The following is a 72,089-nucleotide window of genomic DNA, read 5'->3' on the forward strand; positions in this document are numbered from 1 at the left end:
CGTTTTCGACTCTTCCTGTCGAAGTTCTGCTTGATTCTTCTCTCAACTACTTCAAATCTACCATTTCAATCAAGTGAGTTCATACCCCTATAAACTATACTTTTCAAATGTTTTATAAATACTTTTATATGCTTTTAAGGTGGGGGGGAGGGGGGAATACAAGTTAAATACTCGATTATTGTCGTGTGTTATATAATAAAGTTCATTATACGCTTTTCATCAACGGAATCATATGTGATTTATAACTAGTATACAAATGGATTTACTACAAGTTTAACAGGTTTACTAAACATATTACTTCAAATGACTTTCTTAAACGTTTTTACATGATTAAAGCTCGTTATCAAACTGTCTTACATACTGTAAACTTCCTTTCAAACTCGGTTACAAAGGTGTTTTCAAACAGTGGTTTTCCGTGTACTTAAACTGTCTTATCAAACAAAATATTTTCAATCATTTTATAAACTGACATCAAGTCACAAATTCTTTATTAGACTTTTCAATGGATTTACAAAACTTCTTTATGCTTTTATATTATAAATTGCATGCCTCTATACGTATAGTTATATAAGAAATGTTTAAAAGACTTAGGAAGGCTATCCACCCTGTTTCCTTTTCTTCGATTTGGATGTGGTCTGGTGGGATATCGGGTACTCCTCCGAAGGTCGTTTAAATATTAGTTATATATCATGTATACATATATGGTCATAAATTTTCTATCAGTTAATTTAGATCCGATACTCTTGGGTAGCAAGAGTGTATAAACCTACTTGGACACTCATCAATTACATTCTAGTAAACTATTATAGGAATAGTTTAGGGTAAACAAAACATTATCCCTACTACAAGAAATTACACCAGATTCAGTTCATTCATGAGTCTAGACTACATGCTATATGATAGGATACTTTGAGGGACTAACCATTCCTAAAACCACTGTTAGCTACAGAGGTAAATGAACAATATATGGATGTTTTAGGTTGATACCATTATAGGTATACTTAAGGGACTAACTATTCCTAAACCCGGCTGTTAGCAACATAGGTAAATGCACATCTACGGATGTCAACGGTTGATCTGTTTACGGTGAGTTTCCATGCCGTGTATATCCTAGTACTAAAGGATACTTTGAGGGACTAACCATTCCGAGAACCACTGTTAGCTACAGAGGTAAATGAACAATCTACGGATGTTTTAGGTTGATACCATTGCAGGTATACTTAAGGGACTAACTATTCCTAAACCCGGCTGTTAGCAACAAAGGTAAATGCACATCTACGGATGTCTACGGTTGATCTGTTTACGGCGAGTTTCCACGCCGTGTGTATCTTAGTACCAAAGGATACAACATAAGTTATTATATTATTACTTTTAGAGTTTTATAATAAAAATAGTTAAACAGGGAAAAACCATCACATTTTCAAGTGATGCGTACTTTCAAAACATTCGGGTCTTGGTAGAAGACTACTTTTATACTAGTAGGAAATATGGGATTTTCTAGAGTTTTCATACTTATACTAAATGTTTCATCAATCATTCACCAGTCTTTCATATCAACTAATCAAAGCAATGACATTAAATACTTATGAAGTCACCAGCTTAAATGCTAACCTACACTTTCAAAATAACTTGTATTCTCAGGTCACCGGCATACAGTTACGATGACCAGGTTTTAGAGAAGACGGAGTAGTCAAGCTCGTCTTTCATTTTGATTTGTTATCATGTTGTCTTGTACTATGAAAGAACACACTTGTAATCAAAATTATACTATTAATGCAATGGATGATGTTGTTGCTTATTTACTACTTTACATTTGTTGTGATACATTACATGACGTCCTCCGCCCCAGAACGTTTCCGCCGTTCTTGGTTTTGGGGTGTGACAGATTGGTATCAGAGCATTGTTTATAGTGAATTGAGTATATCAACCCATAAAAGATATACTAACTATAAATACAATGGGATTAAAAATACTCTGATTTAGAGTTTATACTTTAAATAATAAAATATTTAAGTAAGTATACGTGCCTGCATTCATACTAAAACCAGTGTCACTAGGACAGTACAAAAGAATTACGATTGTTGGGTAACACAAGTGGGCTTAGAGACATATGGTCAAAACTGGGAAGATATGGCCTGATCACCTATATTATCCGAGGGTTGACTAGCATGTTCCTAAGTTTAAATTGGGTAGTTGCAACAATGCTAAAAGCTTACCAACCCTACCTCAATGAGAGCAATAGAACATAACATTAAAATTAAAATACTATAGGAGTATTTGGTGTTACTATAAGTACTTTATACTTGAGAACTAAAAACGGGACCTTCATCACTAAGTTGATAGTTGCTAAGTGGATACACCAAGGCTATATGTAATTAGGATGTTATAGACTTAAAATCTGTGAAAATTTTACTTCACCCCTATTCTGTGTGAATACGGAGTTAAGGTCGCTTATTCGAAGGTCTGTCCCGTTAAATCACACATAGTTGGTATGCACTTCACAAATAGCGATGTAACTAATGAAGGTTTTCTAAATAATTATCTAGATAGTTCATCTAATAATTATTCTCTTACCCTTAAATTCTCGCATAGAAAACATAGCTGGACTCCATCCCTATGGCAACCAATATCTTCCGAACGAAGTCATAGCTGGTTGGTTTGGAGAAGAACCAGAGAATGATCTTCCTATCCCTTTGAATGATCACCATGATGAAAACCTTTCAGACGATGCTAATTCCGAACCAGAGGTTGAGAACCTACCCCGAGCAACTCCCTTTCCAATTCCTAACCCTCGTCTGGCTTTTCATGGCCCGACGCCTGTGTCGGTGGAATGTTTGGAAACTTGGAGCCAAGGAGAAGATCAGCCCATGCCCTTTATTGGCGACCGAAACTTTTACGACCTGAGCAATGGGAGCTCAGCACGCAGAATCTTGCCAATCTTGATCCGCAGAGTGGCCCGAAATGAGATTCAAGACAGAACAGCCCTACATCAGATTGCCAAAGTTGTCACCGACGCAAGAATGCATACCCTCCGCACCATTCATCTAGAAGATGCTCACGAGAGATTAAAGAGAAACCATGAGACCCTGCTGCAAGCACTAGCTGAAAACCCGAGCGAAAATCATAGAGCTCCAAGTACACCAGAGAGTGTACGAGAGATACCTGCTTGATATGGAACGTCAACTAACCGAACTAAGGGTTCACCATGGGGGTGACTATCGCCAGTAAGAGATACCTTACTTCCTTCTTTGTGTTTAAAGAACCGTGTTCCTATCTATGTTCTGTGTAGTATTTTTATGTGACTACCATGTACTATAAGTACTTTTAGTTAAGTCTTTATGTTGTCAAATACTTTTCTACCCCGAATATGTTGTATGACCTACAACAAGGTCAATTTCCCCAAACCTATTACATCTTAAACATCAATGATAACGAAAGTCGACTAACTTCCATGTTACTCTTTGTTCAAATACTTTCATTTTACTACCGTTGGAGTCTATCTGAAACCCCATCTAGTCAAGTTATTGGATTATGGTAATTTAATTCCAAAATCATTTTCAAGCCTCTTTTAAAGGTTGGATCATTTTATCAACCAACCTATAATACCTCGGCCTGAACGATAAACGTTTAAAGACCATTCTAGAAACATACTTCTACTCTAAACTAGGACTGCATCATAGAGATGTAGGTCAAACTATCATGTGATGGGTTTCGTTCATAAGACATCCTATGTGCTTATACAAACCCTAAAGCTTGGACCTAGGTTTCTCTATTGTACATGCTTTGAATCCAAGACTATAAACCCTAATTCTAGTATATGAAATCAATATTAACATATGAATGGGTTTAAGAACATACCTTGATTGTTATATAGCAATAACAATCCTAAATCTCCTTGTATTGACTTTGGAAGGCTTAGAGTCACAAGTGTCACTCCTCTAATGGCTTACAAACACCAAGAGCAAATGGAGAAGGTATAAAGAGAGAGGAGATAGGTTAGAAATCTTCCTTAGGACTTCTTGGGAAGGGATACACGAATTCATGTGCCAAGGGGTGTGTATATAGGTGTTCAGATAGGGTTTCAGTCATTATCCTTATCTAGATGCTTGTCCACAAAGCAACCCATAAGATAATCTTTGAATCCTTATCATAGTCGAATTCTAAGGCCTTATCACCTCAAATTCATTCACCCTAATAATAAGATAATCCTTACCTTATTTTGTAATTATCACATAATTACAAATCAGCCCCTCTAGTTTAATTAATTACACTTGATCACAAAATTAATTCCCAATTAATTATTGACCAATATTAATTAAACAAATATGATTTCTCCTTTAATATATTATTCTTATAACATATTAATAAATCATAATAACATCTCTCTCTTTATTTATTTCTCCAATCAAGTTGCTTTGGTGAAGGCAACCCAAAAGGACCATGCACCATCGGGTCAAGTACATACCAAAATAGTTATGGACTTAGACACTAATCCAACAGTCTCCCACTTGGATAAGTCTAATAACTATTGTGCCTATGACTTCAGATCCTGATCTGCAATCGTAGCTTTCCAAAGCCACTGTCAACTCTGATCCTATCAGATACGCGTGTCCTTAGATAAGGGGTCATATATTCCTCCATTCTAGATATCGTATGAGACATGATTTCTAATCATTCTCTTTGTACTATTTCTCGATTCCTGATTTATGATGACTGACTAATTGAACAAATCAAATTAGCCCTAGCCCGGCCGAGCATTTACGTTTATCATCACTAAACCATCGAGGGGCCCAAGAGATATCGCTTTTATCCTTCTTTGGATAAAATGAACGGATAAACTTTGATACAATGCTTGCTTGCACTTACTAACCAAATCACACAAAACAATATGTTTTATAACACCAAGTTACTAGTGCTTTACATATTATCAATGTGCAACCAATTTGAAAGATACAACTCACACATCTCGGTTTCAAGAATATAAGATACAACCAATTTGAAAGATACAACTCACACATCTAGGTGAAACACAAGAATAATACTAATCCCATATGGCCTCAAACCTTTGAGTATAAAGGAAACTCCTTTTATTTATCACCATACCGATTACTCATTATTTGTCGTTTCGGGTAATCAACTTCTTACTTGAATTATTACACTTGTCCCATGCTCCTAGCATGCATACAATGTTTACCTATGGTTCTTACTTTGTGAAATAGACAAATTGAACACATTTCCAATCATTCTCATTTTACAACTCCAAATCCTTTTTCATAAGTGTAAGAATATCAAATTCTTGCTACTTATAGAATATGCTAGATTCTAACACTTTATGCAACGATCCTTTCATAATGTCACTACACCAAAGTCACAAAGACTATTGCTAATGAGGTTACAAAATCTTCTATCGGAGATTGTTACAAGACAATTCCTTTGATATTATGTCTCTCACTCAAAGTACATTCCTTTGAACATCCTTTTGCATAAAAGTTTCTAATCTAGTCATAGATTTTCAATATTTACTTCCCAATATGGATACGCTTCCATATTTTCCATATGACAACTTATTCTTAATAGAATCTTATCTATTCATAATAATGTCAATATGGTCCATCCAATACCATGCTTCTAACTACTCACAAGCAACCAATCCTCGTCTAACTTCGGATTGTTCTTTGATAGTTGTTTAATTATTTTAGTCAAAACCGATTCTAGTCCCTTTTCCCTCTAAATGCGCTAGACATTTGGAAAATTTAAGAATGGTCAAACATTAAAGCATTTGCAATCGATCCTATACCCGAAGCGTATGGGACACGATGCACAATGTTTTATTTGCTATGTTCTCAAAATTCGAATTGTGAAGAGGAATGCCGTAATCATAATCGAAATTTTAAGAACACACTATGTACCTTTGACTAAATCTATTAACATTTCACAACCTAATCCTTTAGATTTGAAATGAAGCATAATATTCTCTCCCTTAATTATAGCAAAACAACTTTACAACCCTTACGACTTTGCAAGGTATAACTCTTGTTTTTCTATAATTAATATTGCCAACTTGCAATACTTTCCATAATAATCATACAATCATAACTTTTATGCTCCCACTATCATGATGATTACTATAAAACATAACACTTATGCTCCCACTAGCTTCGACATGTATTCATAAACATCTTAACTTTCAGAAAAACAATACTTATTGAATTTCTTAAGTTCATGTTTCTAATACTTAGTGCTTTGATAGTCTTTTATCAAGGCTTCTTGAACTTATACACCTTTTCCTTAGATAGGTCATATGTGTGTCTCAAAAATTAAGACTAATTGCCAAACCTCACAATTCAAATTATGGAAAGGGATACCGTAACCATGATCGAATTCGAGAATGCAATTTTACAATCACTATCTTTTAAAAATCTTTCTTAGTGAAAGCGTTTCCTCACAATTATTTTCATGAAGGAGGAAATCTTATGACACTTAGATTTAAATGGTGTATTTGTTCCTATCCATGTGAATTTGTTAAAACCAAAGTTTACGACAAATTCAAACTCATATGGACCGAACTTTCTTAATCTTGATTTCTTGCCTTATGGTAGTACAGCTGCCCACCACGTCTTCCAAGTAGTTAAGCAGCTCACCCTTTCCTATCAATGTACCTTTCATTGATTAAGGTGCTTTGCTTTTTATGCGTTCAAAATGAGAACTCAAAGAACTCACATGCATAATTAACTTAATTGGAATAGCACATAAACAAAATAATGTCAACACGATAGGTTGCAAAAAACCTCAACTCGTGTGCTAGTGATGATCAATAAGGTTTATTTGATTTGTTCTTGAAACCTTTCAAGACCATTAAGGCTCCCACTGACTCCTTGACATATAAGATTCTTTTGTCAATAACTATTTCTTGACAAACAAATATTAAAGAGTTAGTGTAGTTTTTATCAAAACACTTCATAAATTGGTCCTAGTTGGTCTTTGTCTTATCCAAGGCATCACAACTTCCCACATTTGATGAATGTTATAAACCTTTAATACTTTTCACTCATTGTCACAATCTTAACTTTAAGACTTGTTATTGGAACGAAGTATGATAGACTTCTTGATTTAACCATTTCTTCAATCCTTGATTCCTCTTCTTAAACATACAATTGTACTAAGACTTAATTAGAGGATCAATTGAGATATGGTTCTTGATCATTAAGACCTATCATAAAGCATAAAAGGTACTCTCCCTTCTTCTTAGAATGGAGAAACTATTATCTTTATGTTGTAACAACCCGAAGTTTTCCATCGCCGAAAACCCATTCTACCCGTATAACTCGTTGTATGTCGAAACGTTCCGATGTTGCTTTTGGGTAAAGTTAATTAAACTTAAACGTTTAATTGATGCTAATGAGTGTCCAAACCCCTTAGGAACTCATGTAATTAGCCCAAAATATTTATTTCATAAGTTTTAGAAACATCCCCGCCGGGTGACGGAAACTTAATCGGGTGCGACCAAAAGCCTCGTTTAATGCCGGTATCGGGTAGAATTCCACCGTGTCCAAGTTTTAGGACCTATATAAACATGTTTAAGCACCCATTTGAAGCTTTTTCTTCTGCTCTCTACTCTCTTTCTAACCTCTCTCCTAAATCCAAGTTTAAGGGTCCAAAACTCAAATTTAAGGCCTCAAATCTCTAAGGTACTTTCCCTAGCATGTTATGTAACCTCCCTAGCCTTCAAATTCCAGTTCAAAGCATGGATTAGGACCACATTCATGAGTTTACGGCCATGGAACCATCCTAGGCCGTAAACTCATATAATATGGGTTTTGGAGCACAAAAACCCTTCCTAAACACAATTGGACCTTAGATATGGCTAGATGGCTTCATGGAATGGACTTATAACATTTAAACCATGGATTTTGAGACATTTGAAGGAGTTTATGGCCAAGGCACATGCTTGGGCCGTAAACTCATATATAAGGGGTTTTCATGACCTTAAACCCTTCCAAAACCTCAACAAGACCTAGATTTGACCTCTAGAATAATTGCTTTGGCCTTGGAACACTTTAAACATAATTTTTGAGGGATTTATGTGAGTTTACGGCCAAGTCTTGTGCTTGGGCCGTAAACTCCTTAAAAATGGGTGTAAATTCAATTTCAAGGTGTTAGAAAGCCATCCAACACCACCAAAAGCCTTGGAATAAAGCATAGGACCAACCAAAAATAGTTTAAGGACCTTAAACACATCAATACCCCACATTTGAGAGTTTACAGCCATAGAACATGCCCCACGGCCGTAAACTCCTAAAAGTGTGTCAAATGGTGCACAAAATTCATTTCTAGGCTTGTGGGAATTTTTAGAATCACATGTGATTTGTTTGGAATCCGAAAACACAATTTTTCATGGGTATTTAGGAGTTTACGGCCAGGAGTCCATGCTAGGCCGTAAAGTCCCATAAATAAGTCATTTTGATGTTAAAAATCCATTCCAAGACTTTGAACCAAACCTAGAAAAATTCCCCTAAGTGTTTGAAGTCCAATTTGCACCATAAACCACCCTACCATGAGTTTACGGCCGTAAACTCATGGGTAATGGGTGTTTAGGCCGTAAACATCATTAAGGGAGTTTACTCTTGGGGAGTAAACTCAATTCCCAAGTCCCTCGCATCATTACATGTCCTTAAATGTCACCCGAGTCCCTCCAAACACTTGTATCGGGGTGTTTTCGCGACTAGAAGCAATTGTCCCTATCAAATAATCAATCTAAGTCCTAATTAGATACAAATGTGTATCTTTACATTATACTTAGGAACCTCGTGCGTTTGCAAGCCCCGGACCAACGTTTAGCATCCGAAATCGTCACATTTCTCGTTCGGTGAGTTCATACCCCTACGCCCTTTTCCGTGTTTTTCAATGTTTTCAGGGGGGAATACAAGCAAACTATAACTGTTTTCAAATCATAACATTGATATGATTCAAATAATATCTAGCAAATTTATAAATACTTTTACTCCTTATGTATTATGCTGAGCATAAGGAATGATTTATCAATTACAACTAAATGGATTTAGTTAAGGAAATAACCAAACTAATCAAATTTATTATGGGAATAATTTAGGGTTCTTTACTGTTCGTTTTATCATGTACTGATATCTATATAAAGTTATTAGATAAACTATGTCTGATTTAGTTTATCTCCGTATCATTTGAATGTATTGTCAGATAGTTTCATTGTATGTATCTATATTCGCTGTATTACGTTTCATAATCTTCTGTATGTTGATACCGTATGAGAACCCTATGAATAGTTTAGTACTAGTTTGTGAGATAGTCACTACCCTTTATGGATGATCAGTAAATCCTCCCCGGAAGTGTAACCAGAGTCTCCTGGAGGGAGAGCGAGGAATTTGTGAATAGATCTATTCGGGACTGACAATCCCACACCTTAACTGCTAGCTACAGTTAGGCGGGCACGCCTGGGGTGACAAATTTCTGGATATCATTCGACGTCTGACAAGCATCAAGGAGGTCTCGTTGTCGTATTAGCATGGTTACCCGACTCACAACATGTATTAATATATGTTTATTCACAGCTTGGGTTTTAGAATCTATATTTCGTTCGGGATAGTGATTCCATGGTTTTATCAAACAATCTTATGTCTGGTACGGGATAGTAATCCCATGGTTTTCAATTTATATTTCTTAGTATATCAAACTATATTGTAATTAGTTCGGGATGTTAGTCCCAAGGTTATCAAACTACTTTCTATCTACAGTTCGTGCATATTATGGTATTTCATATCTAATTCGGGATAGTAATCCCATGGTTTTGAATCTATAACTATTACGGGATAGTAATCCCATGGTTTAAACCTATATCTTGTCCGGGATACTGATCCCATGGTTTCGATCTATATCAAGTATGGGATGATAATCCCATGGTTTAAATCTATATCTTGTCTGGGATAGTGATCCCATGGTTCCCAATCTATATTTTCATATATATCAAATTATTTTGTGTCTAGTCCGGGATGGTAGTCCCATGGTCTTAAATCTGTATTTTCATTAGTATCGAACTATCTTATATCTCGTACGGGATAGTGATCCCATGATTTTCAATATATAGTTTTGTGTATTAAACTATACTCTGTGTTATTAAATCTTGCATTTAGGAAAATATGGGATTTTCCTGGGGTAAAATACATCACATAATCGAATTGGTAACAAATGATAACTAAACTAACTTTACATAAGAAAATATGGGATTTTCTTGGATAACAAACCTTTTCGGAAAACTAAAGGAAACCGATACATTTTCATAAAACAAACCGCTTATGAACTCACCAGCTTTATGTTGATTTTCAAACTGCTAGTATTCTCAGGTCCAAGTTAGACAGGTACCCAGCGATATCTTTTGGTGAAGACGGAGTGCTCAGAAGACTCGTCTCAACTTTTGTTAATATGATGCATATGTATATCTTGTATAACTTTACTTTTGAAACAAATGTAAACTTTCATATATATGTAATGTAATGGTTGTTTACTGTGATTACTATGTACATTGGATTTGATACACAACGTGGAGTCCACCCTAGAAATGTTTCCGCCTTTGATTTTCGGGGTGTGACATATGCCTACTTGACTCTTCTTATTCGTTCTGCTATTGATTTAAACATTTTCAATCAATTCAGAATTACACTTAATCATATTTACTAAACCTTTAGTAAATCATGACGAATGTCTTTGTTAGTCTTATGGTGGACTTTGATCAACACGCAACTTTGTGTACTTGATCTCCTAGTCCTTCACTTGACACTATGTCAATGAATTAGTCTAATTTCCAAAATATGAAATTTCTCATTCATCGTGCAACCAAGTTAGATGATTCCAAGTTTCTGTCCAATTGAAACTTGGGCGATGAGAAACTCTCCCTATTTGGTAAATTCTTGACTTTCCATAACACAATAAGAACCAAATCCATTATTGCTAATAATAGAAACATTTTAACATCAATTTTTTATACACGCCATTGTAAGGATAAATAAATAAAATTTAAAATCAAAATTTATTTTATTGCGGAAAAATTTGTCCTTACAATGCAACTCATTGAAAAACTTATGCTAATACATCTTTCTTAGCAATCTAATTCTAACTCTAAGTAGTAGCTCAAGAATCTAATCTTCGAGAAACGCGATCGAAATCCATTCCTTCATGGTTAGATTCTGCTCACTTCTTCCCTTAAGCTTCCTTTCTTTTCTTCGATCTTACAAGACATCAATTGTAATCTTATCACATTATGTATTAAGAATCTAGAATATAAGCTTAAAAGAGTTAGTTAATGAATTTTACCTATATTAGAGTCGTACGTTTCGACTCTCCCATCTCTTAGATCTCTTAGGTAAATAGGGAAGCGTCGTCTCCAATGCCCCTTCTCTTGGCAATAAAAGTAAATTGACTCTTTTTGGAACAGGACATGGAACTACTTCAGACATCGCCTTTCTCTTATGATCAATCTTTTCAATCATAGCATGTCTTTCGTTGCCATTGTCTATATCCATAGAGGTCTCGAAGGCAGATTCACCAATCAACTTTGCTTTTCTATTGCGCCAAACCATTGCTGATTCAGCAGCAATAAGCATATAGGTGAGATCTATAAGGGTCACGTCGCGGTTCATCATATAGTACTCTCTTACGAACTCACTATATGAGTTAGGAAGTGACTGAAGAACCCAATCAACAGCCATTTCCTCAACGGATCCCAACATTCTTAACTTATCAATGTGTGACTTCATCCCTAGGACGTGTGCACACACGGACTTTCCTTCTATATGTTTACTTGCCAAAAGGGCTTGAGTGAGCTTGAACTTTTCAAGCCTTCGAACTTGTGGGTTAGGGAGAATAATAGGAGGAGTAGGAGGAAGTGAAGTATGATTTCTTATTCCTCGATCGAATCGTGGAATATCATCTTCATGTGGAATGCTTGTTCCACGGGATTTGGGAAGACCATAGTTGTCGAACTTTGACATCTACAAAACGGGAAAAAACGAAATTCAAGTTAGTTGATTGATTGAGTCCTTGGTAAATCACCCAAATGAAATTCCAAGGCTAGGACCCAACACAATATTCTACAACTCAGGAGAGGGATGTCGTAACCCTAATTGCAGAATATTTGAAGGTAAGTGAATGACGATTCACTAATTTCCACCACGAAAAACGAAAAAGAAATTTAAGTTTTAAATCTATGAAAACTCCTAGATCCTTTGAGATTCATTGAACTTTCAATGGCATGTTTAAATCTCGATATGCCCCTCTTGTTTGTGACTGGGATGCCAAGGATCACAAAGCGGGTGTGAATAACCATGCAAACTTACATGGTGCCCTCACATGTTACAGTCACCAATTCGATGTCCCGGTAAACCACACACGCTCCACCGAACTATGACAAACATTGAGTCTCCCTTTGCTACCTTTGCTTATAACCATTTAGTGTGTCGGTAAACCACACACGCTCCACTAATGTCTTCGCAAGGGTACAAAGTGTAAATTCATGGAATTGCATCAATTCAGTTTTTCCTAAGTAACTAAGATTGGAAATTTGAAAAACATTTAGTTACTTTGTATTTCATTATACTTATAATGGAAGGTTTTGTCCTATCCTACCCATTTGGCTAACGACCCTCCATTTAGTCAAGAGTGCGGTGGGTAACAGTGGATACCCATTCAATCACCATTTTATAGGCAATTTCCTTAAACACCCCTTATAGACCAGTTTCGTGAATGAGGCCTACTAACGGTAAGACTAACTTTTAGTTATACATATATAATGTTAGACTTTTAATGTTATATATAGTATAGGGTGTATTTTATAACTTTTAAAATACTATGTGGTTAACTTTAACAATTACACATTTAATTCAATTAATTGGTTAACCTAAACTTTTATGGATTTATTAAATCTCTTTTAACTATACACCTTAATTAATTAATAAAACCATAAGGGTGTATTTGAACTTTTCAAAACTAGGGTTTAGAAGTTAACATTCCTAATTAAACTTTTAATCAACTTTTAAATTCCAAAACTTGAGGGCAAGTTTTGAAACCTTTTTCAAAACATTAGGGTTTTAACTATTTAAATTTCAAAACTTCAAAACTTTTGGGATCAAATTTAAACTATAAAACCTAAAGGGGAAAATATGAAACTTTTCATAACAACAAGGATCAAATAACAAATAATCTTAAATTAACATTTAATCACATAATTATCCATATTTGATTTATTTAATGATTTCTTGCAAAACAATTTATCAATTTAATCAAAATAATCAATCAATTATCATATAAGGAAACAAATATTTTATTAATTGATAATTATCTTTAATTAGATCAAGGATATAGTCATATATATCATAAAATCGGATTTATTTTGATCTAACATGATAAGGTAACCATCCTAATGCAAAAACAGCAAGAAATCCCGAGATAAGCACTATCTGACGAGTTGACTCGTCGAGTCAAGCCCGGACTCGTCGAGTCACCCTGGACTCGGCGAGTCCAGCCTCTAGAACACCAAAAATCGAATTTTTCAGATATACAATGCATCAATACAATTGAAACCAATCTAGTCTCTGATACCACTAATGGGTTTTGGTCATAAGACATCCTATGTGCTCATACAAACCCTAAAGCTTGGACCTAGGTTTCTCTATTGTACATGCTTTGAATCCAAGACTATAAACCCTAATTCTAGTATATGAAATCAATATTAACATATGAATGGGTTTAAGAACATACCTTGATTGTTATATAGCAATAACAATCCTAAATCTCCTTGTATTGACTTTGGAAGGCTTAGAGTCACAAGTGTCACTCCTCTAATAGCTTACAAACACCAAGAGCAAATGGAGAAGGTATAAAGAGAGAGGAAAGAGGTTAGAATTCATCCTTAGGAATTCTTGGGAAGGGATACACAAATTCACGTGCCAAGGGGTGTTTATATAGCTGTTCAGATAGGGTTTCAGTCATTATCCTTATCTAGATGCTTATCCACAAAGCAACCCATAAGATAATCTTTGAATCCTTGTCATAGTCAAATTCTAAGGCCTTATCACCTCAAATTTGTTCACCCTAATAATAAGATAATCCTTACCTTATTTTGTAACTATCACATAATTACAAATCAGCCCCTCTAGTTTAATTAATTACACTTGATCACAAAATTAATTCCCAATTAATTATTGACGAATATTAATTAAACAAATATGATTTCTCCTTTAATATATTATTCTTATAACATATTAATAAATAATAATAATCTCTCTCTCTATATCTTTCTCCAATTAAGTTGCTTTGGTGAAGGCAACCCAAAAGGACCATGTACCATCGGGTCAAGTACATACCAAAATAGTTATGGACTTAGACACTAATCCAACATCATGAACATACTTCTAATCTGTACTAGGACAGCATCATAGAGATGTAGGTCAAAACTTCAAGAACATACTTCTACTCTTTACTTAAGCGATCAAAGTACATCCAGGTTCAACCATTCTCACTCACAAATTCATTTTCTTTCCATGTAACAGAATCATGTCGCCAAAGAAAAACGATCAACCCATCAACCAAACACCAACTCTTCAGATTGATGCAGCTACCTTTCAAGCTGCAGTCTAGGCTGCCGTGTCAGCTGTTCTGACCCACCTTAACGTTAACAACGTGAATGTTAGCGGGATTGTTAACGATAACTCCATTCCAAGTAACAATCAAATACCTCAACGGGCAACAAACTACCACGAAACCACGAATCCCAAACCCAAGAATAACAAACGAAAGTTCTGGGCTAAAGCTAAAGGAAAATCACCCCAAGGGACGAGCAAAAGACAACAACATGTGGCAACCTTCGTAGCCACGACATCTGTACATCCTATTACTATCCCTTCTGGTATCCCAATTGTCCATACACCAGCTAGGCAGTATGCCGGAAACCTACTGAAATGCAATAAGTGCGGCTTCCATCATCGGGGTAGTTGTCGTCCGTTACACTGCTTTAAATGCAACAAGAACATACATACTACCAATTGCTTCCAGACTCGGACCCAACACATTACTTCAAACACCAATGTTGAAATCTCTCGAATATGCCATCTATGTGGCGTAATGGGACACTTCAACAGGGACTGTCCAACAGAGAAGGACGACGGCAAATCCGGAGGAGTTTGACCTCAGAATGGAAAGAAGCAATCAAAGAACCTACTATAGTATACGTTCACTTCCAATCGTCAGTATTATGTATGTCTTTTTAAAAAAAACATGTTTAAAACTAGTGCAACTGGAGTCTTATCTTTTGCGGGATCCCGTCGGTATAGGGATGCTCGTACTGCGTATACTTACCTTTTGCAGTATACCTTATTCGCAGCAATAGTCTTATAGTAGTCTAAAGTGATGTAACTCTGTTGATGGTTGCACAGTTGTGTTTTGTCTGTAAACATCTTACATTCAAATCTAATGTCTTTAAGTTTCCTTATGATTCCGACATTATCATATGACTTGATTCAATTTGATCCTCACAAAAACAGCTTCATACGTACATCTGTTCCTCCGAAATTTTCTTTCTAGCAAAGCCCTCATTCCAGAATACCAAAGTACTCGTGCATAGAGCACTTATTGTTTCTCATCTTTCCGAAGAAAAATTCAACAAACCGCACCGAGGTACCACTCGTGTAGTACGTCAAGTTCAATCCAAAGACCCACAGTTTCAAGCCTATTTATATAAGGCTCATATACCCGAGACTATGATTGATGAACCTGGTATGGGTTCTACTATGAACTCCAGGACGGAGACTTCCCAAGACTACGAGTGATCGTGCTGCCATGCAAATAAACTTAGAAGCCCAACGCATGCCCTTTCTGTCGATTGGGACAAGGAAGACTGATAGAACAAAAGTACCTATCCTTTTCCCTTAATTCATGAGTAACCATACCTTATTTTAGATCTTCATGACATCTAATCGACCACAAGGTTTTGACTTCATAATCAGTACGACTAGGTTATGTTCTTATGCAAGAGGAAAGGTCACTGCCTATACCTCAAGACAGCTTAAGACACAGGACGTTAACTATACAACACATGATCTTGAGTCAGGAGCAGTGATAATCGCTCTGAAGATCTGGAGACACTACTTGTAGGGTACAAGGTGTACTAATTTCACAGTCCATAAAACATCCAACATACATTCGACCAAGAAGAGTTATCACACCAGTAAGGCAAACGAAAGAAACAAAGTCGTTCCCCGATAGTGAAAGGTTCACTGGAAGGCCATGCGAGGATTTGAATTCACTTAGGAACGCAAAGATCAAATTAAAATTCTATCTGTAGCATAGTATCAATTCTGCTTAAACTCTAATTTATGGACGAAATTCCCTCTAACAGGGGGATGATGTGACAACCCGAAATTTCGAGGCAAGGAATTAACATCAGTCAAATATAGGTAAAAAATAAAACTTTCCTAAAATCTTATTTGGGGTAAATAAAGCAGTAGGAATCGTGTCAAGGTTTTCATACATATAAAGAACCCTAAAATCCGAGTTATAACGAAGAAGTTATGACCAACCGAAGATTCTCGGCAAAACCGGCAATACTGATAAACGTAAAACGCGAAGTTTCAATACAATAGTTTTTGGCCTTAGGTATCTAAATGAACGTTTTAGATATCATCAAACCGTAAACGTACATAAAAAGAACGTCCAAATCTAACTTCGTATGAGGAAGTTGTGATTTTTCTAAGTTACATATATAGCAGTAGACAACTAAAAACTCGAAATAGAGATCGAGAGACATTTGGCCGACACAATCTAAATGAGAATCGAAGGGCTCAACAATACTAGCGCAACAGTGAAAAGTCTGACGAAAACGGACGTCGGATGAAGAAGTTATGGAACTTTAACGGACTTTTCCTGTCCCGATCTATTAAAAATATAATATTACAAATAAATTCAAAACTAGCCGACGGGGTCTAAACGAAAGTTGTAGATCGTAGTCTCACCTTCACGTGGATATAAAGAACTTCGAAAACGGAGTTCGTATGAGAACGATATGAATTTTTGAAGTTTGTTAATTAATTTAAATATAAATTAATCGCTCTGAAGATCTGGAGACACTACTTGTAGCGATGACGTCCCGTACGCACCGAGTACGGGAGTACGCCCCGTGTACGTGTGCCCTCCAGCCCCTATATAAAGGATGCGAGGGTGTCGGCCAAAGTTGCTCAATTCCCTTCTTTCTCGCGCCGAAACTCTGCGTTTAAGCCCCCGAGACCCTCCCAAAGCCCCGGTTTTCACCTTCAAGCCCCGAAGGAAGGTTTTGTGTTCCCGAGATTCCCGAGAATCCCGAGATTTTCCCACGTTTTCGACTCTTCTTGTCGAAGTTCTGCTAGATTCTTCTCTCGACTACTTCAAATCAACCATTTCAATCAAGTGAGTTCATACCCCTATAAACTACACTTTTCAAATGTTTTATAAATACTTTTATATGCTTTTAAGGGGGGGGGGGGGGAATACAAGTTAAATACTCGATTATTGTCGTGTGTTATATAATAAAGTTCATTATACGCTTTTCATCAACGGAATCATATGTGATTTATAACTAGTATACAAATGGATTTACTACAAGTTTAACAGTTTTACTAAACATATTACTTCAAATGACTTTCTTAAACGTTTTTACATGATTAAAGCTCGTTATCAAACTGTCTTACATACTGTAAGCTTCCTTTCAAACTCGGTTACAAAGGTGTTTTCAAACAGTGGTTTTCCGTGTACTTAAACTGTCTTATCAAACAAAATATTTTCAATCATTTTATAAACTGACATCAAGTCACAAATTCTTTATTAGACTTTTCAACGGATTTACAAAACTTCTTTATGCTTTTATATTATAAATTTCATACCTCTATACGTATAGTTATATAAGAAATGTTTAAAAGACTTAGGAAGGTTATCCACCCTGTTTCCTTTTCCTCGATTTGGATGTGGTCTGGTGGGATATCGGGTACTCCTCCGAAGGTCGTTTAAATATTAGTTATATATCATGTATACATATATGGTCATAAATGTTCCATCAGTTAAGTTAGATCCGATACTCTTGGGTAGCAAGAGTGTATAAACCTACTTGGATACTCATCAATTACATTCTAGTAAACTATTATAGGAATAGTTTAGAGTAAAGAAAACATTATCCCTACTACAAGAAATTACACCAGAGTCAGTTCATTCATGAGTCTAGAGTACATGCTATATGATAGGATACTTTGAGGGACTAACCATTCCTAGAACCACTGTTAGCTACATAGGTAAATGAACAATCTATGGATGTTTTAGGTTGATACCATTACAGGTATACTTAAGGGACTAACTATTCCTAAACTCGGCTATTAGCAACAGAGGTAAATGCACATCTATGGATGTCTATGGTTGGTCTATTTACGGCGAGTTTCCACGCCGTGTATATCCGAGTACTAAAGGATACTTTGAGGGACTAACCATTCCGAGAACCATTGTTAGCTACAGAGGTAAATGAACAATCTACGGATGTTTTAGGTTGATACCATTGCAGGTATACTTAAGGAACTAACTATTCCTAAACCCGGCTGTTAGCAACAGAGGTAAATGCACATCTACGGATGTCTACGGTTGATCTATTTACGGCGAGTTTCCACGCCGTGTGTATCTTAGTACCGAAGGATACAACATAAGTTATTATATTATTACTTTTAGAGTTTTATAATAAAAATAGTTAAACAGGGAAAAACCATCACATTTTCAAGTGATGCGTACTTTCAAAACATTCGGGTCTTGGTAGAAGACTACTTTTATACTAGTAGGAAATATGGGATTTTCTAGAGTTTTCATACTTATACTAAATGTTTCATCAATCATTCACTAGTCTTTCATATCAACTAATCAAAGCAATGACATTAAATACTTATGAACTAACCAGCTTAAATGCTGACCTACACTTTCAAAATAACTTGTATTCTCAGGTCACCAGCAGACAGGTACGATGACCAGGTTTTAGAGAAGACGGAGTAGTCAAGCTCGTCTTTCATTTTGATTTGTTATCATGTTGTCTTGTACTATGAAAGAACACACTTGTAATCAAAATTATACTATTAATGCAATGGATGATGTTGTTGCTTATTTACTACTTTACATTTGTTGTGATACATTACATGACGTCCTCCGCCCCAGAATGTTTCCGCCGTTCTCGGTTTTGGGGTGTGACAATATCGGGTAGCCATCCAAAGGTCGTTTCAATATTAATTATATATCATGTGTACATATATAGTCATAAAAGTTCTTCCAAGTTCGTACATACCAGTTACATCATTTGTAAGTTACCATCGGGGTAACACATGATCATACACAACTATACTAGAAAGAGAACATATACAACTATACTAGAAGGAGAAAATATACAACTATACTAGAAAGAGAACATATACAACTATACTAGAAGGAGAACATATACAACTATACTAGAAAGAGAACGTATACAACGATACTAGTACGAGTAACATTACATTACATATACATGAATACATTAACCATTGTGATCCGTATCGGAGTATGACTTCAATGTCAAGACCCGTGTTGTAGCTAGAGTCTCTTGAAGGGAAAGTGTGAGTTTGCGTATAGATCTATACTGGATTGACTATCCTACACCTTGCTGCTAGCTACAGCCGGACCTGCAAGTCTGCAGGTGCCAAACGTCATTTCATCTTATGACCTACATTTGTCATTGTTTATCCAGTCGATAGTATGGTACAATTAATCACAAGATACCTTAATATAAATTCGGTTTAAGGTAGTTAGTACAACAGTAGTTCCTATAATACAACACTACAGTACTACATTAATTTACCCTTTACATATTTAGTGATCTGTTCACTTAAACATTAATGTACAAACTATATTTTGAGAATGATAGTTACACTTGGGAAAATTATACACTTTTACAGCAAACAAATATACAAAACAGTTACGCCTTGGTAGGAGGCTACTTTTAAATGGAAAATATAGGTTTTTCTAAGAGATTCAAACTTTTACAAACACTTACAAACATTAACGTACTTATTGTTGGATTATTGTCTAAGTCCATAACTATAATTGGTAAGACTTGACCCGACCCGGCATGGTCCATTTGGGTTGCATACCGTCATGCACTTAGACTATAATGAGAGAAATAAGACACTTATGGTTATTAATATATTATAAGTTTTAGTATATTAATAATAAGAATAATAAGATTATTTAATTAGTATTGATCAAGAATTAATCTAGGATTAATTAAGTGATCAAAAGAAGACTAATTAAATATATGGGTTGATTGTGTAAATCATCCATACTTATATTGTGGGCTAATGCTCCATGGATAATCAAGTTGGGCTAAAACCCATAGGATGGTCCATGGATGCTCCATGGTGTATTTGAACCCATGGATCCAAGGAAATGGAAAGCCATGACAATTAAGGATTTACCCTAATTGTAACACTATATAAAGATCTTATTCTTGACAAAAATCGGCCACAAGAATCACATTAGAAAGTAAAGAAGAGGGCTAGCCAATTTCATGAAGTGTAGAACTCTCTCAAGTTATTCTAAGTGTTTTGATGATTGTGCTTCCATTTGAGGCTTCCACACTATTGGGGCTAGGCACTCAAGCTTCATGAAGACTTTCTACATCAAATAGGTATGTATTCTATCTTGTTACACTCATTGTTTTTTATGCTAGATTAGGATAATACCTTGGATATTCTTATTTGCATGTATAATAGAGAAAACATAGATCTAAGGTATTTAGGGTTGCATGTACACTTAGGAGTGTCAGAATGCTCAAAACCCAATAGTAGTATCAGAGCCTAGGCTTGTTTTCTTGTTATACCTGCAATAGATGCTTAAAAAATCGAAAGTGTTGCTGTTTGATCATCAGACTCGGCGAGTCCATGCCTAAAAATTGATCAAAACGATCCAACTCGCCGAGTCGGTTCATGCACTCGACGAGTTGGACCCCCAGACAGCATATTTTCTAGGTTTTTGGCTAGAAATGGACTAGGAACATTACCCTATGTTGTTTTTGAACTTATAAACTTGTTTTTAATGTGGTAATGTTCATGCTAATCCATTTTCAAAGATAATTGTCAATAGATTCATGTTTTGTATTAGTTTAAGGTTTAGACTAATTACATGAAAAAGTTTGATTTGAATTATCTTGTTCTTACGAGTTGCTTAGATTAATAGAAAAGTTAATTGAAATAGTTGCTTTCAATCCATTTTAATCTAAGAGTTGAGTATAAAATGTGTTTGTGTAACTTGTCCTCAAGTTACAAGAAGAGTCACATTAAAGACTCATAAAACTCATAAAAGTTGGTAATGGTTACAAAATGAAGAGTCTTGTGTCATTGAATTTTTTTTTATGACTCCATAACTTGTCCTCAAGTTATGGAAGTTCAAGAGTCACTTCATTAATAAATAAATAAATAAATAAAGTGTAACCTTAATTAATTCCATAAGTTATAAAATAAAGAAAAGTTAATTCTCTTATTAGTTTAAAGTCTTCCATAAGTTATGGAACTTGAAGAGTTTTTTTTTTTTTTTTTTGGATTAAAACTACTTTAAACACATAAGTGATGGAATTAATTAGTTTTGAATAGTTTCAAACTTGCCCTCAAGTTTTGGAATTTGAAAAGTTTTCTCTTATGAATACTTTAATTCCAAGTTAGCCCTTAGAATTCTAAAGAGTTAAAATTCAACACTTATACTATTTATAACATTAATGGTTAATTATTATATATATGTATAAGAATAAGTCGTTTTACCGTTAGTAGGCCTCATTGACGAAACCGGTCTATAAGGTGGGTATAAGGTTGTTGCCTATAAAATGGCAACTTAATGGGTGTATACTTTCACCCACCGCTTGCTTGATCGGTGGAGGGTCGTTAGCCGAACAGGTAGGACAATGACTTTAAATTCTCATTAAAAGTATAATGAATATTATAAAGTAACTAAACTCTTTTAATTCCCAATCTTAGTTACTTTAGGAAAAATGTGAATTTGGTGCTAGCCCATGGAATTCACACTTTGTACCTTACCAAATTGTTGGTGGAGCGTGTGTGGTTAACCGGCACACTAACTTGGACTAGTAAGGATCATGAAGGGTGACTTAATGTTTGTCATAGATCAATGGAGCGTGTGTGGTTAACCGGCACATTGATTAGGTGATAATATTAAGGGTACCAAGTGAATTGGTATGGTTATTCACACCTTGTTTTGTGATCCTCGGCATCCCAGTCACAAAATTTGAGAGGGCACACTCGAGATTGAAACATGCCATTGAAAAGTTCAATGAATCTCAAAAGACCTAGGAATTTCAAATCCAATTAAAACCTAATAAATAATTTCGTTTTTCATGGTGGAAATTGGTGAATCGTCATTCGCCTACCTTCAAATATTTTATAGCTTGGATTACAGCATACCTCTTCTAAGTTATAAAATAGTTTGTTGGGTCCTAGCCTTAATATTTCATATTGGGTGTCATATTAAGGACTTTAAATTAACTACCTTGAATATCTCCCAAAACATGTTTGGTTTAGACATTTATGATCTTCCCAAATGTCTTGAAACTAGCTTTCCTAAATGAAGATGATGTTCCAATGAAAATCTTACTTCTTTAACCTCCTCCAATTATTCTCCCTACCCCACAAGTTCTTGAAAAGTTTAAGGTCACTTGAGCCCTATTGGTAAGTAAAGGTCTTGGTGTGGTCACATCTCGGAGATGTAGTCACATATTGACAAGCTGGGAGAGTTGGGTGTCAAAGTCTCGTGAAAGTTGGATGTTCAATCACTTTCATAGTAACATAGTGAGTCTCTTTGGGACTACTATGAGAAAGATTATGAAAAGAGTTGGGTGTCAAAGTCTTGAGAAAGTTGGTGGTTCAATCACTTTCTAAGTCACATAGTGAGTTCTTTTGGAACACCTATGAAAAAGACTATGACAAGACCCTTAATGATTTTATCTATTTGTTAAGATCAACTTCCTCAAAACTTGATGGACATTGACAATAGTGACACAGGAAATCCAGAAAAGCATTCTCTTCCCAATGGAAAGGGGCCGGCCATAGTCAACTCGGTTGACCAAATGGTAAAGAGAAAAACTAAGTTTGTGATAGTCCCGTGTACCATTATCAAAGGGTCCATATGTTTATATTGCCAAAGAAAGGGGCATTGGTTGCAAAGCTGCCATAATTTACCTAAGGATGTTAAAGTCGATAAGTTTGACTCTACTTCAAGTAAAGTCCAATATCTAACTCTATTAAGTTTCTATTCTGAGATTCTTGATACATGATGTGACTGGGTCACATGGTGATGTTTTAAGAATCAAAGAAAAGGTAAAGAAACTTAAAGAAAGAATATGTTGAATCTGATCGCGTAGATGGATTTCTATCGCGTAGTTTGAAGATCAGATTCTTGAACTACTTCTTAGGAGTTATAATATATTGCTTGTGAATAGATAACAACAAGGTTTTCATGTGGATTGTAAGGATAAGTTTTTCCGCAAAGTTTTAAAATAAAAGAAAAAAAAGGGTTTTAATTTTATTTATTTAAAAAAAAATATCCTTACAATGGCATCTGTGGAAAATTGTTGCTTATATGTTTAGTGTCTGAATTTACCAAATGAAGAAAGTTTTTCATCACCCAAGTTTCAAGTGGACAGAAACTTGGAATCATACAAGTTGTATTGTATGATGAATGAGAATTTTCATCTTTGAAAATTAAGACTAATTCTTTGATCACATGTATATGTGAGTCAATTGAAGGACAAAGGAATTAGGTACACTGGGTGTGTGCTGGTCAAGGTCCACCACAAAGATTGATTTGTCATGATTTACTAAAGTTTAGTAAATATGATTATACTTATGAGGTTAAGTATAATTCTGTAACATTGGAAAGGTTACAATGTATGACAAAACAAATGAGAAGAATCAACTTAGGCAGAAAGATAAGAGTTTCTCAAATCCGAAAGGATGGGAGAGTACTTTAGTATCATATTTCATGATCATCTTAATGATTTAGAAACCATATCACAAATTCATACTCTAAGGACGTCTTAGTGCATTGTTAGGGCTAAGAAGAGAGGTCATGAATTGTTGGATTGGTTAAGATCAAGGAGATGAGTCATACTTCGTTCCAAAACAATTCTTAGAGTCATACTCCAAGATTGTAACATTGAGTGACATAAAGTAAGGTTTAAAATACTTATCAAATGTAGTGTGAAATGTTTCTACTCTTGTACATTTGAGATTGGTAAGTTGTGATGTCTTGGATGAGACAAAGACCAACTAAGACCAATTGTGTGAAGTGTTAGTCTTGATAAGAATCCGCACTATCCCTTGAATATTTGTTTTGTCAAGGAATGATTCTTGACTGTGGAAACTTATATGTCAAGGGGACAGTGGGAGCCTTAAAGATCATGAAAGAGTTTCAAGAATTAATCAAGAGTGAAACCTGTAATTTATCACTAGCACACGACTTAAGGTTTGCAACCTATCGTGTTGACATAATTCTTATTTCTGTACCTACTTCAAATAAGTTGAATTTGCATGTGAGTTATCAGAGTTCAACTTGGAAGCATTGGTGGGCCTTGTGCTACCAAGGTGACAAGAAAGTATGATTGAATAAGTTTAATCCATGTAAGGCTGAATTTGTCACTAACCTTACCTTGTGATTATGGTTTTGACAAATTTGCATGGATAGGAACTCACACACTATAAAATCTAAGTGTCATAAGGATTCTCTCCGATTCATGAAAATGATGGTGAGGAAACGCTTTCACTAATTAGATTTTACATAAATAGCAATTGTGTTATTTGCATTTTCAAAAGTCGTTAGTGGAGCGCGTGTGGTTAAACGGCATGCTAACATGGACTTGTGAGAAATGGCAAATGCCTAAGCAATTGAGACTATGATTATGGCATCCCTTTTCATAGTCCTGGAAATTGTTTAGACACACATGTGAGCTATCTAAGAAAGGATGTATGAATCTAAATTTCAGAAGTCCAGCAGATTTCTGAAAATATGTCAGAGCTAGTGGGAGCATAAGTGTTATGCTGATAATCATCATGTTAGTGGGAGCATGATTATTATGATTAGTATTGCAAGCTAGCAATGTTAATTATAGAAAACAAAGTTTCAATTCGTGAAGTTGCAGGGGTTGAAAAGTTGTTTTGCTATGATTAAGGGAGAGGAAATTATACTTCATGTCAATTCTAAAGCTTAGATTGAGATTTTAATCATCTTTAGTCAAGAATATATATGAATTTTGTGTTGGAATGGTTCAACTTGAAGAAATTCTATATATATTGCATTTTCAAAATTCGATTATGATTACGGCATCCCTCTTCATAGTTAAATTTTGAAAACATGGCAAATAAAAATTATTGTAGCAAAAGACTGGTCTAGTATCATGTCTTTATGTCAAACATCATGAATCGTGTCCCATATGCTTCGGATATAGGATCGATTTCACGTGCTATAATATTCATCCTTTCTAAATTTTCCAAATGCTTAAGGCATTTAGAAGGGAAAAGTATAGAACTGGATATGACTAAAGTGATTAAGCAATTGTCGAGGACAGTCTGAGGTTTGCCAAAGATTGGTTGCTCAGGGACATTTGGAAGTATAGTGTTAATTTTGGTAGGACCATATTGACATTTTCTGAAAAGAGGTAACTCTTGTTCGGAAGTGATAGTCAAATGGGACTATGGAAATGTCTCCATAGGTGGAAGTTATTCAATCTATGTAAGATTAGAAAACCTTAATGCAAGAAGGATGTTCAAAGCAATGTACTTTGAATATGAGACTTTCGTTCCATAGAGGTTGACCTTCTTTGGAATACTCTGTAATGACTGGTGACAAGGTTCTGGTGACTTTGTGAATAATCATTACAAGAGGAACATTGCATAAAAGTTTAAAATCTAAAAGATTTTTTGGTAAATGATAGGAATCATGGATTCTCACATTTACAATAAGGATTTGGGTTTGTGAAATGAGCAACATTGGAATCATTTTCAATCGATCTACTTCACAAAGTAAAGATCATAGCCAAACATAGTGTGCATACTTGAAGTATGGCATAACTATTGTTTAGAAAAACAAAGTGTACATGCTAGGAGCATGGGACGACTGTTGTTTTTATTCAAATCTTAAGTTGATTATTTGAAACATTGAATAATGTGTAATCAATATGGTGATAAATAAAAGGTGGTTTTATTTATATTCAAAAGGGTTCTGAGACCATATTGGATTCGATTATTATTGTGTTTCACTTTGCATCTTTTGACTTCCAAAATAGCTAGGTTATTCTTTCTGAATGACTAAGTTATTTAAACACTCCACAGTCGTTCATATGTTGGAAGTAGGTATGAATCAAGACTGTCATGAATCGGGTTTGTAGATAGCTAAATGGGTTTAGTCATGGCAATGGTTGCTACAACATTCATGAGTGCTCATAAGTTATGAGTATTGGAATAAACCCACGCTCACTTGTATCACTTCATGGAATTTATCTCGAGTGATCGTGAGACGGTAATATCATATAAATCTTCAAACCTAGAGATATGAGTTGTTACCTATGAGTTGGTTGTGCATTGATTGCACGTAAACGCATCAGTAACTTGATGTTATAAAACGTGCCTTTGTGTACAATTCAACAAGTAGTAGAACAAGCATATGAGTCGAAGTTTATCTGTTCCTTCTAGAAATAGAAGCGATATTTGGGCCCCTCGATGATTTTGTTGTGACCTATGTACCGGTCGGTCAGAACTGAATTGATGTGTTCGATTAAGTTCTTTGTCAAACAAATCGAAAATCAAGAAACAAACTGCTGGACAATAAGTACGACGTTGTTCCATGTATTTGTCTGGCTGATATCATGAGAACAGAGGATTATATGATCCCTTATCTAATGGACAAGTCATTGACAAGGTCAGAGTTCATCTACAAGGTCAGAGTTCGACATAAGCTTTTGAGAGCTACGATTGCCAGTTGGTTCCTGAAGTCATACGCAATAATAGTTTTAGACTTATCCAAGTGGGAGACTGTTGGATTATTGTCTAAGTCCATAACTATAATTGGTAAGACTTGACCCGACCCGGCATGGTCCATTTGGGTTGCATACCGTCATGCACTTAGATAGACTATAATGAGAGAAATAAGACACTTATGGTTATTAATATATTATAAGTTCTAGTATATTAATAATAAGAATAATAAGATTATTTTATTAGTATTGATCAAGAATTAATCTGGGATTAATTAAGTGATCAAAAGACGACTAATTAAATATATGGGTTGATTGTGTAAATCATCCATACTTATATAGTGGGTTAATGCTCCATGGATAATCAAGTTGGGCTAAAACCCATAGGATGGTCCATGGATGCTCCATGGTGTATTTGAACCCATGGATCCAAGGAAATGGAAAGCCATGACAATTAAGGATTTACCCTAATTGTAACACTATATAAAGATCTTATTCTTGACAAAAATCGGCCACAAGAATCACATTAGAAAGTGAAGAAGAGGGCTAGCCGATTTCATGAAGTGTAGAACTCTCTCAAGTTATTCTAAGTGTTTTGATGATTGTGATTCCATTTGAGGCTTCCACACTATTGGGGCTAGGCACTCAAGCTTCATGAAGACTTTCTACATCAAAGAGGTATGTATTCTATCTTGTTATACTCATTGTTTTGTATGCTAGATTAGGATAATACCTTGGATATTCTTATTTGCATGTATAATAGGGAAAACATAGATCCAAGGTATTTAGGGTTGCATGTACACTAAGGAGTGTTAGAATGCTCAAAACCCAACACTTATATTACCAATGTTTACAAACTCGTGTTTATAACTACGTTCAAATATTTCGATACAACCACCGACACTAAAATACTTATGAACTCACCAACTTAATGCTGATAAACGCTTTCAACGTAACTTATATTCTCAGGTCAGCAGTAGACAGGTACCGAGGCCAACTTTTGAGAAGATGGAGCGCATTCAAGACTCATCTTATTATTTTGATTTACAATTTTTGGTATCTATAACTGTACGGAACACGCTTGTATTAAAATTATATATTTAATGCAATGGATGATGTTGTTTGCTTGTTTACTGTTATACTGTGTTGTAATTTTCCGCCATTCTTGGTTTTGGGGTGTGACAGTGGCAGAGGTGGTGGTGGTAGCAGGGGTAGCGGTGATGGTGATAGTAGTGGTTGCATTGGTGGTGGGGCTAGGGGCTAGTGGTGGAAGCAGTGGCGATGGAAGAGATGGTGCTAGTAGTGGTGGCAGAGGTGGTGGTGGAAGTGATGATGGTGGTATCAGTGAGTGATAGAGTTGTTGGTTACGATGATGATGGTGATAACGGTGGCGGTGGTGGCGATTGGTGGAGGATGTGACAGTGGTGGTAGCATAGGGACCATCTATGATGTCTTAAACCATGGTGATTAAAATTCAGATCTGTAGAAACCACAGTGATTATTTATGATGTTTTTTCGTTAACTTTATAGAATTTTGGATAAAGGATATTTATGTCATTTTGTGAAACTTGATTGAGGACCATTTATGAAATTTTACACGATGACTATTTGAAATATTACAATGTTAGTATCTCACCTTTTTCTTTTTGCATTTTCGAACCTCTTTTTTACTTTTTTTTTTAATTCAAATTTCTTTTTAAAAGTTTTAATTTTATTTTCACAACTTTGTTATTATAATTTTTTTGAATTAGGTTTTAGAAATAATTTTTACAACATTGTTTTACATGAAATCTTTTTATCAAGTATATTTATTTTCATATAAAATGTAATATTTAAATAAATAAAAAATTAAAACTTATAATTTTTAATCATCATACAAATATATTTTATTTAATATATAAATGATTTTTGTTGTCTAGACTTTATCTAAAATATTTAAACTACAATACATATTTAAATATTTTTCTTTTCCAGTTTTTATCAAAGAAAATTTAAAGTATAAAGACATCATTTTATTACTTTTTAATTTTTACATGATGTATTTTTTAGGATTTATCATTAATTATTTTATACAAATATATTTAATTTTGTAAAAAAATATATGACAAGTTATGTAACATCCCGAGTTCAGGAGTGCAAGTTCAGGGTTCAAAGTGGAAATTTGGAAGGGCAATTCCGCAAGTCCATGGATGGACTCGGTGAGTAGGGCCGCGACTCAAATCACGTGCTAAGTGGCCCACTCGGCGAGTCCAAGGCTCGACTCGACGAGTAGGCGCTGAGTGAAGAAAACCCTAATTTCGGGGGATGAGCCCCATATAAAGGACATTATACCCTCTCTCCAGCCTCCTTACCTTCCCTTGAAGTCCAGAAAACCCTAGAAGCGTGATTGTGAAGGATTTGAGTGCATTTGAGCCTTAGAGAAGAGATTTGGAGGAAGATCTTGGAGAGTTAGGAGGCTTGGAGCAAGGGGCTTTGCTTAGATTCGGATTTCCTTGCTGTTGGGGCTTCCTTTTGAGGTATTATCTCATTTTTGGGCTACTATTCATCTAGATTCATCATTTTTGGGATGTGTGGGAAGTTTAGCTTGTGGTATTTAGAGTTTGAAGGTTAGATCTGAGGTTGCCACCTCAGATCTGGAATGGAGAAGGTCTAGGGTGCATTAAAGTCCCTGTTTTTGAGTGTTTGGTGAAGCCATCTTGTCCCAAACCCTAGCCCTAGAGTGTAAAATGCCTAGATCTCTTTGGATTCACGTAAAGTTTGCCACTTTACATGATGGAAGCGTTATAGAAGGGTAGATCTACATTTTGGATCGATTGCATGGCCTGGAAGGCTTCTGTATGGGTTAAGATGTCACACCCCAAAACCGAGAACAGCGGAAACGTTCTGCGGCAGAGGACATCATGTAATGTATCACAACAAATGTAAAGTAATAAATAAGCAACAACATCATCCATTGCATTAATAGTATAAGTTTCAAGTACATGTGTGTTCTTTCATAATATACAACAATAAAATAAATAATCAAAAAACAAGACGAGTCTGGATTGCTCCGACATCACAAACCTGGTCGTTGTACCTGTCTATTTGCGACCTGAGAATACAACTTATTTTGAAAGCGAGTATCAGCCAAAAAGCTGGTGAATTCATAAGTATTAATGTGTTTTTGATTTGTAAAACTTGTAATGAAAGACTTGATATTGTTCTGAAAGAAAGTTCGTATAAGTGTGGAAATGTTTGTAAGTAATCGTAACCGTTTGGTAAACCCTACAAATCCCTATGATTCCTATTAGTATAGATGAAATTTTCTACCAAGACCTAGTTGTTTTTTAAAGTAGTCTTCTATCAAGACCCGACTGTTTTGAAGGTAGTCTGCTACCAAGACCCGACTGTTTTGAAAGTAGTCTTCTATCAAGACCCGACTGTTTTGAAAGTAGTGTTCTACCAAGACCCGACTGCTTTGAAAGTAGTCTTCTACCAAGACCCGACTGTTTGACAATTATTATTAATATAAGAAATTGTATCATTTGGTACTAGGATACTCAAATATGATTCACCTCATTGGTTATCTGGATGAGTCACAAGATAATGGTAATAATATAACTAACTTACGTATTATCCCTTTATACTAGGATAACTAACAGTGTTAACTTTAGACATCCATAGATGTACATTTACCTCTGTTGCTAACAGTTGCGTGTAGGAATAGTTAATCCCTTAATGTATACCTGTAATGGTATCCACCGAAGACATCCATGGATGTGCATTTACCTCTGTAGCTAATAGAGATTCTAGGAATGGTTAATCCCGTAAAGTATCCTTTGGTACTAGGATATAAAGTCCAATCTATCTCGTCGATGATATGTTTGTATCACAAGGTATAGATAGAAAGGAGAACTATATAACAGTATCTAGACATATAATATGTAATAGTAATTTGCCATATAATGTCTATGTAAAAGTATTAATGTATAAGTATTCATGTAACCGTACTCATGTAAGCGTATCTATGTAAGAGTATCCCTATAGATATATCCATGTAAGAGGAATCTCTGTAAGAGTATCCCTTCATATAGCATGTAGTCTAGACTTATGAATGAACTGACTCTGGTGTAATTTCTTGTAATAGGAATAATGTTTTGTTTCCCCTAAACTATTCCTATAATAGTTTACTAGAATGTAATTGATGAGTGTCCAAGTAGATTTATACACCCTTGCTACCCAAGAGCGTCAGAACAGAATTAACTGAAGGAACATTTATGAGTATATATGTACACATGATATATAACTAATATTTAAACGACCTTCGGACGGGTACCCGATATCCCAACAAACCACATCCAAATCGAGGAAAAGGAAATAGGGTGGATAGCCTTCCTAAGTCTTTTAAATATTTCTTATATAACTATACATGTAGAGACATGCAATTTATAATATAAAAGCATAAAGAAATTTTGTAAAACCGTTGAAAAGTCTAATAAAGAATTTTTGAGCTGATGTCAGTTTATAAAACGATTGAAAGTATTTTGTTTGATAAGACAATTTAAATACACGGAAAACCACTGTTTGAAAACGCCTTTGTAACCGAGTTTGAAAGGAAGTTTACAGTGTGTAAGACAGTTTGATAAACAGCTTTAATCATGTAAAAATGTTTAAGAAAGTCATTTGAAGTAATATGTTTAGTAAAACTGCTAAACTTGTAGTAAATCTATTTGTATACTAGTTATAAATCCCATATGATTGATTTATTAACAACAAGTATCCCTAAATATTGATGTTTTTCGTTCCAAAATAATCGTATGTTTGTAGTACCAAAGATGGACACATATACATACCGTATAAGCAGAGTGTTTGATTTTTATATATATATATATATATATATATATATATATATATATATATATATATATATATATATATATATATATATAACAACACTTTTCATTTCAAAAGTTATGATGTTATCGTGATATATTTTTCATATGAAAGTTTCCCTATAATTGTTATAAATCACATATGATTCCGTTGATGAAAGCGTATAATGAACTTTATTATATAACACACGACAATAATCGAGTATTTAAATTGTATCCCCCCCCCCCCCCCTAAAAAGCATATAAAAGTATTTATAAAACATTTAAAAGTTTAGTTTATAGGGGTATGAACTCACTTGATTGATTGAAGAAAGCGTGAAAAAACCAAACAGAACTTCTACTCGAGAAAGCGAATCTCTCGAGATTCTCGGGAAATCTCGGGAGTGTAAAACTTTCTTCCCACCTTGGATATAAAAATCGGGCCTTTGGGATGACTCTGAGGGTTGAAACGCAGAGCTTCGGCGCGTGAAAGGAAGGAAATTAGCAGATTTGGCCGGCACCCTCGCACCCTTTATATAGGGGCTGGAGGACCTCGGTACGCGGGGCGTACGAGACGTCACGGGTGACCGCATCCTCGGTCTAAGCGTTGGGGCGATGTGGATGAACCGGAGCCTAGCATCCGAGTACACGGGGCGTACGACGGTACGCTGGGCGTACGAGGGATCGGACCGATGACTCGTTCTTCGGATAATACCGGGTTTTAATTAAATTTATATTTTAATTAATTAGCAAACTTCAAAAATTCATATCTTTCTCATACGAACTCCATTTTCGACGTTCTTTATATCCACGCGAAAGTGAGACTACGATCTACAACTTTCGTTTAGACTTCGTTGGCTAGTTTTGAATTTATTTTTAATATTATATTTTTAATAGGCCGGGACAGAAAAAGTCCGTTAAAATTCCATAACTTCTTCATCCGACGTCCGTTTTCGTCAGACTTTTTACCGTTGTGCTAGTATTGTTGAGCCCTTCGATTCTCATTTAGATTGTGTCGGCTAAAAGTCTCTCGATCTCTATTTCGAGTTTTTAGCTGTCTACTGTTATATCTGTAACTTAGAAAAATCACAACTTCCTGATATGAAGTCAGATTTGGACGTTCTTTTTATGTACATTTATGGTTTGATGATATCTAAAACTTTCATTTAGATATATAAGGATAAAAATTATTGTATTGAAACTTTGCATTTTACGTCTATCAGTGTTGCCAGTTTTGTCGAGAATCTTCAGTTGGTCATAACTTCTTTGTTATAACTCAGATTCTAGGGTTCTTTATATGTAGGAAAACCTTATACGATTTACCACTTTATTTAACCCAAATAATATTTTAGGAAAGTTTAAGTTTTACCTATATTTGACTGATGTTATGTTTCATTGTCTCGAAATATCGGGTTGTCACATCATCCCCCCGTTAGAGGGAATTTCGTCCCGAAATTAGAGTTTAAGCAGAATTGATACTACGTTGCGGATAGAAGTTTAATTTGATCTTTGCATTCCTAAGTGAATTCAAATCCTCACATGGCCTTCCAGTGAACCTTTCACTATCGGGGAACGACTTTGTTTCTTTCGTTTGGCTTACTGGTGTGATAACTTTTCTTGGTCGAATGTATGTTGGATGTTTTGTGGACTGTGAAATTAGTACACCTTGTACCCTACAAGTAGTGTCTCTTGATCTTCAGAGCAATTATCATTACTCCTGACTCAAGATCATGTGTTGTATAGTTAACTTCCTGTGTCTTAAGCTGTCTTGAGGTATAGGCAGTGACCTTTCCTCTCGCATAAAAACACAACCTAGTCGTACTGATTATGAAGTCAAAACCTTGTGGTCGATTAGATGTCGTGAAGATCTAAAAGTAAGTATGATTACTCATGAATTTAGGAAAAAGAATAGGTACTTTTGTTCCATCTGTCTCTCTTGTCCCAATCGGCGGAAAGGGCATGTGTTTGGCTTCTAAGTTTATTCGCATGGCAGCATGATCACTCGTAGTCTTAAGTAGTCTCCATCTTGAATTTCATCTTAGAACTCATAATTGGTTCATCAATTACAGTTTCGCGTATACGAGTCGTATATAATTAAGATTGAAAGGGTAGTCGAATAAATGATTCTTCTTTAAGCCCACATCCCAACGAGGAAAAGAAGTTAAAGTGGAATCGTCAATTCTAAACCTGTAGAACCCTGATTATATACTACCCCTATTTATACATTCTTCAGCGATTGATCAACCGTATGGGTCTTTGGATTGAACTTGACGGACTGCACGAGTGGTACTTCGGGGCGGTTTGTTGAATTTTTCTTCGGAAAGGATGGGAAACAATAAGTGCTCTATGCACGAGTACTTTGGTGTTCTCGAATGATGGCTTTGCTAGAAAGACGATTTCGGAGGAAGATATGTACGTATGAAGCTGTTTTTGTGAGGATCAAATTGAATCAAGTCGTAGGATAATGTCGGAATCATAGGGAAACTTAAAGACATTAGATTTGAAATTAAGACGTTTACAGACAAAACACAACCGTGCAACCACCAATAGAGTTACAATACTTTAGACTACTACAAGACTATTGTTGCGAATAGGGTATACTAAAAGGCAAGTATACGCAGCACGAGCATCCCTATACCGACGGGATCCCACAAAAAAAATAAGACTCTAGTTGCACTAGTTTTAAACATGTTTTAAAAATACATACATAACACTGATGATTGGAAGTGAACCTATACTATAGTAGGGTCCTTCGTTGCTTCTTTCCATTCTGAGGTCAAACTCCTCCGGATTCGCCGCCGTCCATCTCCGTTGGACAGTCCCTCTTGAAGTGTCCCATTACGCCACATAGATGGCATATTCGAGAGATTTTGACATTGCTGTTTGAAGTAATGTGTTGGGTCCGTGTTCGGTAGCAATTTGTAGTATGCCCGTTCTTGTTGCATTTAAAGCAGTGTAACGGACGACAACCACCTAGATGATGGAAGCTGCACTTATTGCATTTTGGTAGGTTTCCGACGTACTGCCGAGCTGGTGTAGGGACAATTGGGATACCAGAAGAGATGGTAGTAGGAGGTACAGATGTCGTGGCTGCGAAGGTTGCCACATGTTGTTGTCTTTTGCTCGCCCCTTATGGTGATTTTCCTTTAGCTTTAGCCTAGGACTTTTGTTTATTATTCTTGGGCTTGGGATTCGGGGTGTTGTGGTAGTTTGTTGCTCGTTGAGGTATTTGATTGTTACTTGGATTGGAATTATTGTTAACAATACCGCTAATATCCGCATTGTTAGCGTTAAGGTGGGTCAGAACAGCTGACACGGCAGCCGAGACTGCAGCTTGAAAGGTAGTTGCATCAATCTGAAGAGTTGGTGTTTGGTTGATGGGTTGATCGTTTTTCTTCAGCGACATGATTCTGTTGCATAGAAAGAAAATGAATTTATGAGTGAGTATGGTTGAACCTGGATCTACTTCGATCGCTTAAAAGTGTAGAAGTATGTTCTTGAAGTTTTGACCTACATCTCTATGATGCAGTCCTAGTACAGATTAGAAGTATGTTCATGATAGTTTGACCTACATCCCTATGATGCAGTCCTAGTTCAGAGTAGAATCATGTTTGTAGAATGGTCTTTAAACGTTTATCGTTCAAGCCAAGGTATTATAGGTTGGTGGATAATATGATCCAACCTTTAAAAGAGGCTTGAAAATGATTTTGGAGTTAAATTACCATAGTCCAACAACTTGACTAGATGGGGTTTCAGATAGACTCCAACAGTAGTAAAATGAAGGTATTTGAACAAAGAGTAACACGGAAGTTAGTCGACTTTCGATATCATTGATGTTTAAGATGTAATAGGTTTGGGGGAATTGACCTTGTTGTAGGTCATACATCATATTCGGGGTAGAAAAGTATTTAACAGCATAAAGACTTAACTAAAAGTACCTATAGTACATGGTAGTCACATAAAAAGTGCTACACAGAACATAGACAGGAACACGGTTCTTTAGAACAAAAAAGGAAGTAAGGTATCTCCTACTGGCGATGGTAACCCCTATGGTGAACCCTTAGTTGACGTTTCATATCAAGCAGGTATCTCTCGTACACCCTCTGGCATACTTGGAGCTCTAGGACTTTGGCTCGGGTTTCAGCTAGTGATTGCAGCAGGGTCTCATGGTTTCTCTCAGATCTCTCACTGGTGATCAAGGTGATTGGTGTGAATGGTATGCATTCTTGCATTAGTATTAACCTCTTCGATATATTGAAAATTCATCCTGCCCTGAATTACGTTTCGGGCAACTCTACGGATTAGGATTTGTAGAACTCTATCTGCTGAGATTCCTTCACTTGAGTGGTAGAAGCTTCGGTATCCATTAAACGGCATAGGTTGATCTTGCTCTTCACTCCATGTTTCCAAGCATTCTACCCAAGGAGGCGTCGGGCCATGAAGAGCTGGACGAGGGTTAGGGTTTGAATTGGGAGCTACTAGGGGTAGGTTCTCATCCTCGGGTTCGGAGTTATCATCATCCGAAAGGTCTTCAGCATGGTGATCATTCAAAAGGGAGTGGATGATCATTCTTTGGTTCTTCTCTGAACCCTCCAGCACTGCCTTCGTTCGGGAAGTACGGGTAATCGTGGGGATGGAGTCCATCCATGTTATCTATACGAGGATTTGGGTAAAGAAATAATTATTAGACGAACTATCTAGATAATTATTAGATAACCTTCATTAGTTACATCATTATTTGTAAAGTGCATACCAGTTATATGTAATCAAAACAGGATAGACTTTCGAATAAGTGAACTCAACTCCGAATTCACTAGGAACCGGGGTAAAGTAAAATTTCACAGATTCTAAGTCTATGACATCCTAGTTACATATAACCTTAGTATATCCACTTAGCAACTATCAACTCAGTAATGAAGATCCTTTCTAGTTCTCAAGTAAATAATTATAGTAACACAAAATACTCCTACAGTATTTTAGACTTAGGTTCTGTTATAATGTTTCCCATTGTGGTAGTGTTGGTAAGTTTTTAGAGTTGTTGCCACATCACAACCATTCTTGGGCATATGCTAATCACTCCTCGGACCAGCGTAGTTGATCAAGCTATGCCATTCCCAGGACTGACCAAACATCCCCAAGCTTACTTGTGATATTCAACAATCGTAATACTTTTGTTCTTGTCATTATGACACTGATTTTAGTATGAATGCAGGCACGTATACTTAATTAAATATTTTATTTTTTAAAAGTATAAACCCTAAGTCAGAGTATTTTTAATCCCATTGTATTTATAGTTAGTATATCTTTTATGGGTTGATATACTCAATTCACTATAAACAATGCTCTGATACCAATCTCTCACACCCCAAAACCGAGAACGGCGGAAATGTTCTGGGGCAGAGGACGTCATGTAATGTATCACAACAAATGTAAAGTAGTAAATAAGCAACAACATCATCCATTGCATTAATAGTATAAGTTTCAAGTACATGTGTGTTCTTTCATAATGTACAATAATAAATTGAATAATCAGAAAATAACACGAGTCTGGATTGCTCCGTCTTCACAAAACCTATTCATTGTACCTGTCTATTTGCGACCTTAGAATACAAGTTATTTTGCAAGCGAGTATCAGCCAAAAAGCTGGTGAATTCATAAGTATTAATGTGTTTTTGATTTGTAAAACTTGTAATGAAAGACTTGATATTGTTCTGAAAAAAAGTTCGTATAAGTGTGGAAATGTTTGTAAGTAATCTTAACCGTTTGGTAAACCCTAGAAATCCCTATGATTCCTATTTGTATAGATGAAATCTTCTACCAAGACCTAATTGTTTTTGAAAGTAGTCTTCTATCAAGACCCGACTGTTTTGAAAGTAGTCTTCTACCAAGACCCGACTGTTTTGAAAGTAGTCTTCTATCAAGACCCGACTGTTTTGAAAGTAGTCTTCTACCAAGACCCGACTGTTTTGAAAGTAGTCTTCTACCAAGACTCGACTGTTTGACAATTATTATTAATATAAGAAATTGTATCCTTTGGTACTAGGATACTCAAATACGATTCACCTCAATGGTTATGTGGATGAGTCACAAGATAATGGTAATAATATAACTAACTTACGTATTATCCCTTTACACTAGGATAACTAACAGTGTTAACTTTAGACATCCGTAGATGTACAATTACGTTTGTTGCTAACAGGTGGGTGTGGGAATTGTTAATCCCTTAATGTATACCTGTAATGGTATCAACCGAAGACATCCGTGGATGTACATTTACCTCTGTAGCTAATAGAGATTCTAGGAATGGTTAATCCCGTAAAGTATCCTTTGGTACTAGGATATAAAGTCCAATCTATCTCGTTGATGATGTGTTTGTATCACAAGGTAAAGATAGAAAGGAGAACTATATAACAGTATCTAGACATATAATATGTAATAGTAATTTGCCATATAATGTTTATGTTAAAGTATTCATGTATAAGTATTCATGTAAGAGTATTCATGTAAACGTACTCATGTAAGCGTATCTATGTAAGAGTATCCCTATAAATATATCCATGTAAGAGGAATCTCTGTAAGAGTATCCCTTCATATAGCATGTAGTCTAGACTCATGAATGAACTGACTCTGGTGTAATTTCTTGTAATAGGAATAATGTTTTGTATCCCCTAAACTATTCCTATAATAGTTTACTATAATCTAATTGATGAGTGTCCAAGTTGATTTATACACCCTTGCTACCCAAGAGCATCAGAACATAATTAACTGATGGAACATTTATGACTATATATGTACACATGATATATAACTAATATTTAAACGACCTTTGGACGGGTACCTGATATCCCAACAGACCACATCCAAATCGAGGAAAAGGAAATAGAGTGGATAGCCTTCCTAAGTCTTTTAAACATTTCTTATATAACTATACATATAGAGGCATGCAATTTATAGTATAAAATCATCAAGAAGTTTTGTAAAACCGTTGAAAAGTCTAATAAAGAATTTGTGGCTTGAGGTCAGTTTATAAAACGATTGAAAGTATTTTGTTTGATAAGACAGTTTAAGTACACGGAAAACCACTGTTTGAAAAAACCTTTATAACCGAGTTTGAAAGGAAGCTTACAGTGTGTAAGACAGTTTGATAAAGAGTTTTAATCATGTAAAAACGTTTAAGAAAGTCATTTGAAGTAATATGTTTAGTAAAACTGCTAAACTTGTAGTAAATCCATTTGTATACTAGTTATAAATCCCATATGATTGATTTATTAACAACAAGTATCCCAAAAATATTGATATTTTTTGTGCCAAAATAATCGTATGTTTGTAGTACCAAAGATGGACACATATACATACCGTATAAGCAGAGTGTTTGATATATATATATATATATATATATATATATATATATATATATATATATATATATATATATATATATATATAACAACACTTTTCATTTCAAAAGTTATGATGTTATCGTGATATATTTTTCATATGAAAGTTTCCCTATAATTGTTATAAATCACATATGATTTCATTGATGAAAGCGTATAATGAACTTTATTATATAACACACGACAATAATCGAGTATTTAACTTGTATTCCCCCCCCCCCCTTAAAAGCATATAAAAGTATTTATAAAACATTTAAAAGTGTAGTTTATAGGGGTATAAAGTCACTTGATTGATTAAAGAAGGCGTGACGAAAACCGAGCAAAACTTCTACTCGAGATAGCGGATCTCTCGAGATTCTCCGGAAATTTCGGGAGTGTAAAACTTTCATCCCACCTTGGATATGAAAAGCGGGCCTTTGGGATGACTCCGAGGGTTGAAACGCAGAGCTTCGGCGCGCGAAAGGAAGGAAATTAGCAGATTTTGCCGGCACCCTCGCACCCTTTATATAGGGGCTGGAGGACCTCGGTACGCGGGGCGTACTCTTGTACGCGGCGCGTACGAGACGTCACGGGTGACCGCATCCTCGGTCGAAGCGTTGGGGCGACGTGGACGAACCGGAGCCTAGCATCTGAGTATGCGGGGCGTACGACGGTACGCTGGGCGTACGAGGGATTGGACTGATGACTCGTTCTTCGGATAATACCGGGTTTTAATTAAATTTATATTTTAATTAATTAGCAAACTTCAAAAATTCATATCTTTCTCATACGAACTCCGTTTTTTACGTTATTTATATCCACGCGAAGGTGAGACTACGATCTACAACTTTCGTTTAGATTCCGTCGGCTAGTTTTGAACTTATTTTTAATATTAGATTTTTAATAGGCCGGGACAGGAAAAGTCCGTTAAAATTCCATAACTTCTTCATCCGACGTCCGTTTTCGTCAGACTTTTTACCGTTGTGCTAGTATTGTTGAGCCCTTCGATTCTCATTTAGATTGTGTCGGCTAAAAGTCTCTCGATCTCTATTTCGAGTTTTTAGCTGTCTACTGTTATATCTGTAACTTAGAAAAATCACAACTTCCTCATACGAAGTCAGATTTGGACGTTCTTTTTATGTACAGTTACGGTTTGATGATATCTAAAACTTTCATTTAGATATCTAAGGCTAAAAATTGTTGTGTTGAAACTTCGCGTTTTATGTCTATCAGTGTTGTCGGTTTTGCCGAGAATCTTCGGTTGGCCATAACTTCTTCGTTATCACTCAGATTCTAGGGTTCTTTATATGTACGAAAACCTTGATACGATTCCTACCACTTTATTTAACCCAAATAAGATTTTAGGAAAGTTTAATTTTTACCTATATTTGACTGATGTTATGTTTCATTATCTCGAAATATCAGCTTGTCACATAAGAGCTAGTGGTACTCGACGTGTCACAAGGGTGTACTCAGCGAGTTGCTTGAAGGCGGGCAGGAACACGATGAGTTGGAAGAACAACTCGGCGAGTTGGTTGAAGATAGCCTTGGACTCGGCGAGTCTATTCTTGGACTCGGCGAGTCTGGTCTTGAGGTCTTAGCCTTTCCTGGTTAAGCTAAGAATCGGTGAGTCAAGGGATGACTCAGTGAGTTGAGATGGGTCTTTTCAGTGTTGGGGGACTCGGCGAGTCAGCGGGCTGACTCGGCGAGTAGAGTCAGCCAGAAGGTTGACTTTGAGTTTGACTTTGACCAAGAGTTAACCAGTTGACTTCTAAGGGCATTTTGGTATTTTGTGGTATTTATTGGGTTTAGTCTTTCGGCTTTATTAGGGGTGGAGTTCATGTCGGAGATTGAAGCAGTGTGATCTTATCTTTTCAGTCAGCAGTTGCAAGGTGAGTTATCCTCACTATAACAACAGGGTTTAAGGCACCAAGGTCGACCCTTTATCGGATTGTGATCCGGGTATTGTTGTTATGTTACTGTTTTACTATGTTGCATCCTGGTAGTTAGGATGGTATATGTTGTAGACCTGGTTAAGGTCGGTATCCTGGTATATAGGGTGATGCTATGCTAGTGACTGATTAGGTCGATATCCTGCTTAAAGTATGTCGTGTTACGTGATCTGCTTAGAGTATGTCGTGTTACGTGATCTGCTAGGGGGCAAACGTCTGACAGTACCCTCACTAGCCCAGAAATCGTTCGGGAAATGACAGAGAAGATCGTTCAGATACGTGAACGATTAAAAACCTCTAGAGACCGACAGAAAAGCTACGCTGATAAGCGAAGGAAACCTTTGGAATTCCAGGTGGGAGACCGAGTCCTTCTCAAAGTCTCACCTTGGAAGGGATTGATACGCTTCGGTAAGCGTGGAAAGCTTAATCCAAGATACATAGGGCCGTTCGAGATTCTCGCAAGAATCGCCCTGTAGCATACAAACTCAATCTACCCGACGAACTTCGTAACGTACATTCTACATTCCATGTATCTAACTTGAAAAAGTGTCTGTCCGACGAAACTCTTGTAATCCCACTCGACGAGATCGAGATCAATGAGAGCCTCAATTTCGTGGAAGAACCAGTAGAAGTCATGGACCGAGAAGTAAAGGAGACAAAGCAAAGTCGTATCCCGATTGTGAAGGTTCGCTGGGAACGCCAAGCGAGGACCGGAATTCACTTGGGAGCGTGAGGATCAGATGAAACTGAAATACCCTCATCTCTTTGCTTAGTTATTTGTAACTACATTATTTGTTTAGACTTTAATTTCGGGACGAAATTCCCTTAACAGGTGGATGATGTGACAACCCGAAATTTCCATTTGGTCAAATCCTAAAAGTCAACCACTTCGTAACGTAGATTAATCTCATTATTTCTTATTTTTAAGAAATATAAAGTTCGTTTGATTATTTTAATATTATTTTTAAACGAAAGGGTGAAAGAAAGTGTCGTCTCGGGTTTTGATTTTTGAAAACTGCAAGCACTTCGCGTATTAGATACACCCGACCAAACTTTTATGTTTTGGGTTTAGAATTCACCCAAAAACCGTAAAATCATACATATGTATGAGTTTACTCCCCAAAAACTAGTCATTGTGTTTACTCCCCAAATAGTCAAAAGAGTAAAGTCCAAAAACTCTCTTAAGTATCATCCAAGATTTAATTCCAAATCTTCAATCTTGTAAGTGTTCTAACCATTTCAAGTTAGTAAAATACTTAATCAAGTGTTTGTGCATCTATTCATCCATTCATTTCCTATTTTTGTTTAGATTTTCCAAAACACCAAGAACACCAAGAACACGCACTACGTGTTCTTGGCCTTTTAACTCAAATGAAGCCTTCTAATAGTAAGTGCTTCCATCCTTGAGTGATTCTAAGCTAGTATTACATTTAAACACCAAGAAAATATGCCAAGAACACAAGGCAAGAGGTGTTCATGGTCTAAGAAGATGCTTGGGCCGTAAACACCATAAAATGCACCAAAGTGTGCCTAAGTCCTTATCTAAGCCCTAGTTTGATGTATAAACCATCCTTGACATGTTTAAACCCTCCTTAGTTGTTTTTAAGCCTTGAAAAACATCAAATGCCCGTAAATATAGGTGTTTACGGTTTGGGGATTTCCCAAAACCGTGAACACTCAAAAGTATGTCTAAATGGGTTATTTTCCTTCCTTAGGCTTATAAACTAGCTTATACCCTTACCTAATTGTGTTAGGGACTTGAAAACATGGCTATACACTGTTACACCCCCAAACCAAGGATGGCGGAACGTCCGGGGGTGGAGGACTTCATGTACAGTATCACAACAACGAATATAATAGTGCTCAAAGTATATACAACCATCATAAATATAATTGTAAAAGTTACACCAAAGTATATATTTACATGTTTCAAAATCAATTACATTATGATGACAAAAAGAAATTGTTGACAGTTTAACGTCCCATCCTCAAAGTGATGAAGTTTTCATGTTTCACTGATTTCCTGAGAATACAAGTAGTTTGGAAAAGTGTCAACAATTAAGTTGGTGAGTTCATAAGAGTTTTGTTTGAAGTAGAAACCGTTTTCCTTGTAAAATCGATATAGTTTGATTTCCAGAAAATCCAATATTTTCTTAGTTAAGTGTGAATAGAAATATTCCTATATGATGCATTAATGAACCCTAGAATGACCCGTAGAGTTCCTCTCTAATCGTCCAGTGTATATAAGTTATATAAGGTTTAAATTAGATAAAATGTTGAATATAGTGGGTCTACCCTAGGTCCACAACCCAACGAGGAACAGGAGATGAGGCGGGCACCATCAATTCTAAGCCAATCAAGACTAAATTCTTATATGACTCAAACATATACGCTCAGCGATTATAGTTGAAGTCTAACAATTCTAGATGAAATATAGTTTGATTTCCAGAAAATCCAATATTTTCTTAGTTAAGTGTGAATAGAAATATTCCTATATGATGCATTAATGAACCCTAGAATGACCCGTAGAGTTCCTCTATAATCGTCCAGCGTATATAAGTCATATAAGGTTTAAATTAGATAAAACGTTGAATATAGTGGGTCTGCCCTAGGTCCACAAACTAACGAGGAACAGGAGATGAGGTGGGCACCACCAATTCTAAGCCAATCAAGACTAAATTCTTATATGACTCAAACATGTACGCTCAGCGATTATAGTTGAAGTCTAACAATTCTAGATGAAATATAGTTTTAATATCATAATAACTATCTTAAGTGAACCTGGTACTTTGTATCGGTACCCCCTTTTTGTATAAAGACCCGGCACTTTGTATTTGTACCCTTTTTGTATAAAAACCAGCACTTTGTATTTGTACCCGTTTTGTATATAAACCCGGCACTTTGTATTTGTACCCCTTTTTGTATAAAAACCGGCACTTTGTATTTGTACCCCTTTTTGTATAAAACCCGGCACTTTGTATTTGCACCCCTTTTTGTATAAAAACCGACACTTTGTATTTGTACCCCTTTTTGTATATAAACCCGGCACTTTGTATTTGTACCCCTTTTGTATAAAAACCGGCACTTTGTATTTGTACCCCTTTTTGTATATAAACCCGGCACTTTGTATTTGTACCCCCCTTTTGCATAAAAACCCGGTACTTTGTATTTGTACCCCCCTTTTGTACGAGTATGTTATGTAAATGATCATAAACTATACCTATTATAGTTTATTAAAATGTTTGAAATGTATATGTACCCTAACTATACCTATTATAGTTTAGTATATTTCTTTGTGGTGTTTAAGGATCCCATTCTATGTAAGTCAAATGTATAGTACAATATAGCTACGTTTAACTTGCTTTGTTTTGTACTAATGATTATGATGGAGGATTCTTATAAATTTAGTAAGTAATTTCCTATTATACAAATATATCATAACAAGAAATACATGTAATATATGAACTCATCAAAGACTTAACACTTTGATCAACATGTTACAAAGTGTTTTGATAGTTAGAAGTTGTTAACTAATTCTTAATCTTTCTGCACAGTTTTAGAAAAATCATACGAAGTTGAAAACGAGATCTGTAAATTCTGAGAGTTCCTAAAATGAGTCTAGTTTACTCATAATTTTTATCATGATCTTTGGAAGCATTTAACTTGTCTTAAAATTCTAATATTCACATACTGGTCCGGATTTGTGTTTTTAAAATACAGGCTGTTTTGTAAAAATCATCATAAATTGTATAAAAATCGTGTGGAGATGTGCAAGTAGTCATTTTAAAGCTAAGAAGTGTAACTATTTGCACCTAAAACAGTTTTGAAAAATAAAATGTTTAAGTTCTCCAAAACAGTCCGTGAATGGAGTTGAACTTTTCTGATGAAGGTTGTTAGAAAAATTTAGTTATGTTCTTGGTGTTTTAACTTGTATTCCCCCCTTAAAAACTTGAGAAAACATTAAAATGTAGGGGTATGAACTCACCTTAAGTGATTTCAATAGATGATTGTTGAAGAATGGAAGTGTTTAACTCAAGAACACGTGGAGATGCCTTGAAGATTTTCGAGAACTAAGAGTGGAAGAACACTTGAAAATCAGCTTTGAATCTCGAATTTGGTGGAGAAAAAGTTTGAGAGAAAAGTGGTGTTTGATACTTAGTGAAATGAGAAAAAATGAGAGAAATGAGGAGAGAGGGTGTTTTGTTCCAGCTCTAAAAACGTGGGAATGGGTGGTAATTGAGTGTAAGGGACATTGATGTGACCTAGGTAAGGTGGGGAGGTGTGGCTGGTCATAGAGTGGGTGTGGGAGTGGTTGCTTGTGTCATAAGGTAAAGCAAAGTCAACACTCCACCTCTTTGTACTTTACCCACTTGCTTTTATTATTTGAATAAAGATTTCTATGAAAATATGATTAAATTGTGAATATTTAGGGTTCATTGTGTTAAAATATAATTTTGGATGAAAATCCCGCGTTAAAATAATTAAAAACGGGCCTTAAACGCAAAACTACGCGAAAACCAGGAAGAAAAGCATTCCTAGCGAGACCTCTCGGTCCTAGGTCGAGGTTCGTTCCCTAGGCTGAGGTTCGGTCCTTGCTGTGGACTGAGCCGTAAACGAAGGGAGGCGAGGATGCGAGAGGAGGCGAGGATGCAAAGGGAGGCTCGGTCCGGCGATAAGAGGCGAAGGTGGTCAGACCCGAAATAGACCGAAATGAACAGTACCTTCGGGTTCGGGTGGTGCGCGAGGTTCGGTCCTGAGATGACCTTTCGGGTTCGGTTCTTCCTGGGCGAGGTTCGGCCGTGAGGCGCCCTTTGGGTTTGGTTCCTTTGAGCGAGGTTCGGGTTCGGTTCCTTTAAGCGAGGTTCGGTTCTTCTTGGGCGAGGTTCGGCCCTGAGAGGACCTTTGGCTCAGGAGGGTTCGGGTCTTCTTGGTTTCGGTCCCTAAGAGGACTTTCGGGTCCTAAGAGGTTTCGCCCCTTTAAAGTAGGTTTCGGGTCCTTAAGCCTATTTTACTCGTTTTTACTTCGTTTTAAGCCGTTTTTGACCCCGTTAAGGATCGGAATGATCCAAATGACTTCAAAAAGTTACAGAAACTTTTGAGAGAGATTTGGGAGAGATTTCACATACTTGGAGAGATTTCTCATACTTGGAGAGATTTCTCATACGAAGAGATATTTGGGAGAGATTTGACATTCTTAGAGAGATTTGGGAGAGATTTGACATTCTTAGAGAGATTTGGGAGAGATTCTTGATAAGAAGAGATAGAGTGAAAACGATTAAGAGTGGTTTCATGTGTGGCATTTGTGAGTGTCCGGCTTCGCAATGCAAGGTTTGTAAACCCTGGTAAGCCTTGATTAAGGGTCTTACACACTCCCGATGAGTATGCAACATTGTTTTATCGGTTTGGCTCGCCACGTACCATAATTTTAGGTTAAGGAGATCTAGATGTTCTCACTTTTTGATTTATGATCTCTCATTAGAATAGGGAGTTGTTTAGTAAATACATAACGTAAGCCCTAAAACGCAAGGGTTAGCTGAGTTGACCGGTTTGACCTGTTGACTTTATTTGACTTTGAATTGACCAGAATTTGACGGTTGTCACATACACTCTTCCATATGGGTTTACGGTTTTTAAACCCAAAGGAAAACACCATGAGGCCGTAAACTCCTCAAATGAGGTGTTTTGATGCCCTAGTCCATTCTAAAGGCCAAACTACTTAGTAGAAATGCTTCAATGGCTTGCTAAACCACAAAACAACACATGGACTTTAAGACTAGAGCTTATGACCATAAACTCTAGAGTTTACTACCGTAAACTCTCTAAGTCTTGACCACCAAAACCGCAAACTCCAAGGGAGTTTACCCTTGGACTCCAAACACACTAGTTTTTCCCTACCAACACTTGGATTGCAATCCTTGTGATCTTTAACACTTGAACAAAGTGTTTTCATGTTCTCGGGTGTCCTAACTTAATTTATTAGTTATAAATTGGCTAATTAGTTATATATATGTTCATTATATGATAACTAGGCTCGTGCATGTGTACAAGTCTTCATTTGTCACCTAGCACCGTACCCGACACTTCAATCCAATCCACTCACCACAAGTGAGTTCATACCCGTTTAATTAACCTTTGAAATACTTTTGAATGTTTTAAATGCTTTTATGGGGGGGGGGGGGGAATACAAGTTGAATACTTATAGTATAAAGACCCGACACTTTGTATTTGTACCCCTTTTTGTATAAAAACCAGCACTTTGTATTTGTACCCCTTTTTGTATATAAACCCGACACTTTGTATTTGTACCCCTTTTTGTATAAAAACCGGCACTTTGTATTTGTACCCCTTTTGTATATAAACCCGGCACTTTGTATTTGTACCCCTTTTTGTATAAAAACCGGCACTTTGTATTTGTACCCCTTTTTGTATATAAACCCGGCACTTTGTATTTGTACCCCTTTTTGTATAAAAACCAGCACTTTGTATTTGTACCCCTTTTTGTATATAAACCCGGCACTTTGTATTTGTACCCCCTTTTGTATAAAAACCCGGTACTTTGTATTTGTACCCCCCTTTTTGTACGAGTATGTTATGTAAATGATCATAAACTATACCTATTATAGTTTATTAAAATGTTTGAAATGTATATGTACCCTAACTATACATATTATAGTTTAGTATATTTCTTTGTGGTGTTTAAGAATCTCATTCTATGTAAGTCAAATGTATAGTACAATGTAGCTATGTTTAACTTGCTTTGTTTTGTACTAATGATTATGATGGAGGATTCTTATAAATTCAGTAAGTAATTTCCTATTATACAAATATATCATAACAAGAAATAAATGTAATATATGAACTCCTCAAAGACTTAACACTTTGCTCAACATGTTACAAAGTGTTTTGATAGTTAGAAGCTGTTAACTAATTCTTAATCTTTCTGCACTATTTTAGAAAAATCATAGAATAATCATACGAAGTCGAAAACTAGATCTGTAAATTCTCAGAGTTCCTAAAATGAATCTAGTTTACTCATAATTTTTATCATGATTTTTGGAAGCCTTTAACTTGTCTTAAAATGCTCATATTCACAGACTGGTCCGGATTTGTGTTTGAAAATACAGGCTGTTTTGTAAAAATCATCACAAATTGTAGAAAAATCGTGTGGAGATGTGCAAGTAGTCAGGTTAAAGCTAAGAAGTGGAACTACTTGCACCTAAAACAGTTTTGAAACATAAAATGTTTAATTTGTCCAAAACAGTCCGTCAATGGAGTTGAACTTTTCTGATGAAGGCTGTTAGAAAATTTTAGTTATGTTCTTGGTGTTTTAACTTGTATTCCCCCCTTAAAAACTTGAGAAAACATTAAAATGTAGGGGTATGAACTCACCTTAAGTGATTTCAGTAGATGATTGTTGAAGAATGGAAGTGTTTAACTCAAGAACACGTGGAGATGCCTTGAAGATTTTCGAGAACTAAGAGTGGAAGAACACTTGAAAATCAGCCTTGAATCTCGAATTTGGTGGAGAAAAAGTTTGAGAGAAAAGTGGTGTTTGATACTTAGTGAAATGAGAAAAATGAGAGAAATGAGGAGAGAGGTTGTTTTGTTCCATCTCTAAAAACGTGGGAATGGGTGGTAATTGAGTGTAAGGGACATTGATGTGACCTAGGTAAGGTGGGGAGGTGTGGCTGGTCATAGAGTGGGTGTGGGAGTGGTTGCTTGTGTCATAAGGTAAAGCAAAGTCAACACTCCACCTCTTTGTACTTTACCCACTTGCTTTTATTATTTAAATAAAGATTTCTATGAAAATATGATTAAATTGTGAATATTTAGGGTTCATTATGTTAAAATATAATTATGGGTGAAAATCCCGCGTTAAAATAATTAAAAACGGGCCTTAAACGCAAAACTACGCGAAAACCGGGAAGAAAAGCATTCCCAGCGAGACCTCTCGGTCCTAGGCCAAGGTTCGGTCCCTAGGCCGAGGTTCGGTCCTTGTTGTGGACTGAGCCGGAAACGAAGGGAGGCGAGGATGCGAGAGGAGGCGAGGAAGCGAAGGGAGGCTCGGTCTGGCGATAAGAGGCGAAGGTGGTCAGACCCGAAATGGACCGAAATGAACAGTACCTTCGGGTTCGGGTGGTGCGCGAGGTTTGGTCCTGAGAGGACCTTTCGGGTTCGGTTCTTCCTGAGCGAGGTTCGGCCCTGAGGGGACCTTCGGGTTCGGTTCCTTTGAGCGAGGTTCGGGTTCGGTTCCTTTAAGCGAGGTTCGGTTCTTCTTGGGCGAGGTTCGGCCCTGAGAGGACCTTTGGCTCAGGAGGGTTCGGGTCTTCTTGGTTTCGGTCCCTAAGAGGACTTTCGGGTCCTAAGAGGTTTCGCCCCTTTAAAGTAGGTTTCGGGTCCTTAAGCCTATTTTACTCGTTTTTACTCCGTTTTAAGCCGTTTTTGACCCCGTTAAGGATCGGAATGATCCAAATGACTTCAAAAAGTTACGGAAACTTTTGAGAGAGATTTGGGAGAGATTTCACATACTTGGAGAGATTTCTCATACAAAGACATATTTGGGAGAGATTTCACATACTTGGAGAGATTTCTCATACGAAGAGATATTTGGGAGAGATTTGACATTCTTAGAGAGATTTGGGAGAGATTTGACATTCTTAGAGAGATTTGGGAGAGATTCTTGATAAGAAGAGATAGAGTGAAAACGATTGAGAGTGGTTTCATGTGTGGCATTTGTGAGTGTCCGGCTTCGCAATGCAAGGTTTGTAAACCCTGTTAAGCCTTGATTAAGGATCTTACACACTCCCGATGAGTATGCAACATTGTTTTATCGGTTTGGCTCGCCACGTACCACAGTTTTAGGTTATGGAGATTTAGATGTTCGCACTTTTTGATTTATGATCTCTCATTAGAATAGGGAGTTGTTTAGTAAATACATAACGTAAGCCCTAAAACGCAAGGGTTAGCTGAGTTGACCGGTTTGACCTGTTGACTTTATTTGACTTTGAATTGACCAGAATTTGACGGTTGTCACATCATCCCCCCGTTAGAGGGAATTTCGTCCCAAAATTTGCACTTCGAATGGGGATCCAAGAATTTAGAGGAAAGATGGGGGAAACTTTTCACAGTACAAGAAATTGATTATGGTGAGGAATAACTCGCCCGATGTCACATGTACTATGCATGCTTTAATCTATGCTAGATTTAACATATAAAGAAATTTAGAATTTAAATGTCGATGTTAGAAACACGTACTGATATTTGCGGGCAGTTCCAGGGTGGTTTCTCCTTCGGTGATCGCAAGCACCCTTCCACCACCACTGGCATCTCTTGTTCTTAGGCAGTCCCTTTTAAAGTGTCCCGTTTCTCCACACTTGTAACAGGCTGGGCTTACTCCAAAGCCAGGGACCGGGTTGATGGGTCGTGCTGGTGCCTTACAGAAACGAACAGTGTGCCCCTCTCTGTCGCAGTTTTTGCAATGCATCTTCCGGCAAGCCCCAGTGTGATGGAAGTTACACTTGTTGCATTTCAGAAGGGTTCTGTCGTATGGTTTCATGGGAGTTGGCGTGGTGAGGGTTGTGGCAGCATGAACAGCAAAGATCTGTTGCTTCATAGCGAGGTTCTGGGCTGATTGGTCCTTCTTGTTGTCCCAAAACTTTCTTTCGTTGTTCCCTCCTCTTGCTTGGGTAAGGGTGGTTGTCATAGTGTCATGGTTGGCATGATGGTCGATGAGTTTTTGTGCCAACTCCTTGGCACTGTCGAAGGTAGTTGGTCTTGAGGCCAGCACGCTATCTTGAATTTCGGGGGACAATCCCCAGAGGTATCGCTCCAACTTTTTGTCTTCCGGGGTGACCATAGCGGGACAAAGGAGTGCTAGATCACAAAATCGGTTGGTGTAAGTTGTAAGGTCGGAACCTTCCATTCTGACATTCCACAGTTCTTGCTCCAGCTTTATCACACCCCCAAACCAAGGATGGCGGAAACGTCCGGGGGTGGAGGACTTCATGTAGAGTATCACAACAATGAGTATAATAGTGCTCAAAGTAAATACAACCAACACAAATATAATTGAAAACATTACATCAAAGCACATGTTTACATGATTCACATCAATTACATTATGATACAAAATGAACTGTTTGACGATTTATCGTCCCATCCTCAAAACGTTGTTGATTTCCTGTTTTCACTGAATTCCTGAGAATACAAGTAGTTTTGAAAAGTGTCAACACAAAGGTTGGTGAGTTCATAAGAGATTTCGTTGGAAAAGTAAATCGTTTTCCTTGTAAAAGCGTTAGAATATGTATCCAGAAAACCCGATATTTTCTTTAAAATCTGTGTAATGTAGTCTTATGACTGAAGACCAAAATGTATAAGTAACCTTTCTTATTAATAGAAAATGTTATGTACTTAAATGGACATGGATGCGTTTGAATTAAATGAAATTTCTGTATGTTCTCATGTTTGTTAATACTTTATATGTATGTAGTCCTAAATTAGAGGACCGAGTAATAACAAGTATTGACCATTCTTAAAGGTATGAATGTGGTTTCAAATGATGTGTAGTCGTAACTACCAAAACCAAAAGTGTACAGTAATATCTGTACTCATAGAGATAAAAAGTGATTTTAAATCGACATAAAACTCATTTAGGTTTTAAAAATAAAATCCCGTAAACTTATGGATTGTTATATCCCTATGTGAGTCGCTATAATCATACTATGACTATGTGAACCTGCCACGACGTTCTCAGGCGTCGCGAAAACTGAAATGACATTTGTCACCCGTAGACCTGCAGGTCCCACTGTAGCTAGCAGCAAGGTGTGGGGTGTCAAACCCAATATAGATCTGTATACAAGTATCACGTTCTCCCTCAAGGAGATTCTGATTATAACTACCAGGAATTATATCCCGCACTCGGACGTACGGGGAGAGAGAGAGAGAGAGAGAGAGAGAGAGTCTCACAATATAGGTTAACAAGTTTACGTGAAATGTGTATGAATATAAATATTTCTTGTATGAATGTACCCTTCTTGTACGAGTGTGTTGAGTGATGTATCATAAACTATACCTATTATAGTTTATCTAAAATGTATGTAATATGTATGAACTCTTTTATGGAAATGTATTAGTGTTATGAATTTATCAAACTATACTTTTTATAGTTTAATATACGTGTTCTAAAATGAATGAATAATATTTATTACGAATGACTTAGTTTCAGTTCATGATGATAAACTAACAAAGAAACACATTCAATAATTAGAACTTATGATTATACACTTTGTTCAACATATTACAAAGTGTTATGATATTTACATGCTGTTGGCTAAATTTAGCCATTCTGCCCTGTTTTGGAAAAATCATAGAAAAATCATACGAAGTCAAAAACTAGATCCACAAATTCTGAGAGTTCAAAAAATGTGTCTAGTTTATTCATAATTTTTATCACTATTTTTAATGACCTCCAACTTGGGTGAAAAAGTCCATAATCACAGACTGGTCCGGATTGTTGTTTGAAATGATAGGCAGTTTTGTAAAAATCACCATAAATTGCAGAAAAATCGTATGGAGATGTGAAAGTAGTCATTTTAAAGCCAAGAACTTGAACTATTTGCACCTTGTACAGTTTTGAAAATAAAAATGTTTAAGATGCCCAAAACAGTCCGTGAATGGAGTTGAACTTTTCTGATGAAGGCTGTTAGAAAATTTTAGTTATGTTCTTAGTGTTTTAACTTGTATTCCCCCCCTGAAAACTTGAGAAAACATGAAAGTGTAGGGCTATGAACTCACCTTGAGTGATTTCAGTAGATAAGTATTGAAGAAGAGAAGTGTTCAAGCCAAGAACACTTGAAGAATCACTTGAAGATTCGAAGCTCTAACACAAATATGATGGAGTTTGTGTAAGATATCCATGATTTGAGTGGAAATAAGTGAGATAATCATAAGGAGAATGGATTATGCTTACCAAATGTGGAAGAACACTTGATAATCAGCCTTGAATCTCGAGTTTGGTGGAGAAAAAGTTTGAGAGAAAAGTGGTGTTTGATACTTAGTGAAATGAGAGAAAATGAGAGAAATGAGGAGAGAGGATGTTTGTTCCAGCTCTAAAAACGTGGGAATGGGTGCAAAATGAGTGCAAGGGGCATTGATGTGACTTAGGTAAGGTGGGGAGGTATGGCTGGTCATAGAGTGGGTGTTGGGTGGTTGCTTGTGACATTGGATAAGGCAAAGTCAACACTCCACCTTTAATAATTCACCCATTTGATTTTTATTATTTAGATAATGATTTTCATCAAAATATGTTTAAATTATGAATATTTAGGGTTTATTATGTTAAAATATAATTTCTGGAGAAAATCCCGCTTTAAAATCACGAAAAACGGGTTTAAAATGTTAGAAATATCAAAAATGGGCTAAAAGTGACCAAATTCCGAATTCTGGCCGAGGTTCGGCCTTCTGATGCTGAAACCGAGAGGAGGGAGGGTAGAAACCGAGAGGGGAGAAGAGGGAGAGCAGGAACCGAGAGGGGAGAAGAGAGAGGGTAGGAACCGAGAGGGGAGGAGAGAACAGAGAGGCGCGAAGAGACAAAGAGGAGAGAAGGAGCAGAGACCGAGAGGAGGGAAGAGAGAGCAGAGACCGAGAGGCGGGTAGAGACAGAGACCAAGAGGCGGGTAGAGACAGAGACCGAGAGGCGGGTAGAGACAGAGAGTGAAGAAGCGACAGAGAGGAGTGGAAGCGACAGAGAGGCGAAGCGACAGAGCGAGAAGCGATAGAGACAGAGACCGAGACTCGGTCTTCGCTACAGTGATTCGGTCCTTCGGTTTCGGCCAACAGAGGCTGGGTTCGTCCAAGGAACTTTCGGCCTTAAGGAGCTACGGCTCCTTGAGAAGGGTTTCGGTTCCTAAGGTCCATTTTTCTCGTTTTTACCCCGTTTTAAGCCGTTTTTGACCCGGTTAAGGGTCGGAATGACCCGAATGATTCTAAAAAGTTACAGGAAACTTTTGAGAGAGATTTGAGAGAGATTTCTCACACTTGGAGAGATTTGGGAGAGATTTGACATTCTTGGAGAGAGTTCTCATACAAAGTGATATTTGCGAGAGTTTTCAATACTTGGAGAGATTTGGGAGAGATTTGACATACTTGGAGAGATTTGGGAGAGATTTTACATTCTTGGAGAGATTTCTAATATAGAGAGATATTTGAGAGGGATTTGACATACTTGGAAAGATTTGGGAGAGATTTGACATTCTTGGAGAGATTTCTCATACAGAGAGATATTTGAGAGAGATTTCACATACTTAGAGGGATTTGGGAGAGATTTGACATTCTTGGAGAGATTTCTCATACAGAGAGATATTTGAGAGAGATTTCACATACTTGGAGAGATTTGGGAGAGATTTGACATTCTTGGAGAGATTTCTCATACAGAGAGATATTTGAGAGAGATTTCACATACTTAGAGGGATTTGGGAGAGATTTGACATTCTTGGAGAGATTTCTAATACAGAGAGATATTTCAGAGAGATTTCACATACTTGGAGAGATTTGGGACAGATTTGACATAGAGAGAGATAGAGTGAAAACGATTGAGAGAGGTTTCATGTGTGGCAGTTGTGAGTGTCCGACTTCGCAATACAAGGTTCGTAAACCCTGTTAAGCCTTGTTTAAGATTCTTACATACTCCCGATGAGTATGCAACATTTTTTTATCGGTTTGGGCTCGCCACGTACCACAGTTTATGGTTAAGGATATCTAGATGTTCGCACTTTTGATTTATGATCTCTCATTAGAATAGAGAGTTATGTAGAAATTTTATAATGTAATTTTTAGTACTCACGGGCAAATTGAGTCAAACGGTTTGACTTGCTGACTTTAGTTGACTTTGACGTGAGCGAAATTTGATGGTTGTCACATCATCCCCACGTTAGAGGGAATTTCGTTCCGAAATTTGAATTTAGGCAAGGCGTAGGCATGAATAATCAAGCCAAGAAGTGGGGGTACTTCCTAATCGACTAATTCTCGCGCTCCCAAGTGACTCTACATCCTTGGTTAGTATTCCAACAAACTTTCACTAATGGGAAGTGGCGTTGTTTCATCCGCTTGACCTCGATCCATGGTCACCATGGTTCTTCCAAGAAAGTGAGGCTCTTGTGGAACTCGATCTCGTCGAGGGGAATTGCAAGAGCCTCGTCGGATAGATATTTCTTGTAAATTTGGGATGTGTTGGGTAGGGTGTACTTTACCAAGCTCGCGGGAGTAGATTGAAGTAGCGAGTTACAGGGATGATTCTGACAAGAATCTCGAAAGACACAATTATTTGGGGTATTGGCTTTCCACGCTTTCCGAAGCGTACTAAGCCTTCCCAGAGTGAGTGTTTCTAAAGGAATTTGGTCGGTTATACTGGAGTTCTAAAGGTTTCTTCCTCTTGCTTCTCTTCCTGTCAAGGGTTGCTCCCTTTAGGGTCAAAGTTGGGAGGGGGGTCCGTATTTTTCGAGAAGTTCCAAAGGAACTAAGACGGTAGATCAGCGAGACCCATAATTTTGGCGTATTTCTGCTAACGGCTTCGGTGCTGACTGTTTCTCAACGGTTTTGATCAATTGAAAGGGTCCTTATGAATTTCCACCTTGATAACGATGTGTCTTGCGAATTGAACTCGTCAATTCCAAAACTCGTATCTAGAGAACTTCGGGTAATACTTCTCTGATCGTATTTCTTCCGTGGTTTGTTGTAGCTGCTCTCCTTGGTTTCCTTCTTACTACGAGGGTAGATAAGTAAGTCATTTGTAATGACAATGATGAACTGATCCTAGCAAGAATGGTATATCCTATTTGTTACTTTCATGAATCCTACGAGTGGGTTTGGTCCTATCCGAGGGTTATCACTACGAACTTTCAGCGTCTGCATTGAAATTGGAGGATTGTTCTCGGACATCCTTCTTCAATACTCGTGACTGGTGATATTCAGATCTCAGGTCCAATTCCTGAAGGGTACCTCGTTCCTTGCGGTTGGTCGGCCTATTCGTCTATGCGAGGCAGATAGTAAAAGTTTCTATTGGAGATGTTGTCGGGGCCTTTGAAATCGATGGAATTATGAGCAATTTGCTTTTCTATTTGATGAATAAGACCAGAGTTTTTCCAAGGTGAGAAGCTTGGTTCTTCAATTTCATTGTTGAGTAGTTCGACAGGTTTGACCTGACAGCTCTTGTAGCTCGATAGGAAGTATGTGGGTTTGGTTTACGCGACTAGGCCTTTTTGGATGGTAGGACATTCACTCGTCCTTCTGGGCAACCTTGGCCTGAAGTTCATGGCAAGATTCGCACCTGGTTGTATCCATCCCAAGCTTCCTTGCTTGAACCTTGTCTGTTGTATGCATGACATTCCCGAAAGGTCTCCTGTAAATACTTGTGATAGGGCTTTGGGAAGTATAACACTCCTTTGGTGCGTATTTTGGAGTTTCATAACGAGAGATGACCCAAAGGTCCGTACTAGATGTTTATGAGAGACGTTAGTTTCGATATTCAGGGGTTAGGCGAAGGGCCCTTTTGTAGTCGTTAAATCGGGAAAATTAGATAATGACAACAATATCTTTTTAGATAACATGAGATAAGTTGTATTCGAAGGAAGAGATCACTAGAGTGATAGAGTGTCCTGTATTTCTTTTCTGTGTGTTCCGTTTTGTTAAATGTTATGATTATTGCATATGATTCATACCACAGTGTCTAGCACTAGTAGTGGGTGTGTTTTCAATAGCCAGTAATGATACTTGATATCATGATTCCTGACGGGTCTCCTCACGATCGAGCGGTATATGATCGCCGTATGTAAATTGATATCGTGCAATCGTCGAGTGGGTGACCCCACTCAACCCCTAATACTAGACATGGAATCGGAGTCAGGATGGAATTATCTGTTTCAAGACTTTAGTATTTTGATTTTAAATTAACCCCGATGTATGGACAAGGTCATCACAACTTATAGGTAATGCTCCTAAGGTCACATATGAATGTCTTTGGTTTGATTTGTATGAGAGAGAAAATATTTTAGCCACTTTTTTAGAAGGAAGGTTACTTTAGTAAGCGTACCAAATTCATTACAAACATATAGTACTTAAACGTATTGTCGTTGGGAACATTACAAAAGTCCTAACATGGTTCCCTTGCTGCTCTTGTTGGTGTGTTCATCACATTCCTCCTGTTCCTTCGTCATTCTTCTCAGTTGGACATTCTCTCTTGAAGTGTCCTGTTTCACCGCATAGGTAGCATACTGGGCCTACCTTGGTGCAGGTGATTGAAGGGAGGTGATGGGTCGAGGCCCTACAGAAACGAACGGTATGCCTTTTCCTGTTGCAGTTTTTACAGTGCATCTCCCGGCAAGCCCCATGGTGATGAAAGCCACATTTGTTGCACTTTGGGAGTGATCCCTCACATGGTCTGGCAGGCATTTGGGTGGCAGACCCCGAGGCTAGCGTCGAGGCATGTGTCATGACTGCTGTTGTAATGGTAGGGGCGGCCCTAGGTTGTTGTCTTCTAGTGTATCCTTTAGATTGGTGGCGCTCTTTCATATCCCAAAACTTTCTCTTCTTGTTCGTAGGTTCGTGGCCTGAGGTATTTTTGTTGGTAGGTACGCATTGGTGTCCCTGATTGTTACCACAATTTGTATTGTTAGTACCGCTTCCACCCCTGCTGACGTTGTTAGTATTGAAATGCACCATCACGGCTGCCACGGCTGCCGTGACTGCAGCCTGAAAAGTAGCAGCGTCTATCTGCAGTGTTGGCGCCTTGCTAGTGGGTTTGTTGTCTCTTGGTGAAGACATAGTTCTGTTTCATGATGAAAAAACGACTTCGTTAGTGGGAATGATTGTCTTAAGTGCATCCTTACAATTTATATTCACGCATATAAGTTTTTGCACATTACTTTACTATTCTTAGTGTTTCTGCTAACGCTCCCGAGATGGAGTTATGACAGTAGGTAGGAGTAGGATTCATACGGACGTTAAGCTTTACTCCTCTTAGAATCATGTTTGTCCGAACACACTTGGCTGAGGAATTTTGATGGGATCCGGTGCACTAGTGCTGGAACGTTCGCACTCCATAGGTCTATGAAGAAGAAACTTCTCAACAAGTGTTTAAAGGTGAGACGATAATGAGTTTTTAGAATGGCTATATGTCGCGAGTTTTCTAACTAAGTTTATCTCATATCGATTTGTATCAAAGTTCGGTTGTTTAGGGTGTTCTGAAAACAATTTAAAACGAGATTCTTTGTATAATAAACTCATGTATTTTAGCAGCTCTGTATCCAAGTGAAACCTTATACTTGACCCAAGCTAGGTCCTTATTACGACCTATTGATGTATGCTTAGTTATATAATTAAGGCTAGATAGTCCTTCGAGTCTGTTAGGTACATCCTAAGCCCATCTTGTTAATATGACTTTAGTAATCATGGTTTCAGTGAAAATTTTGACCTCGATGCAGGTCTACTTCACATTTGTGCATGGGCGGGTTTTGATAGTAGATAGCTTTCTCGATTAGTATGACCATTTAGTTTGTAGTTTCGTGATTTTACTTACAATAGAGTAGCACCAACGCATACTTATGAAGCTAATTTACCAGGTCTGGTGAGCGGTATGAACTCTACTTACAATGATCCATCCCTTGTGATGCCTGAGGCAAGGTCGATGTAGTTTTGTAGCTTTGCCAATCAACGCTTGGCTACAATCATCCTTTCTTTGAATGTTGTGTGTCCTACCCTGTTACTCTCTTTCCTCTTCACGAGTGGCGATAAGGTCCTAAAAAGAGAGTTGGTCTCGGGAATAGTAGTATAATTCTGAGTCACCGGTACATGAGATGGTGGGGTCTATAGTAGCGCGCAGTTTTCTGAGCTCAGATTGTAGTCTTCCTATTTTAATCCCCGATGATCGCGATCCGCCGGGTCTTTTCCGGGAGGGCTCTATCCGTCAATCCCCCATGGTTGAGGTCATAGCATCCTCGTTGGTCTCCACATGGTGGTTGTTGTCATTGTTGTCGACATTTAACCCTCGATCACGATTGTCCAATGGTGTACAGGTTCGATATAGTCGAAACGGTTCGCGGAACCCTTGCTATGCATGGAGGATTGATTACCTCCGGTCCCGCTTATGATTCTTCTCATAACCATTCACCATTCCTCGAGTTTGGATTAGGAAAGTAAGGGTCGTCCGGTAAGTAGGATTTTGCTATGCCGTATTTGCGAGAATAGAAGTGGAGGAGATAAGTACTATGCGTCTAACTCTATTATCACTTACTTATAGGGGGTGATCCTTATTAGTTACTTCTATAATGACATAGTGCATACTAATTACATATAACAAGATACGATAGACCTTTGAATAAGTGATCCCACTCTAGGTCCACATCCAAACAAGGACAAGGAAGTAAAGTAATGATCACAAATTCTAAGTCTATAATTTCTAGGTTATATATAACCTTAAAGTATCCACTTAGGGACTATAGACCTATTATTAAGGATCTATTTAGTTTTCATATAAGTTATGATATTACAAAATACTCCTATAGTATTTTAAACTCATGTTCTATTCTAATGTTCTCATTGTGGTAGTGTTGGTAAGTTTTTAGACTTGTTGCCATATCACAACTACTCTTGGGCATGTGCTAATCACTCCTCGGACCAGCATAGTTGATCAGGCTATGCCACTCCCAAGACTGACCATACATCCCCGAGCTTACCTGTGATATTCAACAATCATTACTTTTCTTTTATTCTAGAGTGGTGCTGACCTTAATATGTATGTATGCATGTATACCTTTAATAAGAAACTATTTATTTCTAAAAGTATAGTTGTTTTGAAACATTAAATCAGAGACTTAGTCCTAATGCATTTATAGTTTGTATATCTTATGTGGTTTGATATACTGAGTTCACTATAAACAATGCTCTGATACCAATCTATCACACCCCCAAACCAAGGATGGCGAAAATGTCCGGGGGTGGAGGACTTCATGTAGAGTATCACAACAATGAGTATAATAGTGCTCAATGTAAATACAACCAACACAAATATAATTGAAAACGTTACATCAAAGCACATGTTTACATGATTCACATCAGTTACATTATGATACAAAATGAACTGTTTGACGATTTATCGTCCCATCCTCAAAACGTTGTTGATTTCCTGTTTTCACTGAATTCCTGAGAATACAAGTAGTTTTGAAAAGTGTCAACACAAAGGTTGGTGAGTTCATAAGAGATTTCATTGGAAAAGTAAATCGTTTTCCTTGTAAAAGCGTTAGAATATGTATCCAGAAAATCCGATATTTTCTTTAAAATCTGTGTAATGTAGTCTTATGACTGAAGACCAAAATGTATAAGTAACCTTTCTTATTAATAGAAAATGTTATGTACTTAAATGGACATGGACGCGTTTGAATTAAATGAAATTTCTGTATGTTCTCATGTTTGTTAATACTTTATATGTATGTAGTCCTAAATTAGAGGACCGAGTAATAACAAGTATTGACCATTCTTAAAGGTATGAATGTGGTTTCAAATGATGTGTAGTCGTAACTACCAAAACCAAAAGTGTACAGTAATATCTGTACTCATAGAGATAAAAAGTGATTTTAAATCGACATAAAACTCATTTAGGTTTTAAAAATAAAATCTCGTAAACTTATGGATTGTTATATACCTATGTGAGTCGCTATAATCATACTATGACTATGTGAACCTGCCACGACGTTCTCAGGCGTCGCGAAAACTGAAATGACATTTGTCACCCGTAGACCTGCAGGTCCCACTGTAGCTAGCAGCAAGGTGTGGGGTGTCAAACCCAATATAGATCTATATACAAGTATCACGTTCTCCCTCAAGGAGATTCTGATTAGAACTACCAGGAATTATATCCCGCACTCGGACGTACGGGGAGAGAGAGAGAGAGTCTCACAATATAGGTTAACAAGTTTACGTGAAATGTGTGTGAATATAAATCTTTCTTGTATGAATGTACCCTTTTTGTACGAGCGTGTTGAGTGATGTATCATAAACCATACCTATTATAATTTATCTAAAATGTATGGAATATGTATAAACTCTTTTATGGAAATGTATTAGTGTTATGAATTTATCAAACTATACCTTTTTATAGTTTAATATACATGTTCTAAAATTAATGAATAATATTTATTATGAATGACTTAGTTTCAGTTCATGATGATAAACTAACAAGGAAACACATTCAATAATTAGAACTTATGATTATACACTTTGCTCAACATAATACAAAGTGTTATGATATTTACATGCTGTTGGCTAACCTTAGCCATTCTGCCCTGTTTTGGGAAAATCATAGAAAAATCATACGAAGTCAAAAACTAGATCCATAAATTCTGAGAGTTCAAATAATGTGTCTAGTTTATTCATAATTTTTATCACTATTTTTAATGACCTCCAACTTGGGTGAAAAAGTCCATAATCACAGACTGGTCCGGATTGTTGTTTGAAATGATAGGCAGTTTTGTAAAAATCACCATAAATTGCAGAAAAATCGTATGGAGATGTGAAAGTAGTCATTTTAAAGCCAAGAACTTGAACTATTTGCACCTTGTACAGTTTTGAAAATAAAAATGTTTAAGATGCCCAAAACAGTCCGTGAATGGAGTTGAACTTTTCTGATGAAGGCTGTTAGAAAATTTTAGTTATGCTCTTAGTGTTTTAACTTGTATTCCCCCCCTGAAAACTTGAGAAAACATGAAAGTGTAGGGGTATGAACTCACCTTGAGTGATTTCAGTAGATAAGTGTTGAAGAAGAGAAGTGTTCAAGCCAAGAACACTTGAAGAATCACTTGAAGATTCGAAGCTCTAACACAAATATGATGGAGTTTGTGTAAGATATCCATGATTTGAGTGGAAATAAGTGAGATAATCATAAGGAGAATGGATTATGCTTACCAAATGTGGAAGAACACTTGATAATCAGCCTTGAATCTCGAGTTTGGTGGAGAAAAAGTTTGAGAGAAAAGTGGTGTTTGATACTTAGTGAAATGAGAGGAAATGAGAGAAATGAGGAGAGAGGATGTTTGTTCCAGCTCTAAAAACGTGGGAATGGGTGGAAAATGAGTGCAAGGGGCCTTGATGTGATTTAGGTAAGGTGGGGAGGTATGGCTGGTCATAGAGTGGGTGTGGAGTGGTTGCTTGTGACATTGGATAAGGCAAAGTCAACACTCCACCTTTAATAATTCACCCATTTGATTTTTATTATTTAGATAATGATTTCGATCAAAATATGTTTAAATTATGAATATTTAGGGTTTATTATGTTAAAATATAATTTCTGGAGAAAATCCCGCTTTAAAATCACGAAAAACGGGTTTAAAATGTTAAAAATATCAAAAATGGGCTAAAAGTGACCAAATTCCGAATTCTGGCCGAGGTTCGGCCTTCTGATGCTGAAACCGAGAGGAGGGAGGGTAGAAACCGAGAGGGGAGAAGAGGGAGAGCAGGAACCGAGAGGGGAGAAGAGAGAGGGTAGGAACCGAGAGGGGAGGAGAGAACAGAGAGGCGCGAAGAGACAGAGAGGAGAGAAGGAGCAGAGACCGAGAGGAGGGAAGAGAGAGCAGAGACCGAGAGGCGGGTAGAGACAGAGACCGAGAGGCGGGTAGAGACAGAGAGTGAAGAAGCGATAGAGAGGAGTGGAAGCGACAGAGAGGCGAAGCGACAGAGCGAGAAGCGATAGAGACAGAGACCGAGACTCGGTCTTCGCTACAGTGATTCGGTCCTTCGGTTTCGGCCAACAGAGGCTGGGTTCGTCCAGGGAACTTTCGGCCTTAAGGAGCTTCGGCTCCTTGAGAAGGTTTTCGGTTCCTAAGGTCCATTTTTCTCGTTTTTACCCCGTTTTAAGCCGTTTTTGACCCGGTTAAGGGTCGGAATGACCGAATGATTCTAAAAAGTTACGGGAAACTTTTGAGAGAGATTTGAGAGAGATTTCTCACACTTGGAGAGATTTGAGAGAGATTTGACATTCTTGGAGAGATTTCTCATACAAAGTGATATTTGCGAGAGTTTTCACATACTTGGAGAGATTTGGGAAAGATTTGACATACTTGGAGAGATTTGGGAGAGATTTTACATTCTTGGAGAGATTTCTAATACAGAGAGATATTTGAGAGGGATTTGACATACTTGGAAAGATTTGGGAGAGATTTGACATTCTTGGAGAGATTTCTCATACAGAGAGATATTTGAGAGAGATTTCACATACTTAGAGGGATTTGGTAGAGATTTGACATTCTTGGAGAGATTTCTCATACAGAGAGATATTTGAGAGAGATTTCACATACTTGGAGAGATTTGGGAGAGATTTGACATTCTTGGAGAGATTTCTCATACAGAGAGATATTTGAGAGAGATTTCACACACTTAGAGGGATTTGGGAGAGATTTGACATTCTTGGAGAGATTTCTAATACAGAGAGATATTTGAGAGAGATTTCACATACTTGGAGAGATTTGGGACAGATTTGACATAGAGAGAGATAGAGTGAAAACGATTGAGAGAGGTTTCATGTGTGGCATTTGTGAGTGTCCGACTTCGCAATACAAGGTTCGTAAACCCTGTTAAGCCTTGTTTAAGATTCTTACATACTCCCGATGAGTATGCAACATTGTTTTATCGGTTTGGGCTCGCCACGTACCACAGTTTATGGTTAAGGATATCTAGATGTTCGCACTTTTGATTTATGATCTCTCTTTAGAATAGAGAGTTATGTAGAAATTTCATAATGTAATTTTTAGTACTCACGGGCAAATTGAGTCAAATGGTTTGAGTTGCTAACTTTAGTTAACTTTGACTTGACCGAAATTTGACGGTTGTCACAAGCTTTTGCACTTCACCTCTTGAGCAATATTCCTTCAGCATCATCTTCTTTAAGTCCTCCCAACTTAACGAGTTAGCCACTGCAAGCGTAAGCGACTTAACTCTGCCGTTCCACCAAGTGAGAGCTCTTCCGATGAAGGTGAATGTCGCGTACTTGACTTTGCTCGCTTCGGGGCACGCACAGATCTCGAAGATTGCTTCGGTTCTCTCGAACCATTGAATTAGTGCAAGGACACCCCCACTTCCATCGAAGGAATCAGGTTTGCCATTTGTGAAGTCCTTGTAAGTGCATTCCTTTGTGTGTCCTGTACTGTCCCCGTGGTTAGAGTTTGTGGCCCCAGATCCAACACCACCAGTGCTATTTGTACCAATTTGTGACATTGCAGCTACCACGGCTGTTGTTACTACAACTTGGAACATTGCGGGATCAAACTAAGGAGGTGGCGTTGGAGGTGGTGGCGCTGTGCTGCCGGAAGGTCTGGGTCTTTTCCTTGGTGGCATCGTTCTATCATGAGTTTGCAAAAAAATGATCAGATGGTAAGTTTCTACTAGCAAAGACAAGTCAGTTGTTATAGAATTAGATTTTCCTGCATTATTCTCCGATTTAAGAATGCCTTATATGTAATTCATAAAGGAAGTCCATATGAATGAACTTCATGAGTTTAGTAGGTTTTGTATCCAAGTGAAGCCTTACACTTGACCCAAGCTAGGTCCTTACTATGACCAATTGAAGTATGTTCTCGAAGGTTTGACCTACATCTCTATGATGCAGTCTTATATTAGAGTAGGAGTAAGTTCGAAGAATGATCTTATGATGTTTGTCGTTTCAAAATCGGGTTCTATTGGTTGGTGAATAACGTGATCCAACCTTGGAAAGAAATTGGGAACGATCCCGGAGCTAAATTACTCTAGTCCAACAACTTGACTAAAGTGGGTTTCAGATAGACTCATTAGGAAGTATTCGAACAAAGAGTGTCACAGAATTCATCTGACTGACAACGTCATTGATGTTTAAGATGTAGCAAATTAGGGAAAATTGACCTTGGAGAGGGTCTTACATCACATCCTGAGCAGGAGAGTTTTGGCCGTCTAAAGGCTTAACCAAAGTACTTACAGTACAAGATGGTTTCATAGAGAATGCCACATAGGACATAGATAGGGAAAAGAAAAACTCCTTGTTAATAGGGACAGAAAGTAAGGCATCTACTACTGGTGGCGGTCTTCCCTCTGGTGAACCCTCAGTTCAGCTAGTTGCCGCTCCATATCAAGCATGGGCCTTTCGTACACCCTCTAGCGTACTCGAAGTTCTATGACTTCGGTTAGTGTTTCAGCGTGTGCTCGCAACAAGTTTTCATGGTCTCTCTATGTGACAATTGTCAATCTTGAGTCAAGTCAAGTCATCAAGTCAAGCCGGTCAACTCGATTAAACCTTTTGTATTAGGGTTTGTGTTATGTTCATACTGTATAACATGCTATATTAATGGGAAAACATCACTTGAGAAAAGTCTTGTGTTAAAATTTCCTAAGCCCTAGTGCTAATCAATGAACTAAACTGATAAAAACCATGTTGCATACTCATTGGGAGTGTGTGGGATCCTTAATCATGACTTAACGGGGCAAGAAACATGCATTGCGGAGCCAAACACTCACAAATGCCACACTTGAAATCTCTATCAAATATCTCTTTGTATGAGAAATCTCTCCAAGAATGTCAAATCTCTCCCAAATCTCTCCAAGTATGTGAAATCTCTCTCAAATATCTCTTTGTATGAGAAATCTCTCCAAGAATGTCAAATCTCTCCCAAATCTCTCCAAGTATGTGAAATCTCTCCCAAATCTCTCTCAAAGGTTCCCGTAACTTTTTGGAATCATTCGGGTCATACCGACCCTTAACCAGGTCAAAAACGGCTTAAAACGGGGCGAAAACGAGAAAAATAGGCTTTAGGAACCGAAACCGGGAAGAGAGGCCTCTTAGGACAAGAACCGAGCCTCTGTTGGCTGAGGCATGCGAGACCGAGCCTCGGTCTCTACCTCTCTCGGTCTCTCTTCTGGTCGCTCGGTCTCTGCGTTCTCACTCTCTGCCTCTCTCGGTCTCTCTTCTGGTCGCTCGGTCTCTTCCTTCTCACTCTCTGCCTCTCTCGGTCTCTCTTCTGGTCGCTCGGTCTCTGCCTTCTCACTCTCTGCCTCTCTCGGTCTCTCTTCTGGTCGCTCGGTCTCTACTCCGCCTCTCTGTCTCTTCCCTCCTCTCGGTCTCTGCTCCTTCTCTCCTCTCTGTCTCTTCGCGCCCCTCTGTTCTCTCCTCCCCCCTCTCGGTTCCTTCCCTTTCTCTTCTCCCCTCTCGGTTTCTACCCTCCCTCCTCTCGGTTTCAGCATCAGAAGGCCGAACCTCGGCCAGATTTCGGAAATTTGTCACTTTTAGCCCATTTTTAATATTTTTAACATTTTAAGCCCGTTTTTCGTGATTTTAAAGCGGGATTTTCTCCAGAAATTATATTTTAACATAATAAACTCTAAATATTCATAATTTAAACATATTTTTATGAAAATCATTATCTAAATAATAAAGATCTAATGGGGGATTTATTTAAGGTGGAGTGTTGACTTTGCCTTAACTTATGACACAAGCAACCACCCCACACCCACTCTATGACCAGCCATACCTCCCCACCTTACCTATGTCACTTCAATGTCCCTTACACTCAAATTACACTCACTCCCATGTTTTTTTGAGCTGGAACAAACACCCACTCTCCTCATTTTCTCTCATTGCTCTCATTCCACTAAGTAACAAACACCACCTTTCTCTCAAACTTTTTTCTACACAAATTTCAAGATTCAAGGCTGATTTCAAGTGTTCTTCCACTCTTAGTAAGTAAAATTCATCCTCCCTATTATTATTTCACTTCATTCTACTCAAATCTTTGATTTCTTACACAAAATCCATAACTATAATGTTAGATTCTCGAAAATCTTCAAGGCATCTCCAAGTGTTCTTGAATTAAACACTTCCATTCTTCAACAATCATCTACTGAAATCACTTAAGGTGAGTTCATACCCCTACATTTTCATGTTTTCTCAAGTTTTCAGGGGGGGAATACAAGTTAAAACACTAAGAACATAACTAAATTTTTCTAACAGCCTTCATCAGAAAAGTTCAACTCCATTCACGGACTGTTTTGGGCATCTTAAACATTTTTGTTTTCAAAACTGTACAAGTTGCAAATAGTTAAAGTTTTTAGCTTTAAAATGACTACTTGCAAATCTCCATACGATGTTTCTACAATTTATGGTGATTTTTCCAAAACTGCCTATCATTTCAAACAACAATTCGGACCAGTCTGTGATTATGGACTTTTACACCCAAGTTGGAGGTCATTAAAAATCGTGATAAAAATTATGAGTAAACTAGACACATTTTGTGAACTCTCAGAATTTACGGATCTAGTTTTTGACTTCGTATGATTTTTCTATGATTTTTCCAAAACAGGGCAGAATGGCTAAATTTAGCCAACAGCATGTAAATATCATAACACTTTGTAATATGTTGAGCAAAGTGTATAATCATAAGTTCTAATTATTGAATGTGTTTCTTTGTTAGTTTATCATCATGAACTGAAACTAAGTCATTCGTAATAAATATTATTCATTCATTTTAGAACACGTATATTAAACTATAAAAAGTATAGTTTGATAAATTCATAACACTAATACATTTCCATAAAAGAGTTCATACATATTACATACATTTTAGATAAACTATAATAGGTATAGTTTATGATACATCACTCAACACACTCGTACAAGAAGGGTACATTCATACAAGAAATATTTATATTCATACACATTTCACGTAAACTTGTTAACCTATATTGTGAGACTCTCTCTCTCTCTCTCTCTCTCTCTCTCTCCCCGTACGTCCGAGTGCGGGATATAATTCCTGGTAGTTATAATCAGAATCTCCTTGAGGGAGAACGTGATACTTGTATATAGATCTATATTGGGTTTGACACCCCACACCTTGCTGCTAGCTACAGTGGGACCTGCAGGTCTACAGGTGACAAATGTCATTTCATTTTCGCGACGCCTGAGAAACGTTGTGGCAGGTTCACATAGTCACAGTATGATTATAGCGACTCACCTAGGGAGATAACAATTCATAAAGTTTACGGGATTTCATAAAACCGAAGTAGGTTTCAGGTTGATTTAAAATTTACTTTCCATATCATTTCAAACTCACGACATTTCTACTAAGTAAGGATGATTTCTTATACATTTTGGTCTTTGGTTATAAGGCTACATTTTTCGGATTTCAAGGAAAATATCGGATTTTTCTGAAACAAACGCGACATTTACATGTGAAAGACTTCTACTAAGTTTTTATAATAAAAGCTTATGAACTCACCAACCTTTGTGTTGACACTTTTCAAACAACTTGTATTCTCAGGAAAACACTAACCAGGTAATCAAGTGCTTTTGAGGATGGGACGTTAAGGCGTCAAACTTTTCATATTTTGTCAACATATTGTAATTGATTTCGAACCATGTAATTCATACAAGTGACGTAACTTTTTCAATTATATATATGTTGGTTGTGTTTGCTTAAATTACTATTGAAATTGTGGTTATGATACTATACATGAAGTCCTCCACCCCCGACGTTTCCGCCATCCTTGGTTTGGGGGTGTGACACTCTTAGACTATTCACGAGTGTGATCAAGGCGATTGGTGCGGATTGTATGTATTCTTGCATTTTCATCAACCTCTGCGATACTATGGAGAGTTGTTCTACCCTGAATCTCGTTTCGTGCAACTCTACGGACCAGGATTGGAAAAATTCTATCTGCTGAGCTTCCTTCGTTTATGTTGTAGAAGCTTCGGTCTCTATTAAACGGCATAGGTTGGTCTTGTTCTTCGCTCCAGGTTTCCAAGTACTCTACTCAAGGAGGCGTCGGGCCTTGAAAAGTCGGTCGAGGGTTGGGATTTGGAACACGGGTCATGGTGGGGAAGGAAATCCAGCCATGATATCCATACGAGAAATGGGGATATAAGAAATAACTAAGTAGACGTACTAATTAGATAATTATATTATGATCTTTATCATGTACTTCAACACATCGTTTAGTGCATACTAGTCATATGTATTTGGGATGGGATAGACCTTCGAATAAGCGACCCTAACTCTAAATCCCCAATCCAACGAGAACAGGAAGTAAAGCAAAGATCCACAGATTCTAAGTCTATGACATCCTGGATACATATAATTTTAATGTATCCACTAAGCAATTATTGACTTATTGATAAAAATCTATTTAGTTCTCACATAAGTAATTATAATAATGCCAAAATACCCCTATGGTATTTCATTGTGGTAGTGTTGGTAAGTTTTTAGACTTGTTGCCACATCACAACCATTCTTGGGCATATGCTAATCACTCCTCGGACCAGCATAGTTGATCAGGCTATGCCACTCCCAAGACTGACCATACATTCCCAAGCTTACCTGTGATATCCAACAATCATTACTTTTGTTTTGTCCTAAAATGATGCTGACCTTAGTATGTATGCATGCATGTATACTTTTAACAAAAAGCTATTTATTTCGAAAGGTATAGTTGTTTTGAAAACTTTAAATCAGAGACCTTATTCCCAATGCATTTATAGTTTGTATATCTTATGTGGTTCGATATACTTAGCTCACTATAAACAATGCTCTGATACCAATCTGTCACACCCCCAAACCAAGGATGGTGGAAATGTTCGGGGGTGGAGGACTTCATGTACAGTATCACAACAACGAATATAATAGTGCTCAAAGTAAATACAACCATCATAAATATAATTGAAAAAGTTACACCAAAGTATATGTTTACATGTTTCAAAATCAATTACATTATGATGACAAAAATAAATTGTTGACGGTTTAACCTCCCATCCTCAAAGCGATGAAGTTTTCCTGTTTCACTGATTTCCTGAGAATACAAGTAGTTTGGAAAAGTGTCAACAATTAAGTTGGTGAGTTCATAAGAGTTTTGTTTGATGTAGAAACCTTTTTCCTTGTAAAATTGATATAGTTTGATTTCCAGAAAATCCAATATTTTCTTAGTTAAGTGTGAATAGAAATATTCCTATATGATGCATTAATGAACCCTAGAATGACCCGTAGAGTTCCTCTATAATCGTCCAGCGTATATAAGTTATATAAGGTTTAAATTAGATAAAACGTTGAATATAGTGGGTCTGCCCTAGGTCCACAACCCAACGAGGAACAGGAGATGAGGCGGGCACCACCAATTCTAAGCCAATCAAGACTGAATTCTTATATGACTCAAACATATACGCTCAGCGATTATAGTTGAAGTCTAACAATTCTAGATGAAATATAGTTTGATTTCCAGAAAATCCAATATTTTCTTAGTAAAGTGTAAATAAAAATATTCCTATACGATGCATTAATGAACCCTAGAATGACCCGTAGAGTTCCTCTATAATCGTCCAGCGTATATAAGTTATATAAGGTTTAAATTAGATAAAACGTTGAATATAGTGGGTCTGCCCTAGGTCCATAACCCAACGAGGAACAGGAGATGAGGTGGGCACCACCAATTCTAAGCCAATCAAGAATAAATTCTTATATGACTCAAACATGTACGCTCAGCGATTATAGTTGAAGTCTAACAATTCTAGATGAAATATAGTTTTAATATCATAATAACTATCTTAAGTGAACCTGGTACTTTGTATCGGTACCCCCTTTTTGTATAAAGACCCAGCACTTTGTATTTGTACCCTTTTTGTATAAAAACCAGCACTTTGTATTTGTACCCCTTTTTGTATATAAACCCGACACTTTGTATTTGTACCCCTTTTTGTATAAAAACCGGCACTTTGTATTTGTACCCCTTTTTGTATAAAAACCGGCACTTTGTATTTGTACCCCTTTTTGTATAAAAACCAGCACTTTGTATTTGTACCCCTTTTTGTATATAAACCCGGCACTTTGTATTTGTACCCCTTTTTGTGTAAAAACCGGCACTTTGTATTTGTACCCCTTTTTGTATATAAACCCGGCACTTTGTATTTGTACCCCCTTTTGCATAAAAACCCGGTACTTTGTATTTGTACCCCCCTTTTGTACGAGTATGTTATGTAAATGATCATAAACTATACCTATTATAGTTTATTAAAATGTTTGAAATGTATATGTACCCTAACTATACCTATTATAGTTTAGTATATTTCTTTGTGGTGTTTAAGAATCCCATTATATGTAAGTCAAATGTATAGTACAATATAGCTATGTTTAACTTGCTTTGTTTTGTACTAATGATTATGATGGAGGATTCTTATAAATTTAGTAAGTAATTTCCTATTATACAAATATATCATAACAAGAAATGCATGTAATATATGAACTCATCAAAGACTTAACACTTTGCTCAACATGTTACAAAGTGTTTTGATAGTTAGAAGTTGTTAACTAATTCTTAATCTTTCTGCACAGTTTTAGAAAAATCATAGAAAAATCATACGAAGTTGAAAACGAGATCTGTAAATTATGAGAGTTCCTAAAATGAGTCTAGTTTACTCATAATTTTTATCATGATTTTTGGAAGCATTTAACTTGTCTTAAAATTCTAATATTCACAGACTGGTCCGGATTTGTGTTTGAAAATACAGGCTGTTTTGTAAAAATCATCATAAATTGTATAAAAATCGTGTGGAGATGTGCAAGTAGTCATTTTAAAGCTAAGAAGTGTAACTACTTGCACCTAAAACAGTTTTGAAAAATAAAATGTTTAAGTTGTCCAAAAGAGTCCGTGAATGGAGTTGAACTTTTCTGATGAAGGCTGTTAGAAAAATTTAGTTATGTTCTTGGTGTTTTAACTTGTATTCCCCCCTTAAAAACTTGAGAAAACATTAAAATGTAGGGTATGAACTCACCTTAAGTGATTTCAATAG

Source organism: Lactuca saligna, chromosome 6 (assembly GCF_052625555.1).
Source record: "Lactuca saligna cultivar CGN05327 chromosome 6, ASM5262555v1, whole genome shotgun sequence".
Taxonomy (NCBI): Eukaryota; Viridiplantae; Streptophyta; class Magnoliopsida; order Asterales; family Asteraceae; genus Lactuca; species Lactuca saligna.